Consider the following 71,672-nt stretch of genomic DNA (forward strand, 5'->3'; position numbering starts at 1 on the left):
AAAGCTATATTAAGCATCCAGATCTAGTCTTTAAAAGAATGATATTTGGAAGAGAAATGATTAAATCTGGAAGTTTTCAAACTAGATGTGCCAATGATGCTTTTGGAAGGTAGATACTTGATTTGGAAGGGAAATTAATTTGTGAAGTTATCTGTTGTTGTTGCACAGTTTTGACAGGTTTAATCAGCTGTGTGGCCTTTTTCTTTGGAATGGTAAACAAGCTAGCGTGCACCTTTAAAAACGTCTAAACCAGGGTAGACCAGGGTGGTTTAGGTTTACCGAACCGCTACTTCTGTATCCTGATGGCGAAGATGCAGACAGAACTAACAGTGAGGGGGAACCTGAGGGTGGGAGCTACGCTTCCACTACCACTCCTATTAACATTCAGAATGTCAAATACAGCTCCTTTTAAGGGAGCTTGGAAGAAGTCTGCCAAGATCCTTGACCTTGACGCCTTCCTGAAAACGGCCTCTAGTATACGCTACACTCGTTGCCTTCATTTTGGTAAATCACCCTTCTATTGGAAAGAATGAACGCAAGGCAATTGCAGCGCTTGGTGACCTTTACATAGAGCAGAATCTCACAGTCCTTCAACGACTTACAGGCTGAATTGCACAAACAACAATATTGCCAATATGCAGAATCTCATAATTTGCTGAAATCAACTTTTAAAACTGCTAAAATGCAGAGAAGCCCACTTTTGTAATCTCAAACTATACGGTAAGAACCATGAAGCATCACTTAACTATTCTACGCTGCTAGAATAGTTGAAAACTGTACGGGAAACAGATCCAGGAACCATCAGGTCCAGATTGTATACTGTAGGTTGAAGGGACTCTGGATGCATCAAAAGAACTGTAAACGGCATAAAGTAGCACAGCAACATGATCTACAGCTGCAAAGGGTTTGACGAATCCCACTGTGTGTTGCGCTGCCGGTAGCCTGAACAGTTTAAAAGCTTTATGTGAAGGGCACCGAGGCTCGATGCCTCAGATGGAGTCCAAAAAGCTTCTGTTTGATGCAGGGTTAATGTGTGACAGACGCATTAGAAGAAATAGCACTCTTATCACACTCAGTTCCAGTGAGAGGAGCATCACTGTGGGCTGACAGGCTAATGACAAGAAGCATTAGGGTGCTTTCTACAGCGCTGGTCAGCTAGAAGCCCCCTAAACGCATCAACTTAACGAGCAACACAAGAAAGAAGCAGATGGACCGTGACCCGTGTGTTCTCAGGCATTCATTCACGCTTCTAGAACTAGCAGGCTACTAGACTACTAGCTGTTAATTTTTAGATTACAAGGCAGGAAATGGCCTTGCTTCAGACTACCCCGAAGCATTGCTTTTTGTTTATGAACCAGTAAGGAACCCTCAGATTATTTGGTTCTTCTTTTTTTATTTGTTCTACAAAGCAGAACACACACATTTGGATGCTGCTTTTAGCCACTGTTGAACACATGGTTATTTTTAAACAGAAGCCAAAAACCCATCTATTCAATCTGGCTTTTCTGTAGTGTTTTTATGTTTTTTATGGGGTTTTTTTATTTATTATTGCTGCTTATCATTCAATCAGATTTTACACCGTGTCTTGTGTTTTAATTCTATCCTTTTAAAATGTATAAATAATTATATTTCACCCCCATTTTACTTTATTTCACATTTTACTGCTTGCTCCAATTTCAATGTGTTAAAGTTAATGTGTTAATCATTTGAGAAGCACTTGGAACTGCATTTGATTTGTTTAAGAGGTGTTATATGAATAATAATAATACTTGGGGCCAGCAGGTAATTAACTTATCTTAAAGAGGGGGATCAGTTATCTGGGCTGTGTTTGAAGATACAAAGAATTGAGCCCTGCAAAGATATGACAACAACTTTTACATATCTCTTTGTTGGGGTTAACAATCAAGATGTAACATGTAATCAGTACAAAACATTACAGGTGTCAAACTATTCATTATGTCACATTGGGCTTAAAGCGTTTTCGTCTGGAGCGAGGGTGTTTTTAGCCTAGCTTAGCATAAGACTGGAAGCATGGTGAAAACATATATATATATATATATATATATATATATATATATATATACCACTCTTACAATGCTTAAGATGGGTTGAATGCAGAGGTCAAATTCCATGTATGTAAATGATTATTGAATTAAAGTTTAAGAATGCCATTGTCATTCATCTTCATTACTTAATTTCAGTAACTTTACTTACAACATTGTTACAGTCTGCCACAGCAGTGAACTGAATCAACTTCAACGGGACACTTGATGCGTCATCATTTTTGTTGTAGTTTGACTCTTCAGATGTGCAAATCGCTCCACGATGGAAGACGTGTACAATCGTTTTGCATATATTACAGTGTGTAGAGAGACGATGAGCTCAACATCTGTAGGAGAATAACAAAAACATGAGTCATTAAATCTTGATCTGTTCAAGATGCAAAAGACAGAAGACGACTTTTACTGTGCCGATGTCCCACTTTGGCACAACACAATGCTGGATTGACCAGGACCTTCATGTGCTTAGACTTACAGCAGCGCTGAAGAGGCAAACCAGGACATCTCTGACAAACGGGTTTAGAATGAATGTGCTTTTCATTATTGAGGAATTGCTACTGGTTCTAATCAGAGTGTTTGAGTTGTCGTGGCTGAATCATGGATGAATTTGATGAAGGGACATCTGGTATTTTTTAAGGCTTTTATCTTTGATGAGCAGAACAGTAAACTTGTTTTGATCACACATTTACAGAGGAGAAAAAGGACACTTTTGTCCTACATTGAGAGAATTGCATTGTTGCATGTTCTTTGTTATATCTCCGCCAAGACTGCATACAACAAAGACTGACACAGATACACACAAGGCTGCATTCTCTCTAGAAAATGGGCGGATCTTCCTCTCTAGTTAAGTTAGCTTTGATGAACTGCATGCTATCCATACACCGCCATGAAACTAGACTGATTACATTTTCTGTTTCTCTTGAATAATGTAAAGTGACAAGCGTGTAGCGTTAATATTCAGACGCTGTAAGTGATTAGTCAGTCAAAATATTTAGATGAATGAAGAATGAAGTTTGCTTTTATTTACTTTAATTTTCTCTGTTCTTAAAGTATTTATGCGCTAGTCATCAGAGCATTAGTAAACAACTATTAGCTATGCACAATTATATCTGAGTAATGTCTACAGAGAAGAGCATGACGTTACTCTCCATCTGCCTGTGTTCCAAACTGAGCTTTGTGCTTAGTCTTACAGCTGTGCGCACTTTTTGGTGCATATCAGTGAGTGTGTCCGTGCCTAACTGGCCAGCTCATGGCCGTCCACAGTGCACAGTGTCACAGTGCACTGTGACACTGTGACACTGTGCACAGTGACACTGTGACACTGTGCACAGTGTCACTGCGCTCACTGACGGCTGAAGTAAGCATAGCGCCAACCCTCCAGTTCCCCCTCAGGTAAACACTGTTAGTTTTGTCAGCCCTGTTAGCGCTGTTAGCTCTGTTAGCGCTGTTAGCCCTGTTAGCCCTGTTATATTTAGCCTCGCCAAGCGCTAAGACGAAGAAGACTTCCATGTGTCTTTTATTTAAGCTAACTTTCTTTCTAAGCTACACATCCAAAAATTTAGCAGGATGCATAATATGACTCTGGGTTGGATTGCAACAATTTAAAAACACATCATCATTTTATAAACAGGTATTTTAGTGGCTGTAATTATGAAAATGAATGAAAGATGTGGCAGTTATGATCAGGACTAATGTTGATTACAGAAAAAAAACTTAGTGAAAGTGGAAAATAATGTTAATATATAGCAGTTATAGCCATTTTAGTAGGGGACAACAATGCATTTAATCAATGTTGTTTGATTAGCATTTAGCATTTATTAATTTTTAGTGTTTTAAGTTAAAAACACAAAGTGTCATCAGCTCAAAAACTGTCATTGAAAGGGTGGACATTGATTTATAGTATTTTAAAGCAGTTTATGGAAGGGGACATTTTTTGTCCTTGAAGGTAAACCAAGTGTTATAGTTCAGTTTAGCACGGTTAGCCAGTGCTGTTCATTTGCACTACTGTTCTACAAGTGATTTCTAACATCAACACCTTGACCTTTGCACCTCCTCCCAGAGGAGATGGGCATTGTTGGACACCACACATTTCCTCCCATTTTCTCATGAGTCCCATCCGTTCTCACACTCAAGCAGACCCTGGACTCTCATGTCTTCAGGGGGTTCAGCAGATATTTCTGCCCTCATCTACCTCTACAGCCCTTCGATGGATGAAGAGTAATACGCCACCTTGAGTGAGGGGGAATCTCAGATTTAGGAGGAAGAAATCAGCAGTGGTGTAAACGGCCTGCGGCCCACATCTCAAAGAATGCAGTCAGCACTAATTCCCACACTGTGCATTGTTGCTGCTCTGCTGTAAATGAGTCTTGTGGGAAATGTGAGTGTTGGCCAAACAATATAATTGGAACTAAACTCCTCAATGTTGTTGCAATCAACTGTATATGACACCGATCATCTTATTTAGTGGCCTAAAGGTGTCAACTGTCCATTGACTGTCAAGATATTTGACCTGGATAGATCAATATATGTTTAAATATTTAAATAAATATCATATATCCAGTCATCTGATATGCTGGAGGTTTCTGCTTGACCACAGCTGCAAGATCCTTTTTTGTTTTATTTATTTCTCAATGGCAATAATGTTGTGAATCTATATACTGTATATATACATATATGCAAATGAAAAATGTAAAATAAAGGGTGGAAAAACTTCAGTGTCCCATAATGTTTAAATGCTACTATGACAATTCATTTGGAGGGAAACAAAAGTGCTTTTCATTTTTGGGGAATTAAAACAGTCTGCATGTATTAAGCTGAATTTAGGAAAGTGTATTCTAAAATATGAGTTAGTATCAGTATCAAAGCCTTCAAACACCACAAACTCTCATTTTTGTCCGCTGAGTGCCGGTCTCATATGATCGTTTACTGTGACTGAAACCAGAGCAGCCACAATAATGGCATAACTGATCACTGGCCATCTTTTCTCTGTCGCTGCCTTCCAAGCTTCCACTGCCATGAGAAATATTTCCAAAGCAGAAAAGCAATCTTGGTTCTGTATTATCTTTATTTGGAGCCCAGCAGGTCATTTTTGCCCCAGGGCCCTGTAAGGTTTTATGCAACCATGATCGTAACTGTTTTTATTCATTTACTGCATATAGTTTTGCAATAATTCCCCCCCCCAAAAAACTAACAAAAGCTTACACTTCCATATGGGCTCTGATGTGCTACAGTCCATCTGCAAACATAAGCGTCTTTTAAGGAGGATTTGTGTCAAAGGAATGTTCTTTTCTTCTTAGTTATTTGAATTGACGTATGCAATGCACAGGAGTTTTGTAGGCAGGAAATAACACCTGAGGCTGACCTCAGACGCAAAGCTCAAATGGTTAAATTTCCATCACATGGCTACAGCCACCCAGTGTAGTAAGTAGGCCAAATGTTACGTGTGACAAGAGGGAGGGTCTTGGTGTCCAACATATTTCTAGTAATTGTGTGAGCCTGCACACACACTTTTATTTGTCATCACAACTGAACTCCTTACAACTGACTCACGGGACAAAATTGGACATAATGTTAATTATTTGGGAAGTTCAGGGCAATATCATGGATATAATCATGAACATTCTGTATTAACCACTCTTACATTACATATAGGCTATAGATGTGATACTGTACATACACAGGCCTATCTATATGCAACCCACCTGGATGGATCTCTGCTGTATTTTTATGATCCATTGTTTTTATTTTATATATTTTGGGTTTGCACCTCATTATTATTGATATCTTAGACATTTATATTTCACACTTTATATTTGTATACTTTGTATTTAGATCATTATCCTACTGATGTATTTAAAGATATATTAAAATCGATATTTACAGAAGGGATTGATTAAGTTGAATTGATTATTGCCTGCTTGCTGAGCATGAAATAGAAGACTTCATGGATGTACTGTGCCTTTAAATCTACGATGGCTCCGCCCTACAGCGTGTGGCCAATCAGCAGCTCTGACACACAACCCCCTCTGAATTATAGACCAATCACAGCTCGTCTTTCAACATCAATAGCGCAGTCAAGTTGTAGCAGTCTGGTCGGTATCATCTCCAGTCTACCAGCGCAACAAACCTGTCCATCGTGTGACTGACACGGTAAGCGTACCGTTGTGTACACACAAAATGCCCGGAAAGTGTCTCTAGAGGACGGCAGGACTGTCCGGACGTTGGCACTAGATTCCGCGAAGGTTTTCTGACCGAGAAGCCCGAGTCTCCTGCGCCGTATCTGCAGCATTAGGTAGGTTTTTTTTTTTTTTTTTTTTTTGGCGCTGTGGTGTTGTTGCAACGTCCTTTTTAGCCCGGGAGCTACGACAATTAAACGCACATTTATTTATTTTTTTGGCAGGGGTGTTTTGAATTACCGTATTATGTCAGCTTCTTCGCCCTCAACATGGCTCATTTTCCTCCTAAATAAGGGTGACACCATTGCTCGTGTTTGGTATGTTGGCTATTAAGAATGTACAACAGCATTATAACGGCTTATATAATCACATATACATTAACACCACGCCAAATAAATGCATTTAGTCGGGGGGATGTAACGTCATGTTGACGGATAAAACCGTTACATGTCGCGCGCAGGGTAAGGTGATAACAGACTACCGTGACATTAGTTTTGGATACACACCTTGAAGATCAGCGAAGACATTTTACAAACGTTAAGAGGAACGCCTGCTCCTCATCACAGTCAATTCAAGTCAACTGAAAAAACCCTCTCATCTGCCCTCAATTTCAAACAAATGGAGCGTTTATTACACAACGTAACGCTCACGTTTGACGCACATTTGTTGCCGTAGTGGTCTAGAGAGCATGTCGAATTCAACAGACCATAACATGAGCGGAACCTTCCATTGACTTTGTTTGAACTATGCTCCTTTGTTTTTGCTGATGAACGAGACGTCTATTAAATGCAGTATTGTAATAGTTCGGTTTGAGGTTAGGTAGGCCTCACAACATAAATATCTAATGGAATGTGATAGGCTTGTGTACGTGTTTTGGCCTGTGAGTGCAGCGTAGGAAAAAGTGACCAAGCCTCAGTTAATCAAGTCGGTCTTGCTTATGCTGAGTAGTTTGCACCATATATTAATGTGAGATCCACACGTGGTTCTTTTCTTGGTTCAGGTCCCGTCAAAAAGGCCTCACAAAACCCTATCCCGTTGTGGACCGGTCCAGGCTCCATGAGGTGTAAACCCCCCCCCCCACACAAAACAATCCCATTGAACTTTGAAGATCCTTTTCAGACAGCAGTGTTGTTGTTTTTACCAGTGACTCACTGGAATGAGTATCACGCCAGCTTCACATCCCCCTCCATAGCTTAATGGAGATGTCAGACTAGCAAGAAAATGTAGTAAATAAAGTTCAGAAATTGTTTAATGGATTTAAAAACTAAATTACAATTGACCCTTCGCTAAACCCCTCTCCCCTTTGTTTCTGTTGCAAGGCCTGTCAAGCTTATTCACCTAGCATGTCAATATAGCGTTTTCAACAATATCAGAGAGAGACAGAGAGACGGGGAGAGATACAGACACACAGAGAGAGACACAGAGAGAGAGAGAGAGAGAGAGAGAGACAGACACACACACACAGAGAGACACACACACACACACACACACACACACACACACACACACACACAGAGAGCGACAGACAGAGAGAGAGAGAATATCAGATTTCTGCAACAATAGTTCTGAAATCTCAGAGAAGTGCAGACAGAGAGTAGGACTACGATATGCTTTCAGAGTTACATTCACAGTAGAATTTGTCGGCCGTTATAATCGAAGGCAAAGCTGAAAGCTCAGCGGTCCCAATGCAAGCGTCAGACACCCACCCGCCCTGACAACTTATGAAGAACACACACATGCAGCGGCAGCAACATTTTACTTTAGTTATCGTTCGTTTATGACTACCTGTAGCTTTCATTATCTAAAATAAAACAAAATGATCCCGTTTTTTTCTATTTGTTTGAAGTGCTACAGGATTTTGCTCGCCCACCGCTTGATCCAAAAACTGGATTAATTAATAATTAACCGTCTTTGTTTGCTAATGTGTTATGCTATCAGCATTTTACCTCGGAGCAAACAAAGTAGTTTTTGTTGATCTTGGAGAGGTTTAGTCCGACATTGTTACCTCTCCTCTTCCCTCTTTTGGCTTCGGGAAGCAGAAAACACTCTCCTCTAAACGTTGAGGAGCAGGGGTCAGTGGCAGCATGCAGGCCTACAGGGGTGAAGGTTTATAAAGCCACTTTGTAGCAGCCTTTACTGTAACAGTTTCCAGTGGCCGGCTATGAGGCATAGACCTCTGGAGCACATCTGCAGCGTGCAGGTGGTCTGGAGGGAAAATCCGTCTGAATTCAGCGCGCTCCTCCTCGCAGGCCGCTCTTAGCGGGTCAGCTTCCACAGCTGCAGAGCTGGATCAGTTGGACTCAAGCTTACTTATGCTCTCATTTCCTTTTCTGAAAAGAACACCCACTGCTGCATCACAATCACTGCATTCAGCTCAGCGGCTGTCTGACCGCTGAGCCCAGCCAGGGTTTCGTCTGCAGAGCAGGGCCCATATTTCTGAAGTTTATCTAGAGGCCGCTCGCTGCTTCAGGACGTACTGATGTGTGGGGGGGGGGCCCACGTTCATTAACCCTCCCTGAATAGGAGCGCTGATGGCCGAAGACGTCGGTGGATCTCCTGCGGAGCTTCTTGTCACAGTGGAACACTTGATTGTTTCCTGATTGTGAGTGAGGACGGAGCCTTCAAATGACCCTTTGCTAAGCCCCTCCCTAGACTGGCCACTGTCCAGTCCTTCATTTCCAATCATAACAAGGCGCAGGAGGCCCGTCCAAGCTTTTAGGTTTTGTATGGAACCTGCACGTCCGACAGCAGATATCCTCCAAATTCAGATGAGTGTCGTATCTTTGGCCTCCCCGAAGCCAAACCCCGGAAGAGCAGAGATGTCTGAGATGTCTCTCAATTCAACTATTATTCCAGAAGTCTGCTGCTATTCTCATTTTTGATATCTCTCACTGATATCGTTGAAACCGCCGTACTGCCACGCCTGATTTGTAAACTTGACACTCGACGTCATTGATTGCAGAACCACTTGGATGTGCTACGTGCTTCACAAGAACGCCGGTGTCCACTGAAAGCATTCAAGCTGCAGTCCTCTGAAGCGTGGACGTATTTCAGACGGAGAACTAACAATGTGGTGCTCTGTATACTCTGTAATTTGGATATGGCTTTTCACAGCAGCGTGACTGTATTAACTTTTAACGGCCATGTCGAGTGAGAAAGTGACTCATGCTACCACACACAAATGATGGAATACCTATATCAAGCACGTTTTATGTCCCAGATTCCATTCATATAATAGTAAAATGTGAGTACAACTGCCTCCCTGGACAACAGGAAAACACAATTCAGCAGTGAAGAATGTTGCTGCAAACAACCAAGAATCAGAACAAGAACAGTCTCCAGAGCAACACTCCTACACCGAGGATCCATGGCAGCACAGATTGTGTATGATTGTCTTTTCAAACTGTATTCCTACTACTAAAGGCCGCCCACTCGCTACACAGACACCCTTCCTCCCAATAACAAACGTCCACACCGTCTAGTCATTGGCAGATTTACTCAGCCGGTCACTTTACTGATTAGTGATGTGTCGTTTGCGGTTTATAACCTTTGCATTGTGTGTATATCTATCTATCTATCTATCTGCAAAGCAGAAGTTGATTTGCCCGACTGTTGCATTACTTTATATATTGAAACGAACATATTCCAACCCATGCTGCTGTGTCATAAAGTGTGACCACTTCCTGTGTGAACTGCATGTGCACTCCTGAATAAGACACGGGCTGACATTTAGTTTTTGAGTGGGCGAGTGACAGTTTGACAAATTCATGATAGAGGAAGCAGGATGGTTCTGCAGAGGCAGTGTTGTGACACATTGCACATCTGCAGCCTTGGTCAAAGAGGAATCGAGCAGGAAGGCTTCAGTCCGCTGGACCTTCACACACCGTAAATGAACCAATAGACCAACATGTTGAACCCCTTCTAAATGTTCTCCACACCCCTAGTCGCTTCGTCTCATAACTGTAAGCGGCCGGTTGCTGTCCTTGTTCTGTTAGAAGAACGCTGGACAGTTGTCGTCCTCGTTGGATCTGAGAGAGTTGCCTATGGGATGGATGTGCATTATCACGCTGGCACGCACAACTGAGAGGCTCTTGTCGGAGGCAGAACTTGAAACTATGCAGCTAATGGTTTTTGCAAATGCTGACCTTTCAACTAAGCTAACAAACCCACTGATGTTCCTACCTCTTCAGATGGAACCGCCTGTAATGTGATATCAGAGTTCACTTTAAGACACTCCGTGAACAATGAATGAACTGGTGAATTTTTTTATTTTTTTTTTATTTGCAGCCTGCTGTATATGAAGGGGTTACTTGGTCACAAGTCAGAGCAGGGCAATTCCTTAATGTCCTTTATGGTTCTGAACAATCTCACTAAAACAAGCAATCCTTATGTTAATCAACCATTGAGTCTTTATCCCTTCCTCATATTTTGCTTGTGTTTTCATAGTACAACTCATATAAGACCATCACTACAGGCTTCAGTGATTGAACAAGTATTAAAGGACATGAATCTTGCCTAGTCTTTGTCTGGCCTTTTATTTGCACATTATCCATTGTGAACATGAAGACCAGGTCCCTGTGTAGGTCGTAAAGAGTGTGACAGGTGCGTAATCAAATAGCATCCCCCCCCGGGAACCCAAGGTTGACACAAGGGTTTTCTAATAACGGAGGACGACTAATGTGTTTGCCCTCATCCCTGATTTATTTGCTGTGTGATCCCTGCAGATAGTGCTTGGATGCAGATGAACAGTAGCCTTCTATAAGGAAGCAGACAAACGCACCTTTTGATTAGTTCGCACCTGCCGGCAGAATCACGACTTTAATCCGACGGTAATGACTCTCTCTTGCCTGGAGCATAGACTGTCTGTTATAAATGGATGTAGTCACCGTGATGTCGCTCATTGATTCGTTGACTTTGTTGTTGTTGTTGTTGTTGTTGTTGTTGTTGTTGTTGTTGTTGTTGTTTTGAAGCCTTGGGTTTGGCATTGTGACTGTCGCCATCTCGGGTTTTCTGCAACCAGAAGAAGTTTACCCTGCTTTATGGTCTGTTTGACTCTAAATGGACCATAATGTACTAAATGAACATCATGCTGTATTGAAGAAGACTGTAAACTAGAGATTGAGACCATAAACTCATGTTTACAACGTTTACTGGGAGTGCTTCTTTTTGTTTCTTGAGAAACATATCGACACTCTAACCACCACTATATGATAGACTTGCACCGCTCTTTGCCTTGCAGTATCTATTGTCTATACTATCTCATTTTTCTATCTAAAGACTCAAGCATCTCCTCCCTCTACGTCATCGGAGCTTTTCTGAGTGGTTCATAGACTTTTTACTTGAAGCGCTCGGAGCAGCCGCACAAAAAAACGCCGGTCTTTTCTCTGCATAAGCTCCCTCCTCCATTGAGAACAATTGGAAAAAGGTGCTGGCGCTCAGAAAAAGACGCTATGTGGACACAGGGCCCTGAGGCACTTCCGCTGTGGCTTCACTTTTCAGAACCAGAGGTGGCCTCCTGGCCTGGAGAGAGAGACATCTATTATCCCTGTAATACAGTCCAGCTGGAGGATGATTGGGTTTGTTCATAGCATGTGATTTATGACCGCCTAAAGGGGCAGAGGTTGTGGACAGGCTAATGGCCACGGTCCAGCTGATTGATCCCGGAGCGGTGTGGACGTTCCGGAATGTACCAGATCAAAGATCAGATTGGAGACTTGATAAAGGATGGACAGTTTGTCAGTATGAGGATGGCTGTTAGAGACCAGGGCTGCACAAGCAGGACCTCTGCAATGACTTCCTGTAATATATACAGTGTGGGGGGGTGTGTGGATACAGCATAGTATGTGGCTCAGCCCCCCCACATTTAGTATCTCCGAGCTCTCACACCAGAGCTTCATGAGGTAAAGAGTTATTAAGTGTTGATGTGGTTTGGTTTCACCGTTGCTCCACGGAGAGCAGCCTCAGCCTCCACGGCTTCCCCTAACAGATCAATGGAGGAAAAAAAAAAAAATCCTGCAAGTAGGATACAATATCAATAACAGGAGAGAAGAGCCTCAATTCATTTAACACAAACACATTTCAGCCCCAGTGTAAAAGACGTAACACGACACCGAGTCTGAGTCCAGCACACGTGCAGAAGAGAGGGATTCAGAGGTGTTGTGAACAATCTCATTAAAGATCTTTGTCATCTCGTGGTCTGTCGCCCAACGCTACTCGTTCACCGTTGATAGACATTTCTACACCGTCAGGTATCTGTGTTGGTGAAGAGTGGACTTCAGAAATGATCACCTCCTTCAGTATTTCTTTATTATTCTTTTTTTTTTGCATTGAATCAGCAGAGGGCTGTACTGTTTGATTTACCTTCATTACATTACATTACAGTCATTTAGCAGACGCTTTTATCCAAAGCGACTTACAATAAGTGCATCAACATTGGTAATCAAAAGAACTACTAGTCACCAGAAGTCATAAGTACATTTCCTTTAAACAAGCATCTAAGAGCATGAAGCAGAGCATAACTCAGAGCCAAAGTACAGAAACAAGAAAAACAGTTAGTGCTATAAGTAATACGAATACAAGTGCAACAAGGCCTTCACCGGCCTGTGGTGATACCAATGACTCATCTGAGGCAGTCCTCACATTCCACCTCTTTGTTTCTCACGAACAGTTACTCTCCTGCTCTGCTTCCTCTCGTTTAAAGGCGATTGTAGTTTATTTAGTATCTTCTGGTCATTTTCTTTGGTTACTATCATTCTGTGCAGGGACTGTTTTTGGCAAGGTCTTCCTTGAAAAAAAAAAAAAACACGTTAGATCTCAGTGAGACTCGACCTGAATTGCACTCAGCCCGACAGATTTATAGTATCTAACTGCGAAAAGTGAATCAGATGGTGGACTTCCCCTTTAGGGCAGCAGCCTTGAGGAACCGGCACGCCTCTCTTGTTCTCCCACTAATCGCCTAAACGTGTTGGCAGCACATTTATGACTTCCCCTCCCTTTAACACTGAATTACCAAAAAGTCATAGAGATGTGAGAATAGGTATGTGGGCTGAAAGAAAGCCCTACGATGATAAACGCTATCAGACGCTCCACTGTAAGAGCCTTTGTACAGTCTTTACACATTCTTAAATGTTTCCGTCACATTGCAGGGGGAGCACTTGGAGCGTTTCTCTGCAGCTTAGTCTCGCATGAGCTCCCTCTCACAGGGAGGCTAATGCAAGGAATTAGCTAGTACTGTTTTGTTGTGAAATTCTCTTCACTTGTATAACTACGAGTTAACAGTCGAACATGTTTGCTTAATGGCAACGACAGCCACTTGGCTCATTAGGTGCGAGTCACCCGCTGAGAAGAAGTTGAAGCAGGGGAAACAGATGGTGGGGCGATGCGTCGGCCTGGTCTGTCCCATCTGGCAAACAGATTCCGACATACAGTACACAATATATGCAAAAAGATGCCAAAATAACAACATGACAATGCCGATTTAAAAAAAAAAAAAAAAAAAAAAACGTCTGATTTCATGCTTTGTCAGCAAGACGACAATCAAGCTTTTCTTAGTACTTGTTTTCTCAATGGAGTTCAGATCGATCAATGCTGACGTAGCTGCTCCATCAACTCTCAAAATAACTTAATCCAGGCATAGATACTAGCGGTGCAACGGATCATGAAACTCACAGTTCGGATCACGGATCGGATCAGCACCGAAGAGAAAAGGGAGCAAATATAACCCTGATCATGTTTTTTTGCCGCTGATACTAATTGCAGATCATTGATGATTGATTGATCCAGGTTCAGATCCCTTTGTGGTTTGATCATAGCAGCTGGTCTACAAGGATCCAGGCTTTTTTGCCACCGTCCCAAAATTAATTTCAACGACTCTGAAGTCAGTGAACCATCAAACATCCTAAATGTTATCCTTCTACTTTGTTACAGTCATTTGTAGTGTTCTTCATAAAGGCACACAATTCAAATTATTAGGAAGATTTACGAGATGACGTGTGAACACATCACGTTAACGTTATAATTTTCCTTTGCCCAATACTCATTTCCACTGAACAGAGCCTGAACACATCATAATGTAACTGAACAGAACCTTTGTTTGTAGTCCATTAGCGTCACTAGTGTCCTCCGGTCATTTTAAACACAGATTGGTTGTTTACAGCGTAACATTATCAGAGATCAGCGACTAGAAAATTGTGATGTCCTGATCTCATATTTCACTGAACATCGGCAGATAACGATGTCAGTAAGACTTTATTTCACACTGTGATGGTTAACGTTAAACTGTGTAATTAATCAGCGGTGCTGAACTTGTCAGGGGTGATCCAACGATCCGTTACACCACTAACGGAGGCGGTAGAGGCGTTATTGTGTAGACCAGAGAACGTTCTATGGTTTCTACACAGGGTGTTGTCCAGTCTCTGTACAGATATGTGGTACTATTTCTTTTAGAGTTCTGGGTGTCCACAGACGTTTACAATATTGTTCCCCTCATTCTGTGATGAAGAACATCAGGTCGGCAGTGATGGCAGGAGGAGAGTGAATTATTCTAAGAACCTTTTTACGTCTTGTAGTGTAGACGCTGTTGGACCAGTACTGTAGCACATGGACCGTGAGCAGCGGGGCTCATCTGGAGATTTAAGCATGGGTCGCCTATCTCTGCAAAATTAGACGGTGAAAAGCGGTCTGTTGACGGAACAAAGTCTATAGTTAAAACGTCATGAGCGAGAGCAAAGGAGACGAAGGCGTCTTCGTCATTCTGTTGAGGTCTGTCCAGACGAATATGCATCCAAACATTTCCTCAAACGCCGTCAATGGAGAGTCTGCTGCACTGGGTTCAATGCTCTGATGTGATGAACAGCAGCCTGTCGCACAGTGATGCTGCACTGCTGCAGAACAATGCTGACGGAGCTTGTGAACCATCATACTCATGATGACTTGGAGCAAGCGTAAATAGAACAAACCGAAATCTGTTTCGGTTGGAGATATGTCACAATCGCTAAAACTGCTCTCCTGCATCTGTTTATGGCTAGCTGTAGGAGTGGAAAGTGGATGAGTGTTGAATATAAATATAAAATATAGATAATAAAATATATAATTATATATAAAATAGCTGGAGTCATTTTGATAGCAAACACGCATGAAGTACATTTCGGGGTAAGATGAAACGGGCCCCAGTCAGCCCTAATGGTGTTTTTGGAGACATTGAGGACAGGATTGACAATCCGTACCAGTGACACTTGATCATACCTTTTTTAAATCCACTTGAATCATGATCAATTAATTAAACTTCACTAGTGAAATATTCTACATCCTGAGGCTTTGTGGCTTGAGGAATGGCATTGTTGGGTCTGTCCACCACTTTGGTCCAGACTAAAACTGTTAAGTGGAAAATGTGTGTGTGTGTGTGTGTGTGTGTGTGTGTGTGTGTGTGTGTGTGTGAGTACATATTGTCTACAGAATGAGTTTGTGTGTATGCCCATGTCAGAATTAGAGGCTGAATGTTAAATGTCACAGATAACGCTCCCTGAGAATCAAAGCCAGCGTGATGTCTAGCAAGATGAAAATCGAGCTGTCCTTGGTTCTATGTCCTTGCTCTCTCGTCAGCTGAGTCTTAGTGATTTATCTTTCAGGCATTGAGTTCTGTCTACTCTTCATAGAAGTTCATTAGTCTTCCTGGTAGCGACTCCATTGTCATAATTGTGTTTTGAAACACTTCTGTGTCAAATTCAAAACTCGGCAAAGTAAAATGTAACCGTGACGTTGGCTTGAGATGAAAAGACTGTCAATAAAGAGAATGTGGCGATCACTCTCCTTGACACATTCCTCTTCTGTAGGACTGTTCTGAGATGCGTTTGATGTGAATGCAATAGTGACAGTGGATTGTCACGCTGACTGACCGATCGTTGTTTTAAAATATTGCGTATAAAATGGTACTTTTGATTAGGTTTTGTCGTTAAATTTGCTTGAGGAATGTTGCCCTGCTGTTTAATCAGAACTAACTTTCTTTTGTTTTGTGCAACGATCCAGGCCTCATGGAGCTGGGGACTCAACGGCTGCTGTACACCAGGGAGCTCGATCCATGCCCGGTTCCCAGCAAACTACCATAAAGGGTGGGAACCTTGATTGCCCTTTGGCCCCTCTTTCCCATCCCTCCCCCTAAATTGCCCCAGTGGTGATATTGTCCTCTCCCGCCTGTGGCCTGCAAAATGATTGGCAAGCTGAAACAGAACTTGCTGGTGGCGTGTCTGGTCATCAGCTCGGTCACGGTCTTCTACCTGGGCCGCCATGCCATGGAGTGCCACCATCGCATCGAAGAGCACAGCCAGTTGGGCGGTATCCTGCCTCTGTCAGCCCTGGGAGGCAGCATGCGGACCACCTTACGGACAGGCCAGAATCTTAGCACACCTTTTGTTTACAACAAAGACATGCCACTCATCTTCATCGGCGGAGTGCCCCGCAGTGGGACCACGCTAATGCGAGCCATGCTGGACGCCCACCCTGAAGTGCGCTGCGGCGAAGAAACCCGCGTCATCCCTCGTATCCTGGCCATGAAGCAGATGTGGAGCCGCTCGGGCAGGGAGAAGATGCGCCTGGACGAGGCCGGCGTGACGGATGAGGTGCTGGACGCTGCCATGCAGGCCTTCCTGCTGGAAATCATTGTCAAACACGGAGAGCCCGCCAACTTCCTCTGCAACAAGGACCCTTTTGCTTTGAAGTCGCTCTCCTACCTGGCCAAGATCTTTCCCCGTGCCAAGTTTGTACTCATGATTCGTGATGGCCGGGCTTCAGTCCACTCCATGATCTCAAGGAAGGTAACAATCGCCGGCTTTGACCTGGGCAGCTACCGGGACTGCCTGACCAAGTGGAATCGGGCCATAGAGACAATGTACACTCAGTGCCTGGAGGCAGCGGGCAAATGCCTTCCTGTGCACTACGAACAGTTGGTCCTTCATCCCGAGAAGTGGATGAAGACGCTGCTGAAATTCCTTGACGTTCCTTGGAATGATGCCGTCCTCCACCACGAGGAGCTCATTGGGAAAGCTGGAGGAGTGTCCCTCTCCAAGTAAGTAATGGTGACAGCTCCTTCAACATTTCCTTTGTCCTTTCCCTAGCCCACAAACCGAGCCCTGACGTCTGGTTTGCGGATTTTGAAAGCTAGTAGTTATAGCGAGGACACCAATGGATCTTCGCCGTGTCTTTATGTTTTGGTGATAGTTTGAGTCTCGTAGGAAAAATAGGTTGCAGCAGAAAGATAGAGAATCGTCAATGGCTCTGTTTAATGAGATGGAATCTTTAGACTGGCTCGGTCGAGTCAGGTTGAACTTAACACTTTAACTGTATTAACTGTAGCCACACACACACATACAGTAAAACATCACTCTGGCTATTGTGACTGTGTCTTTGATCCCACTTGTTTGTAGCTTGGGGAGAGACTTGCCCATGTTCTTACATCCAGACACAACTGTTGAATTTCAGAGTAATTACAACATAAGCCGTTGCAATGCCTTTCGAGAATAGATTTATTTTTATTCAAGCCGTTCCCTCAAGCTAAAGCTGAATACCTCCATTGTCTTCTTGTTGTTCCTTGTTTGTTGTATTACAGGGTTGAGTGCACTTCCTCGTAAAATTGGGGTCAACCCCCCCCCCACACACACACACACACACACACACACACACACACACACACACTCTGCTTCAGGGTCATTTAGGGACTTGGGTACCACCAGTGAGGACGCACTGAATCACCAGCCATTAGTGTGTCACGCCGTCCACGTTGGTGCCGATAGTGAGCAGCAGCTTTTTACAAGGCGCTTCCTCTACAGCTGCAGATTTATTACATTGTTCATTGCTGACGTAATGGTGGTTAGATAAATAGTTGCTGTTGTGATTTGCGCCAGCCTCACACGCCCCTCGCGGTAAGCCCGGTCTCCCTTACATCACATTCCCGGTGCAGGAGGAATGAGCTTAGACATGCCCATGTCTACTTGGCTTTTAACTGCTTGGCCTTGTGGGGGAGAAGTATGGATCTGCTTTTAACTGGAGGACAGTGACAGGCGGCAGTGTGTCAAGTTGTACATCGCTTTTTTTTTTTTGTTAAATATGACTTCCTGCGGGCCTTCAAATAAGCATGCACCTCTGGCCTTGAAATAAGTCCGTCCCATGTTTTCACAAAGCCTCCAGACTTTCCATCATTACATCTCATTTGGAAACTAAACATCCTACAGCTCAGCACAGCGAGGAAGCTAGTCATTAGTGAACATGTGAGATTATGTCTGCTCTGCAGTATTGTAAGCAGGGTTCCCTAATGGCCCTGCCCGGTGTCAGAGTTGTTTTGGTTTTAGTGACTTCAGAGGTCGGCCTCTGGAAGTCTTTGAGGAAACGCTGAAGGGTTGCAACCTCATTCCTTGCTTCTGTCTACCCCCCCTCTGTTCCACCCTCATCCTGCCACGTAGCACAGAGCACACACGTCCTCCGGGAGGGCTCCACACTCACTGTTCTACTGGTAGCACTGGAGATCCAACGTTCTCACTGGTTGCAAAAGCACATATTTATTCAACAACTTATCAGTGGTGCAATGTGACATTTACTCAAGTAATGCTGTATTTAAGTACAATTGTGATGCTACTCTCTACTCCACTACATTTCAGAGATTACTTCAACCACACACACACACACACACACACACCCAAACAAAGGCGACGAGGCAATACACAGACAGTAGATGCTAAAAAAATAAACGTAAAACAAAAACAGACCAGTAAGAATAATAAAAATAAATATATATATATATATATATATATCTTAGCACCCCTATTTTCCGCATCCATGCTATGTTCATAAATACAAATAATAAATTAATACATTGACCTATATTTTATAAAATGTCAACATTTTTCAGTACTTTGTTCCTTGAAACTGTCACTGAAAATGTCATATTAGGAAATAAAAGATTGTACTTTCATTGATTAAAACAAATCTTGTCATTAGTAGTTTTGATGATGTATTATAAGCTGCTTATAGCTAATGTTAGCGGCTCATAATTCATCTCTAATATCTAGTTATGTTTCAAACAACTGGATTCATTCAAGTTTCTCACCAACACTATATTTTACGAGATCACACGTGAACATCATGGTAACGTTATAATTTACTTTGGCTCAATACTCATTTTTACTGAGCAGAGCCTGAATGCATCATAACAGAACCTTCATTCTCCTGTCAGTTCAAACACTGACTGGTTGTTTACAGTGTGACATGATCAGAGGTCAGAGACTAGAGAAGCATACGTGATGTCCTGATCTCATATTTTACTGAACATTGGCAGATAGCGATCATCAGTAAATACACCGGATCGGCACAATAAGTGTAATAAATGACATTGATATTAAAGAAAGTGAATCATCTTGTATCTCTACTTATTTTGTAACCGAGATAAATCCTGTGATCCGGCTGAAAGACTCCAAAGCTCATCTTGATGTATTGTGGTTCAGCGATCCTCAGCCCTGCTGGAACAACACTCGACTGCTACGACTCGATGGAGACGACTCGCTCAACTTTCTCCTTGCAGAACGCTAGAATGCTACGCCACTTGAAATAGAAAAACAAACATGAGGCCAAACTGAACAAGATGTCCGCACGGGGGGGGGGGGGGGAGAGAGGGAGAGAGAGAGAGAAAGAGAGAAATTAGAGCTCTTTGGGATCCAGATGCAGATGTGTGGTCATTTAGTGCACACGTCACCCCTCCACAAATTGAATCTGATGAAATATTAATAAATGGGGACACTAACCGGAGCGCTCTGAGCTGCAGAGAGGCGTGGAGACGCTGCTTTGTCTCGCGTGTCTACATCGAGCTACAACCACAGTCGTGGGGACAGTCCAAGTGGCTCTCTGATGCAACATTGATTTTTCGGGCCAAAACAGATTCACAATGTGGTCATCAGCCACAGTGTTGGACACATGTAGCCAGGAACCTAAGTCTACTCTGCGTCAGTTCGTCTAGCTGTAAGCTGTGTCCGTCAGGGTTAAGGTTAGTGAGCGTCTGGTCGATCAAGAGAGAGAGAGAGAGAGAGAGAGAGAGAGAGAGAGAGAGAGAGAGAGAGAGAGAGAGAGAAAGAGAGAATGTATGTGACGAGTATGAAGTTAGCAGTAACGTACCACCTTTGAACATTGCAGTGGTGTGTGTGTGTGTGTGTGTGTGTGTGTGTGTGTGTGTGTGTTCAGTTTATTAGATGCGACAACTCCTCAACACCCAGGCCGTGTTCCTTGTCCCCGGCTGATTAAAGTTAGGAGGGTTAGCAGCTACTCTAGCCTGTAGCTCACATGATGAGTTACAGGACATGACCCAGTCTCCTTTTGGTCTCTGGAGTAAGTGTTTCAAAAAAATGGCAAAAGCAGAGACTACACACACACACACACACACACACACACACACACACACACACACACACACACACAAACTCTTGCTGTAAATCACGAGCCGGACTGCGCTGCTCTGCAAGGTCAGGATGAGTCGCGGCTAGCTCTGTAGCACCGGCACCCGGTGTGTGTGTGTGTGTGTGTGTGTGTGTGTGTGTGTGTGTGTGTGTGTGTGTGTGTGTGTGTGTGTGTGTGTGTTGGCCTCACAGCGAAGTCTTTAATTCCCTCTATGAGGACGACACGGCTGCTCTTCAGCAGGCGAGAGTATTGAAAACATTCTGTTCAGAGTCAGTATGTCATCTTTTATAGTGACCGATACGACAACCTAACAGTTCTAACGATGACTTTGAATACAAGTTTCATTTTGATCAGGAGTTCCTCTCTTTCTGACTAACGAATGAGATGAGATGCTTTGCTGACATTTTAACGTTCTACGTCGTGTTTTCCCCGATCAAACGGAGGGTAGTTTGCAGTAGAGGTTTTAATGATTAACCATTGAACCATGCGATAAGTTAAACAAAGAAATGCCAAAAATATAAAGCCAGAGGGTAATGACTTAAAGCAGGATAGCTGTAGTCCACTTCAAAGGTCAGCCAACCGTCGGTGTGCCTGAGCTGTTGCTGGCTTCAGAGCTAATCCCCTTCAGTCTCTCCATCAGCGGTGTGACGGTGGAGAAGCAGTAACGCAGCGTGGGTCTAATCACAGGTCTTGAGGAGTCGTAGCAAATTATTCACCGACAAATAGCCAGCGCACATTCACAGCTACAATCGTACTGCTGGTTCCACACTCGTCACAAACGGACTCTCTCTTTCCACCAGACGCTCGCTAACGTCACATCCGTCTTTTATTACACTGAGAGGTGGAGCCGAGGTGGAGCCGAGGTGGAGCCGAGGCGGGCGGCTAGCGACCTGGTGCCCACCTTCCACTCAAAGCGGCCACGCCCACCATTATGCATAACTTCAAGCCATAATAATACAATTTAAATGGATGAGTTAATTAAAGGCCCCCATTCAAATGCAAATGTTTATAATTGTATCGCTAGCCTTGCTTGACCGTCATCATCTGAAGGTTTTCTTTCCCTGCTAGAGACCAGGCTTCTTTTTTTTTCTCGGGATCTCTTGGGTTTTCTGTGGAACGGTGCACTCCACCGTGCCCCTCCGACCCGTGGTGCTGCATGAGCTCCTGAGAACTCTGGGGAAGCAGCTTTGAGCCGTCGGTGGTGGTAGAGTTAAGCAGAAACGCGTATGAGCTATCAAAGTCCAGGTTCTTTACTCTGTAGCGTCCTACAGCTTCGGGTCTCTATCGTCAAGAACATCTCAGTGGGCTGGCAGCCAGGCCCCCTTGCGGGACTTCGTCTTGCATTAACGTCAATTACCTGACCTTGATTTAGCGGAGGCCCCGCCTCGCCGAGCCACTCGCTCCATTACTTATCCCAGAGCGGGGAGCCGTCCTACCCCTCCTACCCTCCGTCCTATTTGTGATCTTGATATCTCTATCCGATTCGCTCTTATCAGCTGTTGGTGATACAGAACACCACCTTGGGTAAAGAAGGCCTAGCAATGAATAATTGACAAGCCAGAGGCCATTAAGAGCATCAGGCTGAAGGGAAGTGGTCATGTGACGGGCGGAAAGGTTTTTTGTCACATCACATTTAGAACCAAGAAGGGGGATGTGTGTGTGTGTGTGTGTGTGTGTGTGTGTGTGTGTGTGTGTGTGTGTGTGTGTGTGTGTGTGTGCGTGCATCACTTGTTCAGCAGTGTGGGTGCAAATGATTTTAGATTGATGACGGGAATCACACAGATGGGATATTTATATCTCGTTTTACTACGCTGTTGAGTAGAGGTGCAACGCATCATAACGCTGACGGTTCGGATCCTATCGGGGATTTGAGTCACGGATTGGATCGGCTCAATGAAAAAAAGAGTTATGGTGCCAATACCAATGGCAATGATTGATGATCCATATTGCCAGATAGAGATTGTTTGTGTTTGTTTTGTTAAAGCAGCTGTAATTTAAGGCTCAAGACCTTGGACGTCAGTATAAACTACCAACATATATAGTTTAGGTTTAGTTTTGTTTCAGGGTTGATAGGCTAAAAACAAAGCTTGAGTCAAAAATGGCGGCAACTCTATCTCCTTGAGTGCGAGTATTATATATATTATAGGTTGTTATATTATACATGAGTATGATATACTCAAAGATGACCCGCTCAACCTCTTAGCATCAGAAGTTGAGTGGGTAGTCTTTCAATCAGAAGACCGACGATCCCAGCTCTTCCAGTCCACTGACGTGTGCCCAAATCCTCCAGATGCATTATGGGCAGTGGGTGTGCCTGGTTAGTCCTGATGGGCAGGTGGCACCTTGATGGTGAAGCTGAGCTGCATTTGCTATCCTCCGTCTGTATCTTTCTATCTTCCCCCTCGACGCTCGGCAGCCTCGGGTCTTGATGGAGTTACCTAAAGTGATTCCTCGCCCGTCTTTTGCAGAGTGGATTTTTGGTTGTTGGCCCGTCTCTCAGAAACCATCTCCACCGTTCCCCTGAGATGACGAAACCAGCTCACTGTATTAATCATGCAGGAGAGTATACCCGTACAGTGTAAAGATTCAATTGCAAAGTAAATGGATTAGAGGAAAGTGAACTGCCATATTGATGTTCAGAGTCAGACGGGAAACACGGGGATGGTGGAGCTGGACTGCAGACACTAAATGGGTGTGTGTGTGTGTGTGTGTGTGTGTGTGTGTGTGTGTGTGTGTGTGTGTGTGTGTGTGTGTGTGTGTGTGTGTGTGTGTGTGTGTGTGTGTGTGTGTGTGTGTGTGAAGAGAGCAACCAACAAAAAGGAAATGAAGTGGCTTTAATTTCGGCAAAAATGAAATGCTCTTCAACAGAGATGGTATCGTTTGGTTCTTTATTGATACTCTTATCTGTTCTTTTCCATTGTGAAACCCATTTAAAAAAAGAAACCATTCAGAGCAGCATTTAACAGTAATGTTAACGGCAAAGTCAGTAAAATCTCATTGGAAACAAATCTAAGATGATGAATGATGAGCGCTGAAAACATTCGTCTGTTTCTTGCTAGGGTGGAGAGGTCCACAGACCAGGTCATCAAGCCCGTCAATGTGGAGGCATTGTCCAAGTGGGTGGGAAAGATCCCAGCTGATGTTGTGAGGGACATGGCTGTCATCGCCCCCATGCTGTCCAGACTGGGCTACGACCCTCATGCCAACCCCCCCAACTATGGCCGGCCTGACCCCAAGGTCCTGGACAACACCAGAAGGGTGAGTACCGACCCGAGCGATGCGTCCTTTCATTATTAACCTTATGAATCTTAATAGTTTATCCTTATTGAAGTCACGGTTTTGTAAAGGACACGTGTTTGTTTGGTCATTATGAAGCTACAGCCAGCAGTTGGTTAGCTTAGCCCAGCACAAACACAAAGGTTGTTGTTCAGGCACCGGCCAAGAAGTAGTCCAGCACATAACTCTCTATAAAACCACTCTAGTTGTTATGCTAAGCTAAGCTAACCCTCTGCTGGCTGTAGCTTCATACACGCATCACAAATGATAAAGGGAACACTTAATCATCACAGTACACCAAGTCAATTAAACTTGATGTCCTGGCGTCAGATGCACCGATGATTAACGTCCCGCAGGTTCTCAATTGGATTGAGCTCTGGGGAACATGAAGTCCATGGCGTCGATGCCTGCGTCATTCAGGAACTGCCTGCACACTTGAGGCCGGGCGGCGTCCTGCACCAGGAGGAACCCAGATCCCGCTGCACCAGCGCAAGGTCTGACAATGGGTCTTGAGGATTTCAGGGTACCGTTCGTACAACCCTCCAAGGATACGCCTCCCCAGACCAGCACTGACCCACCGCCAAACCGCTCGTGCTGGACGATGATGGTCTGACGTTTTCTGGCAAGTGCCAATCCAGCTGCACAGTGCAGCTGGATTGTGAGGTGGGTTGTGAGCACAGGTCCGACTAGAGCAGGTTGGGCCCTCATGGAGTCTGTTTCTGTTGGTTTGGAAACATGCACATGAGTATCCCGCTGGAGGTCATTCTGTAGAGTTCTGGCAGTGCTCCCACTGTTCCTCCTTGCTCAAAGGAGCAGATACCGGTCGTTGCCCTTCTCCGGCCCCGTCCAGCTCTCCTCGTGTAACGGCCTGTCTCCTGGTATCTCCTCCACGTTACTGAGACTGTGCTGGGAGACACGGCAAACCTTTTTTGCGACGGCTCGTATGGATGTGTCATCCTGGAGGATTTGGACGACCTGTGCAAAACAAATGCAAAAACCAGCCAGGGAGAGTAAGGAGAAAGAAATGGTCTGTGCTGCTGCCTCTCCTGTCCACCTGTTGGCGCCTTCATTTGCACTAAATCAGGTGCTGTTGATTCACAATTGCTTGTGCTACCTAACTGGCCAGATCGATATCTAAGACGTTTAATTGTCTTTGTGTTACACTGTGATGATTAAGTGTTCCCTTAATTCTTTTGAGCAGTGTCTGTAGTGTACAGATGTGAGAGATATTGAACTCTCAGCAAGAATGTGAACAAGCACTTTAATGAAGAATGACACACTATTCCTATAAACAGGCTGTACAAACAGAATATACTGATGTGTGTATTCTCCAAAGTAAAGTATTTTATTCATGTAGTCATTAATATGTACTGTGCTCTCCACAAAATGGTTTTCGTGTTCCACTAGAAACTGTAAACGGTTGTATATCGTCTGTGGTTAACCCCGATAGTGATGTCATCACGGTTACCTCAGCTTGGGCCCCTCCCCTAAGTTTCCCCCTCAGCACTTGTCTCATGATGTCATGATCTCTTTGGCTGCAGCTCCCACGACGGGGTCACACATTTAGCCTGCTAGGGGATGCATCAGCCAGCGCCAAGCCAACACCGATTTACCTGTGATCTAAGACTTTTGTTGGAAAGCTCCGGCTAATGGTGTCAAGTACGGGGGTCGTCTCAGAGGGCCTCTTTGACACGTGTGTGTGTGTGTGTGTGTGTGTGTGTGTGTGTGTGTGTGTGTGTGTGTGCATGAGCTTAGCCTCGCTTACGGTTATAATGGTCGAGAAAACCCAGATTTTGATCAATTCTGTCCACATTTTGGCAAATTCCATATTAGGTTGTGTTTTTACAGCTCATTCCATTTCTATCATCAAATTCCGTGATTTCCGTCTACATTTTCCGCTTTTTAAACTTTGTTCCTGTGCATGAGGACGGTTTTCTTTGCTTTGGCGATGACGTCCTTGCAGGTGACAAACCCTTTTGCTATTTTTGGAGCAGAAAATGTTTTATTGAATCTTTTTCCTCAGGCTGAGTTATCAGGTGACATGCTCTGCAGTCTGACGCACTTCTGTTTTATTTTGATCTCTCGAGGTCTGTGGAGGTCACGGTTTCAAGGTCTTCCTTGCACTTGGAGCCCCAATTTCTCTATTTGAAGAATTGGACGATTAAAAAAAGGTGCTTAACATCAGTCGGTCACGATTGTACTAATTTTGAGACGTTGGTAAATTTGTATAAATGATCAAGACAACTAGGAAGAAGATGACTTCACATTGCACAAGGTCGCTGGAGACGTGAGCTGAGCATCGAGGAAAAGAGCATCTGTCGTCTCCATTAGTTTGAAATTCCCTCCTGTTTACTTGATAGTAAATGTTTGATGGTAGCATGAAACGGCACTGTACTTTAGTCATTGTTGATGTGAAAACAGGATTGACAAATGGTGAAATGTGTCTCTAAGTGTTGTTTGCGGTTTGGTGGTGATACAGGCTGAAGAATGTCTGTTCATCTACTGTTGGCATGTGTTCTTCTACCCTGTTTCACTGCTCAAAACGTCCAAACATTTCTGGATGATTTGTCGCTTCCAAGCACACAGGCTGGAACTCTTCCCAGGTGTCTGGATAGTTTCCTTAAACATGATTCATACTTCCACACTTATATTTCCATGAAAACCTGAATAATAAAATGCAAACGTACCACAGATAACCGGGGGAAATGCTATGAAGCCAGAGCAGCAAATGTAGAGTTCTTTGATGCTGAGTTGTTGCTTGTGAAAGTGGAAATGGTTTGGGCTGGAGCCTTTAGTTCCAACTAAGGAAAATCTCAATGTTACAAAAATATCTTGGAGAATCTAAAGCTTCCAACTTTGGGGAAAAAAAATGTCTTCCTGTTTAAAAAGTACCATGTGCACAAAGCAAGGTCGGTAGTATAGCTGAACTGCTGCTGTGTTCTTGAGGCTGATAAACAAGACTTCAGTAGATAGCATGCTAGTGGCTCTGTGAGGCTGTACTTAGGCACTGCAGCGCTTTCAGCTAAAGGTCAGCTGGCACAGTGACAATGCCAACATGCTGATGATTATCAGATTTCATGTCAGCTGTGTTCACCATCACAGTTTGGCATATTGCAATTTGCTAATAGGCTCCATACACAGCTGAGGCAGATGGGAATGTAATGCATGTTGCAGGTCATAAATCAAAGTACTGGATGAATTATAATTTTGATCCATCCAATAGTTGTCTAGACATTCAGACTGGTCACATCCAACATTCGTAGCGATACCTACAGAAAATAATGCCCCATAGTTTGTAGATATCCCTTAAAATTATTGTTTATGTTATGCACATAATCGTAAACGAGGAAGTATAAAGACGGCAAAAGTCTTCAGTAGTCAGTTTAACCAAAACAACGATCTTTTCCCTAAACCTAACTAAGTATGTTTGTTGCCTGAAGGTGGAAGTTCATTTTGCCCGTATGCATTTTAATGAGCGGAAATTGACACTTATTGTTGGCTTTTGTAGGAAAACGCACAAAAATGTCTCTTTGTAAGATTTGTTGAGACATTTCACCCAAACCCACCGATGTGAATAGTGTGGTGGCACAAGAGGAACAGATCAGAGGATCACCAGAGGAGCGGAGGCTGTAATAATACCCACATTTGTGAAACAACTTGGGTTTAATGTTTTAGATGTCCACGTAGCATGAAATGCTTAATTATCTCATCTTTGTACGGGAAATGTGACTATTGAAACAATGGTAGTGTCAAGCTATGAGATGCGAGATGCAATAGGCAGTTGTTATCCTTGATTTCCATTTCCACGGCCCTCTATTAACCCGTGCAGTGTTGTACTGTATACGTATGCACAGTGTGTGAGAGAGAACAAGGTACGGATGCATTAAAGAGTACATCTATGTTCTTGTAGCTAGTATTACTCTGTCTCGTCAGTGTCATGGCGTAGCTCACAGTGAAGCCAGTTATCTCCTTGTGCCATATTAGTGCTGTGTGTTTGTGTGTCCGTTATCATGCAGTAGCAACACCATGTCCTGCTGTTTGCCATTTCAGCAGGAAGTACCTCACTGGCCAGATAACGCAGTGACTTGTACTGTTCATCAGCACAATTATGCAACCGTGAAGGGCGAGAATCTGCACTCTCGGTGAAACCTAAATATCCGAGGTGGAATGTTAACTGTTGGGGGAGGGGATGCAGCAGAGAACAGGCATTTGATATCGCTGTAGTTCTTTTCTATAGTAAGCTGTTCAGACTGACTTTGTAAATAACACCAGGCAGAGCGAGGACGCAGAGATGGAATGAATGTGGTGCAATTCTTCATGTCGTCGAGCCATTTGGAGTGTAAGATGATTATTATTATTATTTAGAATGTTATTTTTTATTGTTTCATGTGTCTGACCACAAACAGATGGAAACTACGGACCAGGTGGCAGAGATGGATTAAAGCTACGGTTGGTAATCTTGAGAAACTAGCAAGAGTAAGCTAGACTTTGAAAGTTATCCAACCGAAAACACCCAGCCCAGTGTTGCCGACTCTTTTTCAATAACGCATTCCAGGAGTTGCAATATTACTTATTCAAAGTTCAAATGTTGGCTTGTTTTGTTCGATGAATGTGAGAAATGTCTATTTAGTTGAACGTAGAGACACATGTATGGATATGGCTGTTTGGTTCCGTCATTGTCGCTGGATGAATCACCAGGAAACTGAAACTCTTGGAAAAAGAGATGCCGCTGTTTCCAGAACGACCTCCAGACTCAACCACTCTCTAGTTCATCCTACTCCATCAGGGTAACCCTCTCCCTCACTAAAAAACTATGTCATTCATGGTATTTTCATGCACTAGGTATTATTTAGAAAGAGTGGTCCTTTCTAAATACTGTGGATCTTACTAAATTCAAGACCACGATCCATTAGTTTGGTAGTACCCCCCCCCCCCCCCCCCCAAGAAAAATAGAAAATGTTTGCGCTGCATTGCATCTGGCAACCAGCCCTGAGCTAAACCACTATATGAAGAAGCCACATGTGGAAATGCTCTCTCTGCTGTCTTGAATTTTCACCCAGCACCGTCCAAATATTTACCATCCGTCTCATCTCTTCTTTGGCCCCGATTTCACCGCAGAATATGCAGCTTCTCAGAGGAGAAATATTTTGGAAGCAGTCACCAGAACAACATGTTTGTATTGTGGGGAGATCTGGAAAATGAAGGAACCTTGGCCTTATCTCGAAGATACTCAGTTTTTTGTGACTGTGAGTGAGGACCAGTGTTGAAGGTAATCACTCTAAGCTGTGTCGGCCCTGCGGTCCAAGAAGTGAAGGTATATATCTCCCTAAAACCTCTGAGTCGACATTGGTTTGACCCAGACATCTTCCAGGGATTCATTTAAAGACAACGACTTGACTTTGTTAAAGTGACGACGCCTGGGCTCTTTGTCAAGGCTCCATCTCTGACTGCTGGTCAGTAGAGGTTGTTCCGTCGTGATGTAAAGGAGGCTCATCTGGCCTGGTCTTAAAGCCACAATCAATAGCTTTTAAGTGGCGGTGCAGTTGTTCTGATTCCTGGTGAGAAAGGGATATTGGAATCAATAAGTTCTCAGTTTCTCCACAATAACAGTAATGAGTCAGTGGAGAGATGAGAAACGAATGCCTGTAGAGTTGTGCTTTGGGTCCGCTGCTGGATATTTTCTTCATATTGATGCAAGGTCAGTTAATGATGCGCAGGCTTATCCTAGCGCATTGATCCAGGGCCATCATCATTTCCCAGCCATCGAGGAGCCTTCGGCTCTTATGCTGCGATTAACGCGTTGATCGCCGGGGACCTTTTGTGGTCATTTGCGTGAACCGCGCCGGAGAGGGGGCGTGGCTTATCGCCCTGGACGGCTGTGATGTGAAGGAGAGTATGGAGCGCGCAGACGGGGGAAGCTGTCAGCATTTAGTGGGCTCAAAGAGTAGGATTTCCAGGCGACTGTACAGCAAAGGAGCAGAATCAAACTTTGTGGATGATAAATCGGGAAACTTCACTGGACCACTGCAAGAAAGAGCCACCATCTAAACGGACTGTGGTGAGAGAGCGTGGCTTCTACAGATTACGTAACAGCGCCGCCACACTTCCACCTGTGGATATTATTATTTTTGGTCTTGGGGATTTCTTTATCATCGGACTTTTTCAGTTGAATAATTGTATAATTTGTGAATGTTAAGCTTGTTTATTGTGTTGGAGTATAAGTAGTAGCCTCACAGCTTTCTTTTCTCACTGTATGCCTACCAGGTCAGAATTCATTTTATTTATGTATATATATATAACACGCAATTAACACTTATCGCCTCAGGACACCGAGATCTTCCAGATTTCACCTTTAAATCAAGAACTACATAATCAAAGATTAAGTTAACAGGATAATCAATCTGAACCAAAACTGATACTAATTTCTATTTTTTTTTTAATACTAATTACACTCTTGAAGAGTTTCAGTGTGCAGTTCAGATAGAAGCTTGTTTGAGGTAACAATATCGCTGGAATCATTCCACCCAGATAGTGTGGAAGTAGACTGCTGTGCAGCTGAAACATTCTCCCCTCACGATTGTGGCTCGACACTGGCAGCTTCTCAAAGATACTGGGCTGTTGCCACATTGAACCTCCTGGGATTGGGGCTTAGTCACAGGGAGCTCCAGCCATAATACTGAGAACGAACCACCGCCGGGTTTAGTTTGGCACACTGGACTGACCTGCTGCTTGTACTAGCAGGCACCTTGGCTGACCCAATGGTGCTGGTTTCTCCCTGAGTGGGCTCTGCTGAGGCATGCAGTGATAGCTTTCAGGGTTTCTGCTCAGTAATGCAGTGGTAGTTTTCAGGGTTTCTGCTCAGTAATGCAGTGGTAGTTTACAGGATTTCTGCTCAGTAATGCAGTGGTAGTTTTCAGGGTTTCTGCTCAGTAATGCAGTGGTAGTTTTCAGGGTTTCTGCTCAGTAATGCAGTGGTAGTTTTCAGGGTTTCTGCTCATAATGCAGTGGTAGTTTACAGGATTTCTGCTCAGTAATGCCGTGGTAGTTTTCAGGGTTTCTGCTCAGTAATGCAGTGGTAGTTTACAGGATTTCTGCTCAGTAATGCAGTGGTAGTTTTCAGGGTTTCTGCTCAGTAATGCAGTGGTAGTTTTCAGGGTTTCTGCTCAGTAATGCAGTGGTAGTTTTCAGGCTTTCTGCTCAGTAATGCAGTGGTAGTTTTCAGGCTTTCTGCTCAGTAATGCAGTGGTAGTTTTCAGGGTTTCTGCTCAGTAATGCAGTGGTAGTTTTCAGGGTTTCTGCTCAGTAATGCAGTGGTAGTTTTCAGGGTTTCTGCTCATAATGCAGTGGTAGTTTACAGGATTTCTGCTCAGTAATGCCGTGGTAGTTTTCAGGGTTTCTGCTCAGTAATGCAGTGGTAGTTTACAGGATTTCTGCTCAGTAATGCAGTGGTAGTTTTCAGGGTTTCTGCTCAGTAATGCAGTGGTAGTTTTCGGGGTTTCTGCTCAGTAATGCCGTGGTAGTTTTCAGGGTTTCTGCTCAGTAATGCCGTGGTAGTTTTCAGGGTTTCTGCTCAGTAATGCAGTGGTAGTTTTCAGGATTTCTGCTCAGTAATGCTGTGATTTGATTCTTGTTGAGTTAAGTCAACTTCATTGCCATTTAGTTTTTAGGAACATGTCTTGGTGAGCTCATAATGCAGGACAGACAGGACAACATATGCAGCATTTTGAAATTGTATAAGTAAAACATTAAAATAAAGCAAACATTTAGTGTGGATCCTTATTATTAATTAATGTTTTCATGTTAACTGAGGTTGTTCATTACTTACCTTTATTTGTACTTGAGAGAGTAATTCTACAGCTTAACCCTTTTTTACCTGTAATCCTTTTAAAAGAAGGAATTGAATGGAGACCTTGTCTTGGATAACCAGGAGGGAAAACCTGTAAAAAGAGAATCATATGAGAATAGACTGTATTCTTCAGTTAAGGTCTTTTCTACGAGTTGTCAGTGGCATTCAAATGTACATTATTACTAAATCAAGTGAGTTAATGAGCAAGTAGAAAAGGACTTTATTTTTGTTAATGCATGTTTAATGCATTTTCATAAAAAATTATTTTATATACATTTTAATATACATGTTGAAGAAGTTATTGGTGATATTTCATTCATATTGTTTAAGGTGGAACATATTCAAATAATGTGTAAAAAGGTCATTTTAAATGCTGAAATACCTATCACTTGTTGTGATATATAGTAATTTGTCTCACTGGAAATGAAGTATGTTATTGGTTATACATTAAAAGATATTCTAAATAAACAAAAGAAGTTAATGAGGTCTCATGTTAGAAATACAGAGAACAGAATAACTTTCACTATTGGTGTAGGTTGGATTTTTTTAACTACTAAAGCCCAGTGAGAGTGTGGGCGTTCATGGAAGCGGTGGGCCCACTGACTAGCTCCATTCCAATGAGAAGTAGTAGTAGTAGTCGTCGTAGTAGTAGTCGTAGTAGTAGTAGTAGTAGTAGTAGTACGCCCCATCCTCACACGAGGAAAGCAGCAGAGCTGAAGGTCAACAGTGACGAAGCAGTTATGTCTGACTGTGTCTGAGGCGGCGTTCCCCTCAGTTTCATAAAGAACCCAACATATTTTTACGCTTCTCAAAAGCGGTCTGCCCGCAGGATTTAACTTGACTGGTCAGGGACTTGGTGTGGGAGGATCTCCTCGTGAGACCTCTCCCAACCATCATTATCATCAAAACCATTGTTATTTTTTAATTTCCTGCAAAGTAAGGGACTAGGTCTCCACCCGACAGCGACAATGTACAAAGTGCAGCGCGTTACGTTTCCTCAATGCTGAAAGGCAATAATACTGCTGGCTGTTCAACTCAATATATGTCATTCAACCCAGGGATAATGACAGGAAGGCAGCACAGTAGCATTTCTGTCAGACAGCTGATTGGGGACTAAGCCCTGTATTAGCAGGCAGAGGTCCCTTTGATTATGCTAAGCAGTGTTTCACCTGGCTTTATCCGACCCAATAGAAGAGGCTGTAAATCCTCCACCAAATTAATATTTCTCCTCTCAGGAGCATTTCAGCCGATGCCTCAGAGGTAGTACACCTTGAGGTCAGAGTCTGCTGCAGAAGAGCAGGATTGGCTTCATGTTACTGTAGTGATCCCAACATGCAGACATAAAGTCTGGCTTTTCCTAGAGTCAGCTCTTCCCTTCCGTCTGTCCTCTCTCTGAAGATTGATCTGGAGCATGCAGAGCAGACGGCTGTGCTGCTCTGTTTCTTAATGACACCACACATTCTTCTGCCCTGAGCGTCTGACCTAGTGCACAACCAGAGGTCATTCTGCTCTGCCTCTCTCTCTCTCTCTCTCTCTCTTTCTCTCTCTCTCTCTCTCTCTCTCTCTCTCTCTCTGTCTCTCTGTCTCTCTGTCTGGCCTTCGTACACTTGGAAACTTGCAAAATGGCAGCCATGAGGAAATCATAAACATGCGCTTGCCTCTCTGGCTCTACTGTTTGGAAATATTGTCAGGTAAAGTTGAGTTTCTGGCCCTGTGTCACCTTTAAGCAGACGCAGGTTAACTCCATGAAGGCACGGGGGGGCATTCATCAATGGCTGTTGTGTTTTAGGGAAGTTTAAAAGGAGCGTAGGACTTTCTACCCACTCCTCCCACACTGTGGAGGTCCAGCACAGATTTAAATGATATATTTTCATTGATTATCTGATTGAATTGAACTCAGTACTTCATGTATTTTGTCTTGTGGCTCTATTGTTTATCAAAAGGAGGAAAATTAAACATTAAAGGCATGATTGAGATTAATATATGTACATAAAAGTTTTCCATTGGTTTAATTGATCTTTGCCCTTGTGTTCTGCTTAAATCCTCCGTTTGGCTGTGGTTGTCGTTGATGTTGTCATTGAGGTGCATTTGAGGTTAGTGATGATGCTGCCGCGTCCATCATTTACTACACTTGCATGTTATGTTCCACTGTTACTCCAAATATGACCATATTCCAAATTTAATATGGCTCATGTAAACATCGTATTCTGTTTGGATATTATAATTAGGCCTTATTCTGAATGGAGCATTTTCCGACTAAGACATGTGGGATATGTAGATGTTATTCTAGTTTTAGGACCAGTCCTTTAACATGTTTACAGCTCTTTTGGAATAAGCGTCTCAGCGGGTTTTAATGGCACTTTGCTGCACACTTATTTTACGACCAGCTCTGTGTCTTTTTACCTTTTACTAGCCAACAGGTTGCAAAGCTGCAGTAGAGATGCCCAAAAGAAAAGCCCACGTTTCTGGTCGGAAAGAAACACAAGACTTGAATACAATGTCAACAGGTTTTTGGATAAAACCTGTTGATATCTAAATATCGCAACCTTTGCTGCAAAGCTTCTTCAAGTTCTAATGAATCCTATTTTGGATGTCAACATTATGAATGAAGCGTCAAACTGTTTAGTGCAGCCCTAGTAATTACCCATGTAGCTCTAACCCACCAGGAAAAGTAGTCCGCTCTTGTTTGCAAAAAAGAATGCAACGCACCTATTTGGCGATTCTTTGGTTTTAAACCAAACTAAAAAGGAGAACCAGAGAATGTGAATGAAGGGATTTGTAAGCTGTTTGATTTGAAAAAAGTCAGGACTAAAGATGGACACACCATGAATCTCTTATCTTATGGGTATTGCAACATATCCGTCTCCGGGCCATAGATCTATTGGCTTCTCTCTCTTTAACTTTGTTTCGTCAATGGTCCCCTATATTGTTGTTTCCTTAAAGCAATATCGACGGTAGGGCGATTTCAGTGTTGCCCAATCCTATTGAGAAACCAAACAACTTAACGCAACATTCAGCATGCACAACTAAGTGTTTCTATAGACGGAGAAATCCACAGCTTGACAGGCCTGCCTGGCCCTATTAGAGTCACTAAGGGATGATTGCACAGCCTCTGTTGGGGAAGTGGTTTAGCAAATGGTCAAATAAGTACATTATTACCAAAGATGTTGTATAATGAAAGTATAGCGTCACCGTGGAAGTAAAGATAAAGACAACAGATGATTTACACATTACATCACTGTGTACAGCACTTTGTAACCACATTGTACTTCATTATTACACTACATATTGTACTGGAGTGAAAGGTTCATAAAATAATATATGATGAGATTTACAGTAGTTTCCAATATGGAACTACAGAAGAAAAGCTCAATGGAGTTAGCAGCCTCTCTATTGTGTAACACAACACAAACATGCTGCTGTCTTCTCTTGTTTCATGTCTTTATCTGTTCAATTTGGCCTCTATCCATCAGCACAATGTTGTTACTCATAGCCTACTTTTCCTCCACATTTTTCCTTATCCCAGGCTGACGGAACGACCTTGTGCCACTACAGTGTTTTCATTCAACATGAAAGACGGGACTTCCTGTGTAGATAGTTTTGGCAATAAGACGTACCTTAGTAGCTGAAGGCTCTGGCTCCCGTTTGACTTTCGAAGACTGTAGAAACCACCACTGCATGCTGGGAGGACAGTGCTCTAGTGAGGCGATAGGGTAATATGAGCAACTAGGGCTTTGTAGGCGAGTAGAAGGATTCTCTAGTGTAGATTTTTACAGGGAGCCAATGCAGAGACTCAAACACCGGAGTAATACGATGTCTTTTCTTAGTTTGTGTTCAGTACACGTGCTGCAGCGTTCTGGATCAACTGGAGAGTCTGAAGCAACTTCTTAGAGCAGACTGAATAACTGGAATTGCAGATATCTAGTCTAGAAGTAACAAAATGCACTGACTAATTGTTCTGCATCGTATTGGATGTGCCTGATTTTTGCAATGTTAGGTAGGTGAAGAAAGACGGTCCTTGAAGTTTGTTTTATGTGAGAGTTAACAGTGTCGAATGTACAGAGACGAGTCCTTTGTCTGACGCAATCAGAAGGTCATTTCCACCAGAGCCGTCTCTGTGCTATGACGCTCTCTAAATCCTCAAATAAACTATTGTGTAGAAAGTCACACAACTGATGTGCGATCTTAGAGAGGAAGGGAAGGTCAGAGAGGTCTATAGTTAGCCAACACCTCTGGATCAAGAGTGGGCTTCTTAAGAAGAGGTTTGACTACAGCTACTTTGAAGGACGGTGGTACTTGGCCTGTACCGTGTACCACCAGGTTGATCAGTAAAGAGGTGCTAGCTAAGGTAAGACTTCTATGAGCAGCATGGTGGGGATGGGGTTTAAGAGACCGGTGGATGGCTTAGATGTAAAAACTGTTGAAGCCAATTGTGAACGTTGATGGGAGAAAGGACATCTAGATATCAGGTTTTACAGCGGGTTCTACGGTTCCTGTATTTTAGAATGAATCGCTACCAGTTGAGGGCAGGAGGTGATTAATGTTGTCTCTAATCGTTAGAATTTTAGCATTAAAGAAGTTCATGAAGTTGCTACAAGTAATTTCTGCTAAAGTAAAGGATCGATCCAGTAAATCTTCTCCATGGTGATCCAGATGATCCAGATGATGAATTCATGCAGATTCAATGAGTTTGTGGAGCTCTAAACCTGGTCCTTTGTTTTTCCAGGTCTTTAAGGGTGAATTTCAGCTACCAGATTTCCTAAAAGAACAATCACAGGTACAGTAACATTTCTGCCTGTTGTTGAGCTTTTTCTTCTTCTTTTTTTAAATGCAGTCATTTTTTTATTGTCTAATTTGAGTTGAACCATCTGCCACTCAGTTGAAGATCTCCATACAGATTTCCATCTGCTCACATTTACACATCTCCTCTTGTTTTTGACTTTAGTTTCTTGCCATGTAATGCAGCTTGTTGTTGTTTTCTGGTCTCTGTTTCATGGTTGTCATCAAGTGGTTCATTGTTTGTTAGTCTCTTTGTGTTGCCTTGTTGTTTCTTGGTTTAAATGGCTGATGTTGGCTGAAGAACCCTCATGCCCTCCGCTGGTAGTCGGATGAACCTGCATCTACTGTCTATTTGCTGATCATGTCTTTGTATCAGCGCAATCGGCCTCTTTGTTCATTGAATGAGGTTGGAAATGCAATAAATGAGTGACAAGTAGCATATTCTGGTATTTCCTTTCTTTGTCACAATGCTGCCTGTCATCCCGAGAGCACACACTGTAACTTGTGTCTGTATGTTGTCTGCCCTTGGTTCCCCCACACAGATTCAGAAGTCTGCAGAGAGACCCAACCCCAGTTAGAAGCAGCGAGAATGCCGTCGCCTCAACGCACAGGTACAGCTCCGACACTGCTTTTTTTTATCGGCGTTTGTTACTTTATAGATTAAGAACCAACGGCGACACCACACTGCTGGAGACCCTGGCCGTAGTGCTGGGCCCACTGGAGGGAAGGGAGGCACAGGAGCACTAGAACCAGGACGTGTGCGTAGCTGACTGTTTCAGTAAAATGAGAGGTTCCATAAAGGGAATCGGGGGCTGATCCTCATTCACAGTGCATCTCCTAGCGTAATCCTAGCACTTGAGTAGTGAACAGGGTGGGTGCGCCGCCGCAGGGACAACGAAAGCAAAATGCTATCCTAGCTATGATGCTAACCAGGGCTTGGAACTTATCTAGCCCACTAGTTTAACTAGATACTAGTGTAAGTGACTCAGCCATGGTAGCTCACGTTTTTGTCCCCGTAGTGGGAAGAAAGACTACCTCATCTGAAGTTTTTATTTTTACAATTTTTGCCAACATTTTGGGATATGTTTCGTGTGTCCTGCACTGATGGAAGAAGATACAAGATATTACCTGGTACTTATTCAGCGTTGGAGTTGCTGTAGGATGATTTTGTTACTTTTGAACAGAACAGAGTTTCCAGTTTTAATGCTGAACTCGTATAGATCTTCTCATCCAACTCTAAGCAGGAAAGTGAAAACAGTTATTTCCCTAAATGTGTGAACTTTTCCTTTACGATCGGAGTAGGTAGTGGACAACAGACTCCAAGCATTAACAACAACAAAGGTTCTCAGCTTTTGACTAATAACCCTGACTGACCAAACATGTCATGACCTCAGAGGTCCTGACTTTACACTAAAACCAGCTCTGCTTTGATTTGAACTAAGATGATTCTCTTGTCTGGAACAGGAACCCAGGTGCAGCGGAACATCGTCTCGCCCTGAGGAAGACCTCGGCACGTTTCAAAGGTCACAGCAGGACCGTCTCCTCACCAGAGAACTCTTGGCCTTCGATGTTGTGCAGCATATGATACTAATACTTCTCACAACCACAGAATGTCTGCCGATTGTTTTTGTTTTTTTCGTGTCACATCACGCTCATCGAGTTAAAAAATAAATAAATGATTTCTGGCTTTTTAGAAAAATATCTCTGTGATTCTGTTGTAAGAAACTGCAGTGAACCGATATCGCAAGAAGCATTTATGAATGGAAAATTAGCTTTTGGAAGATGCCATACCTATTTTAATGTTACTTTTTTTCATGCCTTTGTATTGTGAAATGTCATGGGTACTGACATAAACTTTTTTTTTTTTTTTAAACCTGTTGTCAGTCTGGTTTCATGAGCTCATTTGTAAAAAGAAAATGAAACAAAGATGGAGAGGAACAAAACCTGGACACTGAAATCATTCAAGAAACAACTCGGGTGAAAATCTTTCAGTGAGTCCTCGAATAGTCCACAATCGACTGTCTTTACATTAGTCATTCTCCCCGCTGCACCACAACACCCTTCTGGGAATCAAAAGCAAGACCCATGTGAGACGTGACGAACAACAGGGAGCCTTGATAAACCACTTGGTTGGATTTGGTGCCCTGGTCTAAGCGAGACACGCATCTCGTGGAGTCTGTGGATTGATTCATTTAATGAAATGAAAGCATGTCGGAAGTCAAAGCCTCTGAAACCGCTTTCAATTAACAAGCTGCTTAATCCAAATTTTAACCCCTGACCGCCATAGGCCGAACTTCACAAATCGCCTCTACAGTTTCACCACTGGCCAAATCAACATCTTCTCCTATAGCTGTTGTGATCATATTGAATATTTGTCTGCTCGTTGTAGTTTCTGTATTGTCAGGCTTCAGGAACAGTCAGGCCCGAGTACTCAGATACTGTGATTTGCTTCTCAGTGTCACTGAATTAACTATTCACCGTTTATAAAGTAATGACTTCTTTAGTATAATCCTTGACCACCAAAACATTGTGTCATCCTGTTTGGTTCAGGATATGATGCAAAATACATTTGGTTAAGACAGAATGTAAAATGGCCACCATTCTATAACCCATCCCTAAATCAGTCTATTTTTCAAATATCAAACTCATCAGAAACAATACTCTTGCTTTTGTCACAAATGTTATTCCTGAACTCGTTTGGCCACAATTGTGATTATTCGGTCACAAGATGATTGCTTTTTGGCACGACAGGTAGAGCTACAGACACTAGTTATTTCCCAAAAATCCACAATGGTGGAATAAATCAATCAGCCGTTGATCTATAAATAATCAGTCACAATGTTGTCCCACTACTGGTACATCTGCATGTGATGTTCTTTGTTCTATTTAAGACATTTCAACATAAAGCTGGAATCCTGCATCAATACAGTAGAAGTGGATACTCTCAAAACAAATCAGGTCAATACACATACAGACCAATGCTGCTGGATATTTTGACCTGAATTGATATTTTTTAAGTTGGCCTTCTAAAATACAATCTGAAAGTTTCCCTTGGATCTTTAGGGTCAGGATCAATGGTGCACTTAGTCAGACCGCACTCTCTCCCCTCCCCAGAGAAATAAGGAAACTAAAATATCATTAAAATGTTTTATTCAAAGTAGATATAACAGTACGTACAAACAGAAAGAACTTAAGATGCTAAATCAACTCTTCTGCACCCTAAACCCTACGGTTTGAATGGACGCGGCTGAGGGTGTCAAGCCAGGGAGAGGTTGCCCTTGGCGCCGTCTGCCAGGGAGAGGTTGCCCTTGACGCCCAGGATGTCAGCCAGGGAGAGGTTGCCCTTGACGCCGTCGGCCAGGGAGAGGTTGCCCTTGGCGCCGTCGGCCAGGGAGAGGTTGCCCTTGGCGCCGTCGGCCAGGGAAAGGTTGCCCTTGGCGCCCAGGCCGTCGGCCAGGGAAAGGTTGCCCTTGGCGCCCAGGCCGTCGGCCAGGGAAAGGTTGCCCTTGGCGCCCAGGCCGTCGGCCAGGGAAAGGTTGCCCTTGGCGCCCAGGCCGTCGGCCAGGGAAAGGTTGCCCTTGGCGCCCAGGCCGTCGGCCAGGGAAAGGTTGCCCTTGGCGCCCAGGCCGTCGGCCAGGGAAAGGTTGCCCTTGGCGCCGTCGGCCAGGGAGAGGTTGCCCTTGGCGCCGTCGGCCAGGGAGAGGTTGCCCTTGGCGCCGTCGGCCAGCGAGAGGTTGCCCTTGGCGCCGTCGGCCAGCGAGAGGTTGCCCTTGGCGCCGTCGGCCAGCGAGAGGTTGCCCTTGGCGCCGTCGGCCAGCGAGAGGTTGCCCTTGGCGCCGTCGGCCAGCGAGAGGTTGCCCTTGGCGCCGTCGGCCAGCGAGAGGTTGCCCTTGGCGCCGTCGGCCAGCGAGAGGTTGCCCTTGGCGCCGTCGGCCAGCGAGAGGTTGCCCTTGGCGCCGTCGGCCAGCGAGAGGTTGCCCTTGGCGCCGTCGGCCAGCGAGAGGTTGCCCTTGGCGCCGTCGGCCAGCGAGAGGTTGCCCTTGGCGCCGTCGGCCAGCGAGAGGTTGCCCTTGGCGCCGTCGGCCAGCGAGAGGTTGCCCTTGGCGCCGTCGGCCAGGGAGAGGTTGCCCTTGGCGCCGTCGGCCAGGGAGAGGTTGCCCTTGGCGCCCAGGCCGTCGGCCAGGGAGAGGTTGCCCTTGGCGCCCAGGCCGTCGGCCAGGGAGAGGTTGCCCTTGGCGCCCAGGCCGTCGGCCAGGGAGAGGTTGCCCTTGGCGCCCAGGCCGTCGGCCAGGGAGAGGTTGCCCTTGGCGCCCAGGCCGTCGGCCAGGGAGAGGTTGCCCTTGGCGCCCAGGCCGTCGGCCAGGGAGAGGTTGCCCTTGGCGCCCAGGCCGTCGGCCAGCGAGAGGTTGCCCTTGGCGCCCAGGCCGTCGGCCAGCGAGAGGTTGCCCTTGGCGCCCAGGCCGTCGGCCAGCGAGAGGTTGCCCTTGGCGCCCAGGCCGTCGGCCAGGGAGAGGTTGCCCTTGGCGCCCAGGCCGTCGGCCAGGGAGAGGTTGCCCTTGGCGCCCAGGCTGTCGGCCAGGGAGAGGTTGCCTGAGCTCTTGCTTTCAACAACAACTTTCAGTACGACAGCTGACACATTAACATCCACTTCCTTGGTTTCCAGTTCCACTGAAATGAAGTCATTCGATTAACAAACAATTAAATTCTGTGTTCATAGACTTAAAGCAAACACTTGCTCTCAATATTTGCCTTAAATATATACATGTTTTACTACAACAAAAGTACATATATTGAACTCTTACAGTGTCCGATGATAAATATGCAGCCACTGTATACCTGAAATCTTATGGTCAATGTAGCTTAGACATTTCATTGGAATCCAAAGACAAAGCATTAATGAAAACTTAATTAGCCACATTATGACACCGGGAACCTGAGCCGTACACAAGCGTGTATTTTTCCAATAGGGTTAAGCAGAACCTGCTCACCTTTTTTATACTCTCGCAGAGACATGGACTTATGTGAATGGTGGAGTGTAAGGGCCTTCTTTATGGAGAAGTCATTGGGAGGCAGATCTATAGTAGGAAGGAAATGTAATGTCAGGAAAAAGCTCAGGAAATCTCAAATAGTCACCAATATTCTTACCTCTCATTATCCTCTGCAGCCCATTATCGCTGCTTTCAGTTGAGCCACCAACAGGCAAACAGGAGCCTATGGACACAGTAGTTGCTGTTCATCAAATCTTTTTTGCTGTTTTATGCCACATAAGACAAACTTGTCACTGTTAAATGGCATTTCAGAAATTAGCATGCCTATATTTTGCTATACTCAACTACCAATGTCTTGAACACAAGCTTCAAGCAGAACAACTATAAATACCTTTGGTCAGCCAGACAGTCAGCACGCAAATGAACAAGGTCCAAAAAGCTCCCATCGCTTCAGTCACCAACAGAACATGTTGCCTGTACCACATGGCAGGTTAAATAACCCCATTGTGCAGGTGTCACAGCTGTTGCTGATCAGCTCTAATTGGCTCTCTCTTCAGAGAGTCAGTGCTAGTTGAGATTCAGACTTTTCCCGTGAAAAATGTTATACAATCTATCGGATCATAAAACTCTGAGAATGTTGTATTCATGAATTTTATGATGTAACGCTCCAGAAATGGGGAAAATAAAAGAATATTTCAAAGATAGCCCTCCTCTTCAGACAGCAAGTAGCAATAAAGGTTGTATTTGGGAGGATAACTACAAAAGATAGATAGCTTCCAACCCAACGCACGCGCAACGTTTTTTACAAAAGGATAAGTCTGGACAAAACAATTTATTCTAATTTACAGTACTTCAAATCTTGCACTTACTCTACTGCATGTATTCAACTGTAATAGTTACTAGTTACTTTGATGTCACATTAAAAAAGACTCTCTACCGCCATCAGCCACTGTTATTAGAATGTATCCTCTGTGGACATTGGATATGTGCAGCTAATTCCATAGCAATCATCTTATAAAACATGATATATTGTTATAGATATTATAACCCTGCATGCCCATGGAGGTGTTTGCAGTTATTGTGGCTGATTAGATCCACTTATGTTGAAGGAGAACAAAGCTGTTCTGGGACTTATGTGAGGTCACCGACCTCCATGTACAAGCTTTAGGGCTTTCTTTCTGTTTGTGCTGAAAAGAAGACTTGAAATGCAGGCCTTTAAGGTCAGTAAGCACAGTGACACCTGGTGATTTGAAAACATATAACATCCATTCAAGACTGGAGTACTATATTATGACTTTTTTCGACATACTATACTATGACTGTTTTCGACATAATATACTATGACTGTTTTTTTTTACTTTTTTCGACATGCTATACTATGACCGTTTTTCACGTTTTTTGACAGGCCATACTATGACTGTTTTCGACATGCTATACTATGACTTTTTATAGACATACTATGCCATTGGTGTCCAACTGGTGTCCGTGGCTAAGTGGAGAGCAGGGCTGCCTTTCAATCAGAGAGTCATAGGTTCAATCCCAAGCTCCTGTTTTTCCTGTCTAATGTCAATGTGTCTTCAGCAAGACAATTATCCCCAAAATACTATTACTATGATTTATTATAGAACAAACTACCCTAGAACTGTTTTTTGACTTTTTCCGACATGCTATACTTTGACCGTTTTTCACTTTTTTCGACGTGCTATACTATGACCGTTTTTCACTTTTTTCGACATGCTATACTATGACCGTTTTTCACTTTTTTCGACATGCTATACTATGACCGTTTTTCACTTTTTTCGACATGCTATACTATGACCGTTTTTCACTTTTTTCGACAGGCTATACTATGACTGTTTTTGACATAATATACTATGACCGTTTTTCACTTTTTTCGACGGGCTATACTATGACTGTTTTCGACATAATATACTATGATTTTTTTTTGACTTTTTTCGACGGGCTGTACTATGACTGTTTTCAACAGGCTATACTATGACTGTTTTCGACATAATATACTATGACTGTTTTTTGACTTTTTTCGACATGCTATACTATGACCGTTTTTCACTTTTTTCGACAGTCTATACTATGACTGTTTTCGACAGGCTATACTATGACTGTTTTCGACATGCTATACTATGACTGTTTTCGACATAATATACTATGACTGTTTTTTGCCTTTTTTCGACATGCTATACTATGACTGTTTTCGACGTGCTATACTGTGACTGTTTTTGACATAATATACTATGACCGTTTTTCACTTTTTTCAATGGGCTATACTATGACTGTTTTTGACATAATATACTATGACTGTTTTTTGATTTTTTTCGACATGCTATACTATGACCGTTTTTCCCTTTTTTCGACGGGCTATACTATGACTGTTTTCGACATAATATACTATGACTGTTTTTTGACTTTTTTCGACATGTTATACTATGACCGTTTTTCACTTTTTTCGACAGGCTATACTACGACTGTTTTCGACGTGCTATACTATGACTGTTTTCGACATAATATACTATGACTGTTTTTTGACTTTTTCGACATGCTATACTATGACCGTTTTTTTGACTTTTTTCGACATGCTATACTATGACCGTTTTTCACTTTTTTTGACAGGCTATACTATGACTGTTTTCGACATGCTATACTGTGACTCTTTTTGATATAATATACTATGAACGTTTTTCACTTTTTTCAACAGGCTATACTATGACTGTTTTCGACATTATATACTGTGACTGTTTTTTTACTTTTTTCGACATGCTATACTATGACCGTTTTTCACTGTTTTCGACGTGCTAAACTATGACTGTTTTCGACATAATGTACTATGACTATTTTTTGACTTTTTTCGACATGCTATACTATGACCGTTTTTCACTTTTTTCGACAGGCTATACTACGACTGTTTTTGACGTGCTATACTATGACTGTTTTCGACATAATATACTATGACTATTTTTTGACTTTTTTTGACATGCTATACTATGACCGTTTTTCACTTTTTTCGACAGTCTATACTATGACTGTTTTCGACATATACTATGAACGTTTTTCACTTTTTTCGACAGGCTATACTACGACTGTTTTCGACGTGCTATACTATGACTGTTTTCGACATAATATACTATGACTGCTTTTTTACTTTTTTCGACATGCTAAACTATGACTGTTTTCGACATAATATACTATGACTGCTTTTTTACTTTTTTCGACAGGCTATACTATGACTGTTTTTGACATATACTATGACCGTTTTTCACTTTTTTCGACGGGCTATACTATGACTGTTTTCAACAGGCTATACTATGACTGTTTTCGACATAATATACTATGACTGTTTTTTTTAATTTTTCGACATGCTATACTATGACCGTTTTTTTTACTTTTTTCGACATGCTATACTATGACCGTTTTTCACTTTTTTTGACAGGCTATACTATGACTGTTTTCGACATGCTATACTGTGACTGTTTTTGACATAAAATACTATGAACGTTTTTCACTTTTTTCGACATGCTATACTATGACCGTTTTTCACTTTTTTCGACGGGCTATACTACAACTGTTTTCGACATAATATACTATGACTTTTTTTTGACTTTTTTCGACATGCTATACTATGACTGTTTTCGACAGGCTATACTATGAGTTTTTATAGACATACTATGCCAGTTGTTTTCAACTGGTGTCCGTAGCTAAGTGGAGAGCAGGGCTGCCTTTCAATCACAATGTCGTAGGTTCAATCCCCAGCTCGTGCTCTTCCTGTCTAATGTCAATGTGTCCTTCAGCAAGACAATTAACCCCAAAAAACTGTTACTATGATGCCATATGACATGCTATACTATGACCTTTTTTCGACAGGCTGTACTATGACTGTTTTCGACAGGCTATACTATGACTTTTTGTAGACATATTATGCCAGTGGTTCTCAACTGGTGTCCGTGACTAAGTGGAGAGCAGGGCTGCCTTTCAATCAGAGGGTCGTAGATTCAATCCCAAGCTCGTGCTCTTCCTGTCTAATGTCAATGTGTCCTTCAGCAAGACAATTAACCCCAAAATACTATTACTGTGATTTATTTTAGACATACTATCCTAGGACTGTTTTTTGACTTTTTTCGACAGGCTATACTATGAATGTTTTCAACAGGCTATACTATGACTGTTTTCGACATGCTATACTGTGACTGTTTTTGACATAAAATACTATGAACGTTTTTCACTTTTTTCGACATGCTATACTATGACCGTTTTTCACTTTTTTCGACGGGCTATACTACAACTGTTTTCGACATAATATACTATGACTTTTTTTTGACTTTTTTCGACATGCTATACTATGACTGTTTTCGACAGGCTATACTATGACTTTTTATAGACATACTATGCCAGTTGTTTTCAACTGGTGTCCGTAGCTAAGTGGAGAGCAGGGCTGCCTTTCAATCACAATGTCGTAGGTTCAATCCCCAGCTCGTGCTCTTCCTGTCTAATGTCAATGTGTCCTTCAGCAAGACAATTAACCCCAAAAAACTGTTACTATGATGCCATATGACATGCTATACTATGACCTTTTTTCGACAGGCTGTACTATGACTGTTTTCGACAGGCTATACTATGACTTTTTGTAGACATATTATGCCAGTGGTTCTCAACTGGTGTCCGTGACTAAGTGGAGAGCAGGGCTGCCTTTCAATCAGAGGGTCGTAGATTCAATCCCAAGCTCGTGCTCTTCCTGTCTAATGTCAATGTGTCCTTCAGCAAGACAATTAACCCCAAAATACTATTACTGTGATTTATTTTAGACATACTATCCTAGGACTGTTTTTTGACTTTTTTCGACAGGCTATACTATGAATGTTTTCAACAGGCTATACTATGACTGTTTTCGACATAATATACTATGAACGTTTTTCACTTTTTATGACATGCTGTACTATGACTGTTTTTTTGACTTTTTTCAACATGCTATGCCAGTGGTTCTCAACTGGTGTCCGTAGCTAAGTGGAGAGCAGGGCTGCCTTTCAATCAGAGGGTTGTAGGTTCAATCCCCACCTCGTTTTCTTCCTGTCTAATGTCAATGTGTCCTTCAGCAAGACAATTAACCCCAAAAAAATACTATGACTGTTTTCGACTTGCCATACTGTGAGTGTTTTTGACATAATATACTATGAACGTTTTTCACTTTTTATGACATGCTGTACTATGACTGTTTTTTTGACTTTTTTCAACATGCTATGCCAGTGGTTCTCAACTGGTGTCCGTAGCTAAGTGGAGAGCAGGGCTGCCTTTCAATCAGAGGGTTGTAGGTTCAATCCCCACCTCGTTTTCTTCCTGTCTAATGTCAATGTGTCCTTCAGCAAGACAATTAACCCCAAAAAAATACTATGACTGTTTTCGACTTGCCATACTGTGAGTGTTTTTGACATAATATACTATGAACGTTTTTCACTTTTTATGACATGCTATACTATGACTGTTTTTTTTACTTTTTTTGACATGCTATGCCAGTGGCAAGACAATTAACCCCAAAGAAATACTATGACTGTTTTCGACATGCTATGCCAGTGACAAGACAATTAACCCCAAAAAAATACTATGACTGTTTTCGACATGCTATACTGTGAGTGTTTTTGACATAATTTACTATGAACGTTTTTCACTTTTTATGACATGCTATACTATGACTGTTTTTTTGACTTTTTTCAACATGCTATGCCAGTGGTTCCCAATCGTGTCCGTAGCTAAGTGGAGAGCAAGGCTACCTTTCAATCAGAGGGTCCCAGGTTCAATCCCCAGCTCGTGCTCTTCCTGTCTAATGTCAATGTGTCCTTCAGCAAGACAATTAACCCCAAAAAAATACTATGACTGTTTTCGACATGCTATACTGTGAGTGTTTTTGACATAATATACTATGAACGTTTTTCACTTTTTATGACATGCTATACTATGACTGTTTTTTTGACTTTTTTCGACATGCTATGCCAGTGGTTCTCAACTGGTGTCCGTGGCTAAGTGGAGAGCAGGGCTGCCTTTCAATCAGAGGGTCGTAGGTTCAATCCCCAGCTCTCGCTCTTCCTGTCTAATGTCAATGTGTCCTTCAGCAAGACAATTAACCCCAAAATACTATTACTATGATTTATTTTAGACATACTATCCTAGAACTGTTTTTTGACTTTTTTTGACATACTATCCTAGGACTGTTTTTTGACTTTTTTCGACAGGCTATACTATGAATGTTTTCAACAGGCTATACTATGACTGTTTTCGACATAATATACTATGACCGTTTTTCACTTTTTGCGACGGGCTATACTATGACTATTTTCAACATGCTATACTATGACCGTTTTTCACTTTTTTCGACAGGCTATACTACGACTGTTTTTGACGTGCTATACTATGACTGTTTTCGACATAATATACTATGACTATTTTTTGACTTTTTTCGACATGCTATACTATGACCGTTTTTCACTTTTTTCGACAGGCTATACTACGACTGTTTTCGACGTGCTATACTATGACTGTTTTCGACATAATATACTATGACTGCTTTTCACTTTTTTCGACAGTGACTGTTTTCGACAGGCTATACTATGACTTTTTATAGAAATACTATGCCAGTGGTTCTCAACTGGTGTCTGTGGGTAAGTGGAGAGCAGGGCTGCCTTACAATCAGAAGGTCGTAGGTTCAATCCCCAGCTCGTGCTCTTCCTGTGTAATGTCAATGTGTCCTTCAGCAAGACAATTAACCCCAAAAAACTATTACTATGATGCTATATGACATGCTATACTATGACCGTTTTTTTTACTTTTTTCGACATGCTATACTATGACCGTTTTTCACTTTTTTTGACAGGCTATATTATGACTGTTTTCGACATGCTATACTATGACTGTTTTCGACATAATATACTATGACTGTTTTTTTACTTTTTTCGACATGCTATACTATGACCGTTTTTCACTTTTTTCGATAGGCTATACTATGACTGTTTTTGACATAATATACTATCACCGTTTTTCACTTTTTTCGACATGCTATACTATGACCGTTTTTCACTTTTTTCGATGGGCTATACTATGACTGTTTTTGACATAATATACTATGACTGTTTTTTGACTTTTTTCGACATGCTATACTATGACCGTTTTTCACTTTTTTTAACGGGCTATACTATGACTGTTTTCAACAGGCTATACTATGACTGTTTTCGACACAATATACTATCACCGTTTTTCGCTTTTTTCGACAGTGACTGTTTTCGACATGCTTTACTATGATCATTTTTCACTTTTTTTGACAGGCCATACTATGACTGTTTTTGACATAATATACTATGACTGGTTTTTGACTTTTTTAGACATACTATACTATGACTGTTTTCAACAGGCTATACTATGACTGTTTTCGACATAATATACTATGACTGTTTTTTGACTTTTTCGACATGCTATACTATGACTGTTTTTTGGACTTTTTTCGACATGCTATACTATGACCGTTTTTCACTTTTTTCGACAGTCTATACTATGACTGTTTTCGACATGCTATACTATGACTGTTTTTGACATAATATACTATGAACGTTTTTCACTTTTTATGACATGCTATACTATGACTGTTTTTTTGACTTTTTTCGACATGCTATACTATGACCGTTTTTCACTTTTTTCGACAGGCTATACTACGACTGTTTTCAACAGGCTATACTATGACTGTTTTCGACATAATATACTATGACTATTTTTTGACTTTTTTCGACATGCTATACTATGACCGTTTTTCACTTTTTTCGACGGGCTATACTATAACTGTTTTCAACAGGCTATACTATGACTGTTTTCGACATAATATACTATGAACTTTTTTCACTTTTTTCGACATGCTATACTATGACCGTTTTTCACTTTTTTCTACAGTCTATACTATGACTGTTTTCGACAGGCTATACTATGACTGTTTTTGACATAATATACTATGAACGTTTTTAACTTTTTTCGACATGCTATACTATGATCGTTTTTCACTTTTTTTGACAGGCTATACTATGACTGTTTTCGACATGCTATACTGTGACTGTTTTCGACACAATATACTATGACCGTTTTTCACTTTTTTCGACAGTCTATACTATGACTGTTTTCGACAGGCTATACTATGACTGTTTTCGACAGGCTATACTATGACTGTTTTCGACATAATATACTATGACTGTTTTTTGACTTTTTTCGACATGCTATACTATGACTGTTTTCGACACAATATACTATGACCGTTTTTCGCTTTTTTCGACAGTGACTATTTTCGACATGCTTTACTATGATCATTTTTCACTTTTTTTGACAGGCCATACTATGACTGTTTTTGACGTGCTATACTATGACTGTTTTCGACAGGCTATACTATGACTGTTTTTGACATGCTATACTATGACCATTTTTCACTTTTTTCGACAGGCTATACTACGACTGTTTTCGACGTGCTATACTATGACTGTTTTCGACATAATATACTATGACTGTTTTTTGACTTTTTTCGACATGCTATACTATGATCGTTTTTCACTTTTTTTGACAGGCTATACTATGACTGTTTTCGACATGCTATACTATGACTGTTTTCGACACAATATACTATGACCGTTTTTCACTTTTTTCGACAGTCTATACTATGACTGTTTTCGACAGGCTATACTATGACTGTTTTCAACAGGCTATACTATGACGGTTTTTGACATAATATACTATGAACGTTTTTCACTGTTTTCGACATGCTATACTATGACTGTTTTCGGCATAATATACTATGACTGTTTTTTTACTTTTTTCGACATGCTATACTATGACCGTTTTTCACTTTTTTCGACGGGCTATACTATGACTGTTTTCAACAGGCTATACTATGACTGTTTTCGACATAATATACTATGACCGTTTTTTTCACTTTTTTCGATGGGCTATACTATGACTGTTTTTGACATAATATACTATGACTGTTTTTCACTTTTTTCGACATGCTATACTATGACCGTTTTTCACTTTTTTCGATGGGCTATACTATGACTGTTTTTGACATAATATACTATGACTGTTTTTTGACTTTTTTCGACATGCTATACTATGACCGTTTTTCACTTTTTTTAACGGGCTATACTATGACTGTTTTCAACAGGCTATACTATGACTGTTTTCGCTTTTTTCGACAGTGACTGTTTTCGACATGCTTTACTATGATCATTTTTCACTTTTTTTGACAGGCCATACTATGACTGTTTTTGACGTGCTATACTATGACTGTTTTCGACATAATATACTATGACTGGTTTTTGACTTTTTTAGACATACTATACTATGACTGTTTTCAACAGGCTATACTATGACTGTTTTCGACATAATATACTATGACTGTTTTTTGACTTTTTCGACATGCTATACTATGACTGTTTTTTTGACTTTTTTCGACATGCTATACTATGACCGTTTTTCACTTTTTTCGACAGTCTATACTATGACTGTTTTCGACATGCTATACTATGACTGTTTTTGACATAATATACTATGAACGTTTTTCACTTTTTATGACATGCTATACTATGACTGTTTTTTTTACTTTTTTCGACATGCTATACTATGACCGTTTTTCACTTTTTTCGACAGGCTATACTACGACTGTTTTCAACAGGCTATACTATGACTGTTTTCGACATAATATACTATGACTATTTTTTGACTTTTTTCGACATGCTATACTATGACCGTTTTTCACTTTTTTCGACGGGCTATACTATAACTGTTTTCAACAGGCTATACTATGACTGTTTTCGACATAATATACTATGAACGTTTTTCACTTTTTTCGACATGCTATACTATGACCGTTTTTCACTTTTTTCGATGTGCTATACTATGACTGTTTTCGACATAATATGCTATGACTGTTTTTTGACTTTTTTCGACATGCTATACTATGACCGTTTTTCACTTTTATCGACAGGCTATACTACGACTGTTTTCGACTTGCTATACTATGACTGTTTTCGACATAATATACTATGACTATTTTTTGACTTTTTTCGACATACTATACTATGACCGTTTTTCACTTTTTTTCTACAGTCTATACTATGATTGTTTTCGACAGGCTATACTATGACTGTTTTTGACATAATATACTATGAACGTTTTTAACTTTTTATGACATGCTATACTATGACTGTTTTTTTGACTTTTTTCGACATGCTATTCTATGACCATTTTTCACTTTTTTCGACAGGCTATACTACGACTGTTTTCGACGTGCTATACTATGACTGTTTTCGACATAATATACTATGACTGTTTTTTGACTTTTTTCGACATGCTATACTGTGACCGTTTTTCACTTTTTTCGACAGTCTATACTATGACTGTTTTCGACAGGCTATACTATGACTGTTTTCGACAGGCTATACTATGACGGTTTTTGACATAATATACTATGAACGTTTTTCACTTTTTATGACATGCTATACTATGACCGTTTTTTTGACTTTTTTTGACAGGCTATACTATGACTGTTTTCGACATGCTATACTATGACTGTTTTCGACACCATATACTATTACCGTTTTTCACTTTTTTCGACAGGCTATACTATGACTGTTTTCGACAGGCTATACTATGACGGTTTTTGACATAATATACTATGAACGTTTTTCACTGTTTTCGACATGCTATACTATGACTGTTTTCGACATAATATACTATGACTGTTTTTTTACTTTTTTCGACATGCTATACTATGACCGTTTTTCACTTTTTTTGACGGGCTATACTATGACTGTTTTCAACAGGCTATACTATGACTGTTTTCGACATAATATACTGTGAACGTTTTTCACTTTTTTCGACATGCTATACTATGACCGTTTTTTTCACTTTTTTCGATGGGCTATACTATGACTGTTTTTAACATAATATACTATGACTGTTTTTCACTTTTTTCGACATGCTATACTATGACCGTTTTTCACTTTTTTCGATGGGCTATACTATGACTGTTTTTGACATAATATACTATGACTGTTTTTTGACTTTTTTCGACATGCTATACTATGACCGTTTTTCACTTTTTTTAACGGGCTATACTATGACTGTTTTCAACAGGCTATACTATGACTGTTTTCGACACAATATACTATGACCGTTTTTCACTTTTTTTAACAGGCTATACTATGACTGTTTTCAACAGGCTATACTATGACTGTTTTCGACATAATATACTATGACTGTTTTTTGACTTTTTCGACAAGCTATACTATGACTGTTTTTTTGACTTTTTTCGACATGCTATACTATGACCGTTTTTCACTTTTTTCGACAGGCTATACTACGACTGTTTTCAACAGGCTATACTATGACTGTTTTCGACATAATATACTATGACTATTTTTTGACTTTTTTCGACATGCTATACTATGACCGTTTTTCACTTTTTTCGACGGGCTATACTATAACTGTTTTCAACAGGCTATACTATGACTGTTTTCGACATAATATACTATGAACGTTTTTCACTTTTTTCGACATGCTATTCTATGACCGTTTTTCACTTTTTTCGATGGGCTATACTATGACTGTTTTCGACATAATATGCTATGACTGTTTTTTGACTTTTTTCGACATACTATACTATGACTGTTTTTCACTTTTTTCTACAGTCTATACTATGACTGTTTTCGACAGGCTATACTATGACTGTTTTTGACATAATATACTATGAACGTTTTTCACTTTTTATGACATGCTATACTATGACTGTTTTTTTTACTTTTTTCGACATGCTATACTATGACCATTTTTCACTTTTTTCGACAGGCTATACTACGACTGTTTTCGACATGCTATACTATGACTGTTTTCGACATAATATACTATGACTGTTTTTTTACTTTTTCGACATGCTATACTATGACCGTTTTTTGGACTTTTTTCGACATGCTATACTATGACCGTTTTTCACTTTTTTTGATGGGCTATACTATGACTGTTTTTGACATAATATACTATGACTGTTTTTTGATTTTTTTCGACATGCTATACTATGACCGTTTTTCCCTTTTTTCGACGGGCTATACTATGACTGTTTTCGACATAATATACTATGACTTTTTTTTGACTTTTTTCGACATGCTATACTATGACCGTTTTTCACCTTTTTCGACAGGCTATACTACGACTGTTTTCGACGTGCTATACTATGACTGTTTTCTACATAATATACTATGATTATTTTTTGACTTCTTTCGACATGCTATACTATGACCGTTTTTCACTTTTTTCGACATGCTATACTATGACCGTTTTTGACATAATATACTATGAACTTTTTTCATTTTTTATGACATGCTATACTATGACTTTTTTTGACTTTTTTCGACATGCTATACTATGACCGTTTTTCACTTTTTTTGACAGGCTATACCATGACTGTTTTCGACATGCTATACTGTGACTGTTTTTGACATGATATACTATGAATGTTTTTCACTTTTTTCGACATGCTATACTATGACCGTTTTTCACTTTTTTCGACAGGCTATACTACGACTGTTTTCGACATGCTATACTATGACTGTTTTCGACATAATATACTATGACTGTTTTTTGACTTTTTTCGACAAGCTATACTATGACCGTTTTTCACTTTTTTCGACAGGCTATACTACGACTGTTTTCGACGTGCTATACTATGACTGTTTTCGACATAATATACTATGACTATTTTTGTAGTTTTTTCGACAGGCTATACTATGAATGTTTTCAACAGGCTATACTATGACTGTTTTCGACATGCTATACTATGACTGTTTTCGACACAATATACTATGACCGTTTTTCACTTTTTTCGACAGTCTATACTATGACTGTTTTCGACATGCTATACTATGACTGTTTTCGACACAATATACTATGACCGTTTTTCACTTTTTTCGACAGTCTATACTATGACTGTTTTCGACAGGCTATACTATGACTGTTTTCGACAGGCTATACTATGACGGTTTTTGACATAATATACTATTAACGTTTTTCACTTTTTATGACATGCTATACTATGACCGTTTTTTTTACTTTTTTTGACATGCTATACTATGACCGTTTTTCACTTTTTTTGACAGGCTATACTATGACTGTTTTCGACATGCTATACTGTGACTGTTTTTGACATGATATACTATGAACGTTTTTCACTTTTTTCGACATGCTATACTATGACCGTTTTTCATTTTTTTCGACAGGCTATACTACAACTGTTTTCGACATGCTATACTATGACTGTTTTCGACATAATATACTATCACTGTTTTTTGACTTTTTTCGACAAGCTATACTATGACCGTTTTTCACTTTTTTCGACAGGCTATACTATTAACGTTTTTCACTTTTTATGACATGCTATACTATGACCTTTTTTTGACTTTTTTTGACATGCTATACTATGACCGTTTTTCACTTTTTTTGACAGGCTATACTATGACTGTTTTCGACATGCTATACTGTGACTGTTTTTGACATGATATACTATGAACGTTTTTCACTTTTTTCGACATGCTATACTATGACCGTTTTTCACTTTTTTCGACAGGCTATACTACGACTGTTTTCGACGTGCTATACTATGACTGTTTTCGACATAATATACTATGACTATTTTTGTAGTTTTTTCGACAGGCTATACTATGAATGTTTTCAACAGGCTATACTATGACTGTTTTCGACATGCTATACTATGACTGTTTTCGACACAATATACTATGACCGTTTTTCACTTTTTTCGACAGTCTATACTATGACTGTTTTCGACATGCTATACTATGACTGTTTTCGACACAATATACTATGACCGTTTTTCACTTTTTTCGACAGTCTATACTATGACTGTTTTCGACAGGCTATACTATGACTGTTTTCGACAGGCTATACTATGACGGTTTTTGACATAATATACTATTAACGTTTTTCACTTTTTATGACATGCTATACTATGACCGTTTTTTTGACTTTTTTTGACATGCTATACTATGACCGTTTTTCACTTTTTTTGACAGGCTATACTATGACTGTTTTCGACATGCTATACTGTGACTGTTTTTGACATGATATACTATGAACGTTTTTCACTTTTTTCGACATGCTATACTATGACCGTTTTTCATTTTTTTCGACAGGCTATACTACAACTGTTTTCGACATGCTATACTATGACTGTTTTCGACATAATATACTATCACTGTTTTTTGACTTTTTTCGACAAGCTATACTATGACCGTTTTTCACTTTTTTCGACAGGCTATACTATTAACGTTTTTCACTTTTTATGACATGCTATACTATGACCGTTTTTTTGACTTTTTTTGACATGCTATACTATGACCGTTTTTCACTTTTTTTGACAGGCTATACTATGACTGTTTTCGACATGCTATACTGTGACTGTTTTTGACATGATATACTATGAACGTTTTTCACTTTTTTCGACATGCTATACTATGACCGTTTTTCATTTTTTTCGACAGGCTATACTACGACTGTTTTCGACATGCTATACTATGACTGTTTTCGACATAATACACTATGACTATTTTTTTACTTTTTTCGACAGGCTATACTATGAATGTTTTCAACAGGCTATACTATGACTGTTTTCGACATAATATACTATGACTGTTTTTTGACTTTTTTCGACATGCTATACTATGATCGTTTTTCACTTTTTTTGACAGGCTATACTATGGCTGTTTTCGACATGCTATAATATGACTGTTTTCGACACAATATACTATGACCGTTTTTCACTTTTTTCGACAGTGACTGTTTTCGACATGCTTTACTATGATCATTTTTCACTTTTATCGACAGGCTATACTACGACTGTTTTCGACTTGCTATACTATGACTGTTTTCGACATAATATACTATGACTATTTTTTGACTTTTTTCGACATACTATACTATGACCTTTTTTCACTTTTTTCGACAGTCTATACTATGACTGTTTTCGACAGGCTATACTATGACTGTTTTTGACATAATATACTATGAACGTTTTTCACTTTTTATGACATGCTATACTATGACTGTTTTTTTGACTTTTTTCGACATGCTATACTATGACCATTTTTCACTTTTTTCGACAGGCTATACTACGACTGTTTTCGACGTGCTATACTATGACTGTTTTCGACATAATATACTATGACTGTTTTTTGACTTTTTTCGACATGCTATACTATGATCGTTTTTCACTTTTTTCGACATGCTATACTATGACTGTTTTCGACACAATATACTATGACCATTTTTCACTTTTTTCGACGGGCTATACTATGACTGTTTTCAACAGGCTATACTATGACTGTTTTCGACATAATATACTATGACTGTTTTTTGACTTTTTTCGACATGCTATACTATCACCGTTTTTCACTTTTTTCCACAGTCTATACTATGTTCGACAGGCTATACTATGACTGTTTTCGACAGGCTATACTATGACTGTTTTTGACATAATATACTATGAACGTTTTTCACTTTTTATGACATGCTATACTATGACCGTTTTTTTTACTTTTTTCGACATGCTATACTATGACCGTTTTTCACTTTTTTTGACAGGCTATACTATGACTGTTTTCGACATGCTATACTGTGACTGTTTTTGACATGATATACTATGAATGTTTTTCACTTTTTTCGACATGCTATACTATGACCGTTTTTCACTTTTTTCGACAGGCTATACTACGACTGTTTTCGACATGCTATACTATGACTGTTTTCGACATAATATACTATGACTGTTTTTTGACTTTTATCGACAAGCTATACTATGACCGTTTTTCACTTTTTTCGACAGGCTATACTACGACTGTTTTCGACGTGCTATACTATGACTGTTTTCGACATAATATACTATGACTATTTTTGTAGTTTTTTCGACAGGCTATACTATGAATGTTTTCAACAGGCTATACTATGACTGTTTTCGACATAATATACTATGACTGTTTTTTGACTTTTTTCGACATGCTATACTATGATCGTTTTTCACTTTTTTTGACAGGCTATACTATGACTGTTTTCGACATGCTATACTATGACTGTTTTCGACAGGCTATACTATGACGGTTTTTGACATAATATACTATTAACGTTTTTCACTTTTTATGACATGCTATACTATGACCGTTTTTTTGACTTTTTTTGACATGCTATACTATGACCGTTTTTCACTTTTTTTGACAGGCTATACTATGACTGTTTTCGACATGCTATACTGTGACTGTTTTTGACATGATATACTATGAACGTTTTTCACTTTTTTCGACATGCTATACTATGACCGTTTTTCACTTTTTTCGACAGGCTATACTACGACTGTTTTCGACATGCTATACTATGACTGTTTTCGACATAATATACTATCACTGTTTTTTGACTTTTTTCGACAAGCTATACTATGACCGTTTTTCACTTTTTTCGACAGGCTATACTACGACTGTTTTCGACATGCTATACTACGACTGTTTTCGACGTGCTATACTATGACTGTTTTCGACATAATATACTATGACTATTTTTGTACTTTTTTCGACAGTCTTTACTATGAATGTTTTCAACAGGCTATACTATGACTGTTTTCTACATAATATACTATGACTGTTTTTTGACTTTTTTCGACATGCTATACTATGATCGTTTTTCACTTTTTTTGACAGGCTATACTATGACTGTTTTCGACATGCTATACTATGACTGTTTTCGACATGCTATACTATGACCGTTTTTCACTTTTTTTGACAGGCTATACTATGACTGTTTTCGACATAATATACTATGACTGTTTTTTGACTTTTTCGACATGCTATACTATGACTGTTTTTTTGACTTTTTTCGACAAGCTATACTATGACCGTTTTTCACTTTTTTCGACAGTCTATACTATGACTGTTTTCGACAGGCTATTCTATGACTGTTTTTGACATAATATACTTTGAACGTTTTTCACTTTTTATGACATGCTATACTATGACTGTTTTTTTGACTTTTTTCGACATGCTATTCTATGACCGTTTTTCACTTTTTTCGACAGGCTATACTACGACTGTTTTCGACATAATATACTATGACTATTTTTTTACTTTTTTCGACAGGCTATACTATGAATGTTTTCAACAGGCTATACTATGGCTGTTTTCGACATGCTATAATATGACTGTTTTCGACACAATATACTATGACCGTTTTTCACTTTTTTCGACAGTGACTGTTTTTGACATACTTTACTATGATCATTTTTCACTTTTTTCGACAGGCTATACTATAACTGTTTTCAACAGGCTATACTATGACTGTTTTCGACATAATATACTATGAACGTTTTTCACTTTTTTCGACATGCTATACTATGACCGTTTTTCACTTTTTTCGATGGGCTATACTATGACTGTTTTCGACATAATATGCTATGACTGTTTTTTGACTTTTTTCGACATGCTATACTAAGACCGTTTTTCACTTTTATCGACAGGCTATACTACGACTGTTTTCGACTTGCTATACTATGACTGTTTTCGACATAATATACTATGACTATTTTTTGACTTTTTTCGACATAATATACTATGACTATTTTTTGACTTTTTTCAACATACTATACTGTGACCGTTTTTCACTTTTTTCGACAGTCTATACTATGACTGTTTTCGACAGGCTATACTATGACTGTTTTCGACATAATATACTATGACTGTTTTTTGACTTTTTTCGACATGCTATACTATGATCGTTTTTCACTTTTTTCGACATGCTATACTATGATTGTTTTCGACACAATATACTATGACCATTTTTCACTTTTTTCGACGGGCTATACTATGACTGTTTTCAACAGGCTATACTATGACTGTTTTCGACATAATATACTATGACTGTTTTTTGACTTTTTTCGACATGCTATACTATCACCGTTTTTCACTTTTTTCCACAGTCTATACTATGACTGTTTTCGACAGGCTATACTATGACTGTTTTCGACAGGCTATACTATGACTGTTTTTGACATAATATACTATGAACGTTTTTCACTTTTTATGACATGCTATACTATGACCGTTTTTTTGACTTTTTTCGACATGCTATACTATGACCATTTTTCACTTTTTTCGACGGGCTATACTATGACTGTTTTCAACAGGCTATACTATGACTGTTTTCGACATAATATACTATGACTGTTTTTTGACTTTTTTCGACATGCTATACTATCACCGTTTTTCACTTTTTTCCACAGTCTATACTATGACTGTTTTCGACAGGCTATACTATGACTGTTTTCGACAGGCTATACTATGACTGTTTTTGACATAATATACTATGAACGTTTTTCACTTTTTATGACATGCTATACTATGACCGTTTTTCACTTTTTTTGACAGGCTATACTATGACTGTTTTCGACATGCTATACTGTGACTGTTTTTGACATGATATACTATGAATGTTTTTCACTTTTTTCGACATGCTGTACTATGACCGTTTTTCACTTTTTTCGACAGGCTATACTACGACTGTTTTCGACATGCTATACTATGACTGTTTTCGACAAAATATACTATGACTGTTTTTTGACTTTTTTCGACAAGCTATACTATGACCGTTTTTCACTTTTTTCGACAGGCTATACTACGACTGTTTTCGACGTGCTATACTATGACTGTTTTCGACATAATATACTATGACTATTTTTGTAGTTTTTTCGACAGGCTATACTATGAATGTTTTCAACAGGCTATACTATGACTGTTTTCGACATGCTATACTATGACTGTTTTCGACACAATATACTATGACCGTTTTTCACTTTTTTCGACAGTCTATACTATGACTGTTTTCGACATGCTATACTATGACTGTTTTCGACACAATATACTATGACCGTTTTTCACTTTTTTCGACAGTCTATACTATGACTGTTTTCGACAGGCTATACTATGACTGTTTTCGACAGGCTATACTATGACGGTTTTTGACATAATATACTATTAACGTTTTTCACTTTTTATGACATGCTATACTATGACCGTTTTTTTTACTTTTTTTGACATGCTATACTATGACCGTTTTTCACTTTTTTTGACAGGCTATACTATGACTGTTTTCGACATGCTATACTATGACTGTTTTCGACATAATATACTATCACTGTTTTTTGACTTTTTTCGACAAGCTATACTATGACCGTTTTTCACTTTTTTCGACAGGCTATACTATTAACGTTTTTCACTTTTTATGACATGCTATACTATGACCGTTTTTTTGACTTTTTTTGACATGCTATACTATGACCGTTTTTCACTTTTTTTGACAGGCTATACTATGACTGTTTTCGACATGCTATACTGTGACTGTTTTTGACATGATATACTATGAACGTTTTTCACTTTTTTCGACATGCTATACTATGACCGTTTTTCACTTTTTTCGACAGGCTATACTACGACTGTTTTCGACGTGCTATACTATGACTGTTTTCGACATAATATACTATGACTATTTTTGTAGTTTTTTCGACAGGCTATACTATGAATGTTTTCAACAGGCTATACTATGACTGTTTTCGACATGCTATACTATGACTGTTTTCGACACAATATACTATGACCGTTTTTCACTTTTTTCGACAGTCTATACTATGACTGTTTTCGACATGCTATACTATGACTGTTTTCGACACAATATACTATGACCGTTTTTCACTTTTTTCGACAGTCTATACTATGACTGTTTTCGACAGGCTATACTATGACTGTTTTCGACAGGCTATACTATGACGGTTTTTGACATAATATACTATTAACGTTTTTCACTTTTTATGACATGCTATACTATGACCTTTTTTTGACTTTTTTTGACATGCTATACTATGACCGTTTTTCACTTTTTTTGACAGGCTATACTATGACTGTTTTCGACATGCTATACTGTGACTGTTTTTGACATGATATACTATGAACGTTTTTCACTTTTTTCGACATGCTATACTATGACCGTTTTTCATTTTTTTCGACAGGCTATACTACAACTGTTTTCGACATGCTATACTATGACTGTTTTCGACATAATATACTATCACTGTTTTTTGACTTTTTTCGACAAGCTATACTATGACCGTTTTTCACTTTTTTCGACAGGCTATACTATTAACGTTTTTCACTTTTTATGACATGCTATACTATGACCGTTTTTTTGACTTTTTTTGACATGCTATACTATGACCGTTTTTCACTTTTTTTGACAGGCTATACTATGACTGTTTTCGACATGCTATACTGTGACTGTTTTTGACATGATATACTATGAACGTTTTTCACTTTTTTCGACATGCTATACTATGACCGTTTTTCATTTTTTTCGACAGGCTATACTACGACTGTTTTCGACATGCTATACTATGACTGTTTTCGACATAATACACTATGACTATTTTTTTACTTTTTTCGACAGGCTATACTATGAATGTTTTCAACAGGCTATACTATGACTGTTTTCGACATAATATACTATGACTGTTTTTTGACTTTTTTCGACATGCTATACTATGATCGTTTTTCACTTTTTTTGACAGGCTATACTATGGCTGTTTTCGACATGCTATAATATGACTGTTTTCGACACAATATACTATGACCGTTTTTCACTTTTTTCGACAGTGACTGTTTTCGACATGCTTTACTATGATCATTTTTCACTTTTATCGACATGCTATACTACGACTGTTTTCGACTTGCTATACTATGACTGTTTTCGACATAATATACTATGACTATTTTTTGACTTTTTTCGACATACTATACTATGACCTTTTTTCACTTTTTTCGACAGTCTATACTATGACTGTTTTCGACAGGCTATACTATGACTGTTTTTGACATAATATACTATGAACGTTTTTCACTTTTTATGACATGCTATACTATGACTGTTTTTTTGACTTTTTTCGACATGCTATACTATGACCATTTTTCACTTTTTTCGACAGGCTATACTACGACTGTTTTCGACGTGCTATACTATGACTGTTTTCGACATAATATACTATGACTGTTTTTTGACTTTTTTCGACATGCTATACTATGATCGTTTTTCACTTTTTTCGACATGCTATACTATGACTGTTTTCGACACAATATACTATGACCATTTTTCACTTTTTTCGACGGGCTATACTATGACTGTTTTCAACAGGCTATACTATGACTGTTTTCGACATAATATACTATGACTGTTTTTTGACTTTTTTCGACATGCTATACTATCACCGTTTTTCACTTTTTTCCACAGTCTATACTATGACTGTTTTCGACAGGCTATACTATGACTGTTTTCGACAGGCTATACTATGACTGTTTTTGACATAATATACTATGAACGTTTTTCACTTTTTATGACATGCTATACTATGACCGTTTTTTTGACTTTTTTCGACATGCTATACTATGACCGTTTTTCACTTTTTTTGACAGGCTATACTATGACTGTTTTCGACATGCTATACTGTGACTGTTTTTGACATGATATACTATGAATGTTTTTCACTTTTTTCGACATGCTATACTATGACCGTTTTTCACTTTTTTCGACAGGCTATACTACGACTGTTTTCGACATGCTATACTATGACTGTTTTCGACATAATATACTATCACTGTTTTTTGACTTCTTTCGACAAGCTATACTATGACCGTTTTTCACTTTTTTCGACAGGCTATACTACGACTGTTTTCGACATGCTATACTACGACTGTTTTCGACGTGCTATACTATGACTGTTTTCGACATAATATACTATGACTATTTTTGTACTTTTTTCGACAGTCTATACTATGAATGTTTTCAACAGGCTATACTATGACTGTTTTCTACATAATATACTATGACTGTTTTTTGACTTTTTTCGACATGCTATACTATGATCGTTTTTCACTTTTTTTGACAGGCTATACTATGACTGTTTTCGACATGCTATACTATGACTGTTTTCGACATGCTATACTATGACCGTTTTTCACTTTTTTTGACAGGCTATACTATGACTGTTTTTGACGTGCTATACTATGACTGTTTTCGACATAATATACTATGACTGTTTTTTGACTTTTTTCAACATGCTATACTATGACCCTTTTTCACTTTTTTTAACGGGCTATACTATGACTGTTTTCAACAGGCTATACTATGACTGTTTTCGACATAATATACTATGACTGTTTTTTGACTTTTTCGACATGCTATACTATGACTGTTTTTTTGACTTTTTTCGACAAGCTATACTATGACCGTTTTTCACTTTTTTCGACAGTCTATACTATGACTGTTTTCGACAGGCTATTCTATGACTGTTTTTGACATAATATACTTTGAACGTTTTTCACTTTTTATGACATGCTATACTATGACTGTTTTTTTGACTTTTTTCGACATGCTATTCTATGACCGTTTTTCACTTTTTTCGACAGGCTATACTACGACTGTTTTCGACGTGCTATACTATGACTGTTTTCGACATAATATACTATGACTATTTTTTTACTTTTTTCGACAGGCTATACTATGAATGTTTTCAACAGGCTATACTATGGCTGTTTTCGACATGCTATAATATGACTGTTTTCGACACAATATACTTTGACCGTTTTTCACTTTTTTCGACAGTGACTGTTTTCGACATACTTTACTATGATCATTTTTCACTTTTTTCGACAGGCTATACTATAACTGTTTTCAACAGGCTATACTATGACTGTTTTCGACATAATATACTATGAACGTTTTTCACTTTTTTCGACATGCTATACTATGACCGTTTTTCACTTTTTTCGATGGGCTATACTATGACTGTTTTCGACATAATATGCTATGACTGTTTTTTGACTTTTTTCGACATGCTATACTAAGACCGTTTTTCACTTTTATCGACAGGCTATACTACGACTGTTTTCGACTTGCTATACTATGACTGTTTTCGACATAATATACTATGACTATTTTTTGACTTTTTTCGACATAATATACTATGACTATTTTTTGACTTTTTTCGACATACTATACTGTGACCGTTTTTCACTTTTTTCGACAGTCTATACTATGACTGTTTTCGACAGGCTATACTATGACTGTTTTTGACATAATATACTATGAACGTTTTTCACTTTTTTCGACATGCTATACTATGACCATTTTTCACTTTTTTCGACAGGCTATACTACGACTGTTTTCGACATGCTATACTATGACTGTTTTCGACACAATATACTATGACCGTTTTTCACTTTTTTCGACGGGCTATACTATGACTGTTTTCAACAGGCTATACTACGACTGTTTTCGACATGCTATACTATGACTGTTTTCGACACAATATACTATGACCGTTTTTCACTTTTTTCGACAGTGACTGTTTTCGACATGCTTTACTATGATCATTTTTCACTTTTTTTGACAGGCCATACTATGACTGTTTTTGACGTGCTATACTATGACTGTTTTCGACATAATATACTATGACCGTTTTTTGACTTTTTTCGACATGCTATACTATGACCGTTTTTCACTTTTTTTAACGGGCTATACTATGACTGTTTTCAACAGGCTATACTATGACTGTTTTTGACATAATATACTATAAACGTTTTTCACTTTTTATGACATGCTATACTATGACTGTTTTTTTGACTTTTTTCGACATGCTATACTATGACCGTTTTTCACTTTTTTCGACAGGCTATACTACGACTGTTTTCGACGTGCTATACTATGACTGTTTTCGACATAATATACTATGAACGTTTTTCACTTTTTTCGACATGCTATACTATGACCGTTTTTCACTTTTTTCGATGGGCTATACTATGACTGTTTTCGACATAATATGCTATGACTGTTTTTTGACTTTTTTCGACATGCTATACTATGACCGTTTTTCACTTTTATCGACAGGCTATACTACGACTGTTTTCGACTTGCTATACTATGACTGTTTTCGACATAATATACTATGACTATTTTTTGACTTTTTTCGACATAATATACTATGACTATTTTTTGACTTTTTTCGACATACTATACTATGACCGTTTTTCACTTTCTTCGACAGTCTATACTATGACTGTTTTCGACAGGCTATACTATGACTGTTTTTGACATAATATACTATGAACGTTTTTCACTTTTTATGACATGCTATACTATGACTGTTTTTTTGACTTTTTTCGACATGCTATACTATGACCATTTTTCACTTTTTTCGACAGGCTATACTACGACTGTTTTCGACGTGCTATACTATGACTGTTTTCGACATAATATACTATGACTGTTTTTTGACTTTTTTCGACATGCTATACTATGATCGTTTTTCACTTTTTTTGACAGGCTATACTATGACTGTTTTCGACACAATATACTATGACCGTTTTTCACTTTTTTCGACAGGCTATACTATGACTGTTTTCAACAGGCTATACTATGACTGTTTTCGACATAATATACTATGACTGTTTTTTGACTTTTTTCGACATGCTATACTATCACCGTTTTTCACTTTTTTCCACAGTCTATACTATGACTGTTTTCGACAGGCTATACTATGACTGTTTTCGACAGGCTATACTATGACTGTTTTTGACATAATATACTATGAACGTTTTTCACTTTTTATGACATGCTATACTATGACCGTTTTTTTGACTTTTTTCGACATGCTATACTATGACCGTTTTTCACTTTTTTTGACAGGCTATACTATGACTGTTTTCGACATGCTATACTGTGACTGTTTTTGACATGATATACTATGAACGTTTTTCACTTTTTTCGACATGCTATACTATGACCGTTTTTCACTTTTTTCGACAGGCTATACTACGACTGTTTTCGACGTGCTATACTATGACTGTTTTCGACATAATATACTATGACTATTTTTGTAGTTTTTTCGACAGGTTATACTATGAATGTATTCAACAGGCTATACTATGACTGTTTTCGACATAATATACTATGACTGTTTTTTGACTTTTTTCGACATGCTATACTATGATCATTTTTCACTTTTTTTGACAGGCTATACTATGACTGTTTTCGACATGCTATACTATGACTGTTTTCGACACAATATACTATGACCGTTTTTCACTTTTTTCGACAGTGACTGTTTTCGACAGGCTATACTATGACTTTTTATAGACATACTATGCCAGCTGTTCTCATCTGGTGTCCGTAGCTAAGTGGAGAGCAGGGCTGCCTTTCAATTTAGAAGGTCGTAGGTTCAATCCCCAGCTCGTGCTCTTCCTGTCTAATGTCAATGTGTCCTTCAGCAAGACAATTAACCCCCAAAAACTATTACTATGATGCCATATGACATGCTATACTATGACCGTTTTTCACTTTTTTCGACAGGCTATACTACGACTGTTTTCGACGTGCTATACTATGACTGTTTTTGACATAATATACTATGAACTTTTTTCACTTTTTATGACATGCTATACTATGACTTTTTTTTGACTTTTTTCGACATGCTATACTATGACCGTTTTTCACTTTTTTCGACAGGCTATGCTTCGACTGTTTTCGACGTGCTATACTATGACTGTTTTTTACATAATATACTATGACCGTTTTTTTTACTTTTTCGACATGCTATACTATGACCTTTTTTTACTTTTTTTAACGGGCTATACTATGACTGTTTTCAACAGGCTATACTATGACTGTTTTCGACATAATATACTATGACTGTTTTTTTACTTTTTCGACATGCTATACTATGACCGTTTTTTGGACTTTTTTCGACATGCTATACTATGACCGTTTTTCACTTTTTTTGATGGGCTACTATGACTGTTTTTGACATAATATACTATGACTGTTTTTTGATTTTTTTCGACATGCTATACTATGACCGTTTTTCCCTTTTTTCGACGGGCTATACTATGACTGTTTTCGACATAATATACTATGACTTTTTTTTGACTTTTTTCGACATGCTATACTATGACCGTTTTTCACTTTTTTCGACAGGCTATACTACGACTGTTTTTGACGTGCTATACTATGACTGTTTTCGACATAATATACTATGAACATTTTTCACTTTTTATGACATGCTATACTATGACCGTTTTTTTGACTTTTTTCGACATGCTATACTATGACCGTTTTTCACTTTTTTTGACAGGCTATACTATGACTGTTTTCTACATAATATACTATGATTATTTTTTGACTTCTTTCGACATGCTATACTATGACCGTTTTTCACTTTTTTCGACATGCTATACTATGACCGTTTTTGACATAATATACTATAAACTTTTTTCACTTTTTATGACATGCTATACTATGACTTTTTTTGACTTTTTTCGACATGCTGTACTATGACCGTTTTTCACTTTTTTCGACAGGCTATACTGCGACTGTTTTTGACGTGCTATACTATGATTGTTTTCGACATAATATACTATGACTGTTTTTTTACTTTTTTCGACATGCTATACAATGACCTTTTTTTTTACTTTTTTCGACAGGCTATACTATGACTGTTTTCGACATGCTATACTATGACTGTTTTCGACATAATATACTATGACTGTTTTTTGACTTTTTTCGACATGCTATACTATGACCGTTTTTCACTTTTTTTGATGTGCTATACTATGACTTTTTTGACATAATATACTATGACTGTTTTTTGATTTTTTTCGACATGCTATACTATGACCGTTTTTCCCTTTTTTCGACGGGCTATACTACGACTGTTTTCAACGTGCTATACTATGACCGTTTTTTTTACTTTTTTCGACATGCTATACTATGACCGTTTTTCACTTTTTTCGACATGCTATACTATGACCGTTTTTCACTTTTTATGACAGGCTATACTATGACTGTTTTCGACATGCTATACTATGACTGTTTTTGACATAATATACTATGACCTTTTTTTTTACTTTTTTCGACATCCTATACTATGACCGTTTTTCACTTTTTTCGACAGGTTATACTATGACTGTTTTCGACATGCTATACTGTGACTGTTTTTGACATGATATACTATGACCGTTTTTCACTTTTTTCGACATGCTATACTATGACTGTTTTCGACATAATATACTATGACTGTTTTTTGACTTTTTTCGACATGCTATACTATGACCGTTTTGACTTTTTTCGACTTGCTATACTATGACCGTTTTTCACTTTTTATGACAGGCTATAGTATGACTGTTTTCGACATGCTATACTATGACTGTTTTTGACATAATATACTATGACCGTTTTTTTTACTTTTTTCGACATCCTTTACTATGACTGTTTTCGACATGCTATACTATGACTGTTTTCGACATGATATACTATGACTGTTTTTTGACTTTTTTCGACATGCTCTACTATGACCGTTTTTCACTTTTTATGACAGGCTATACTATGACTGTTTTCAACAGGCTATACTATGACTGTTTTCGAAATAATATATGACTGTTTTTTGACTTTTTTTGACATGCTATACTATGACAGTCTTTCACTTTTTTTCTAAAGGCTATACTATGACTAACATACTGGGGTGACCGTTGCCAAGTGGAGAGCAACAACTGTACACGTGTAAGACTTTACTCAAAACGTATGCTTGACAATGGCTACACATCTTCCTTTCCTTTAGAACCAAAATGTTACACATGCACACTTCTTAACTCGGTACTTAAACTCCCCTTTCTCTTTAAAGAAAGGGGAGGCAAGAGCTTGCTTCCTCCTGTAAGACTCCTTGCACTCCCTGAGCTTCTCCTTCAGGTCACAATGTACTCTGAGCTTGTCCCTGTCCACAGACCTTAAGGCTGCTTTCAAGTCACTGGTGATTTACAATTTTGCATTTAAATGCCTTTAGTTATATAAGAAATTCATATTGCGTTGAGGCAGATAAAAGGCACCATTGGTCAAATTTAAATAATGCCAAGAAATGAGATTAGCTGCAGATTTTCACCCAGGAGGAGAGTCAACATATATCACTTTGAGAATTTTCTTTAGTATAAAGTTTGGTTTCACAATAATCAAAATGTATATTGTATTTAACCTTGGGCTGGGGAAACTGAAGAACAAGTCATTTTGTGCCTGTACCGATAGCGACGCTTTACTCCCCATGTCATTTTTGCTGCATTCAAGTGAATATTTAAGACATGTCAACATAAAGCTGGAATCCTGCATCAATACAGTAGAAGTGGATACTCTCAAAACAAATCAATACAGACAGCACCAATGCTGCTGGATATTTTGACCTGAAGTGACATTTTTTAAGTTAGCCTTCTAAAATACAATCTGAAAGTTGCTTTCGGGTCAGGATTAATGATGCACTTAGTCAGACCCCACTATTTCCCCTACCCAGAGAAATAAGGAAACTAAATTATCATTAAAAAGTTTTATTCAAAGCAGACATAAAAGTACATACAAGTAGAAAGAACTAAAGATGCAAAATCAACTCTTCTGCACCCTAAACCCTACTGTTTAAATGGACGAGGCGCAGGCCGTCGGCCAGCGAGAGGTTGCCCGTGGCGCCGTCCGCCAGCGAGAGGTTGCCCGTGGCGCCGTCCGCCAGCGAGAGGTTGCCCGTGGCGCCGTCCGCCAGCGAGAGGTTGCCCGTGGCGCCGTCCGCCAGCGAGAGGTTGCCCGTGGCGCCGTCCGCCAGCGAGAGGTTGCCCGTGGCGCCGTCCGCAAGCGAGAGGTTGCCCGTGGCGCCGTCCGCCAGCGAGAGGTTGCCCGTGGCGCCGTCCGCCAGCGAGAGGTTGCCCGTGGCGCCGTCCGCAAGCGAGAGGTTGCCCGTGGCGCCGTCCGCCAGCGAGAGGTTGCCCGTGGCGCCGTCCGCCAGCGAGAGGTTGCCCGTGGCGCCGTCCGCCAGCGAGAGGTTGCCCTTGGCGCCGTCCGCCAGCGAGAGGTTGCCCTTGGCGCCGTCCGCCAGCGAGAGGTTGCCCTTGGCGCCGTCCGCAAGCGAGAGGTTGCCCTTGGCGCCGTCCGCAAGCGAGAGGTTGCCCTTGGCGCCGTCCGCAAGCGAGAGGTTGCCCTTGGCGCCGTCCGCAAGCGAGAGGTTGCCCTTGGCGCCGTCCGCAAGCGAGAGGTTGCCCTTGGCGCCGTCCGCAAGCGAGAGGTTGCCCTTGGCGCCGTCCGCAAGCGAGAGGTTGCCTGAGCTCTTGCTTTCAACAACAACTTTCAGGAGGACAGCTGACACATTAACATCCACTTCCTTGGTTTCCAGTTCCACTGAAATAAAGGCATTCGATTAACAAACAATTAAATTCTGTGTTCATAGACTTAAAGCAAACACTTGCCCTCAATATTTGCCTTAAATATATACATGTTTTACTACAACAAAAGTACATATATTGAACTCTTACAGTGTCTGATGATAAATACACATCAACTGTATACCTGAAATCTTATGGTCAATGTAGCTTAGACATTTCATTGGAATCCAAAGACAAAGCATTAATGAAAACTTAATTAGCCACATTATGACACCGGGAACCTGAGCCGTACACAAGCGTGTATTTTTCCAAGAGGGTTAAGCAGAACCTGCTCACCTTTTTTATACTCTCGCAGAGACATGGACTTATGTGAATGGTGGAGTGTAAGGGCCTTCTTTACGGAGAAGTCATTGGGAGGCAGATCTATAGTAGGAAGGAAATGTAATGTCAGGAAAAAGCTCAGGAAATCTCAAATAGTCACCAATATTCTTACCTCTCATTATCCTCTGTAGCCCATTATCGCTGCTTTCAGTTGAGCCACCAACAGGCAAACAGGAGCCTATGGACACAGTAGTTGCTGTTCATCAAATCTTTGCCGTTTTATGGCACATAAGACAAACTTGTCACTGTTAAATGGCATTTCAGAAATTAGCATGCCTATATTTTGCTATACTCAACTACCAATGTCTTGAATACAAGCTTCAAACAGAACAACTATAAATACCTTTGGTCAGCCAGACAGTCAGCACGCAAATGAACAAGTTCCAAAA

General features: G+C 40.1%; 1 protein-coding gene across 3 annotated transcripts; it reads left to right on the plus strand.

Annotated features, from left to right (window-relative positions):
- The first annotated feature begins 6,128 nt into the window (after positions 1-6,128).
- On the plus strand, positions 6,129-38,439 carry tpst1 (tyrosylprotein sulfotransferase 1). 3 transcript variants are annotated; one of them, XM_068716474.1, is made up of 6 exons: positions 6,129-6,209; positions 16,259-17,294; positions 23,725-23,923; positions 36,514-36,564; positions 37,109-37,177; positions 38,031-38,439. In XM_068716474.1, exons 2-5 carry the CDS (start codon positions 16,438-16,440, stop codon positions 37,142-37,144), a joined length of 1,143 nt encoding a protein of 380 aa, XP_068572575.1. In that variant the 5' UTR covers positions 6,129-6,209; positions 16,259-16,437; the 3' UTR covers positions 37,145-37,177; positions 38,031-38,439. The 3 variants fall into 3 exon arrangements, with proteins under 3 accessions (XP_068572575.1, XP_068572568.1, XP_068572583.1); XM_068716467.1 differs by having other exon boundaries at positions 6,139-6,351; XM_068716482.1 differs by lacking the exon at positions 36,514-36,564 and having other exon boundaries at positions 6,139-6,351.
- The last annotated feature ends 33,233 nt before the right edge of the window (positions 38,440-71,672 follow it).

The sequence above is a fragment of the Cebidichthys violaceus genome, unplaced genomic scaffold, assembly GCF_023349555.1.
Source record: "Cebidichthys violaceus isolate CVI_PGR_0920_01 unplaced genomic scaffold, fCebVio1.0.p SCAF_1, whole genome shotgun sequence".
Lineage (NCBI taxonomy): Eukaryota > Metazoa > Chordata > Actinopteri > Perciformes > Stichaeidae > Cebidichthys > Cebidichthys violaceus.

Excerpts from the sequence above, each read along its gene's own strand:
- tpst1 (XM_068716474.1), top strand. The coding sequence starts at position 16,438 with ATGATTGGCAAGCTGAAACAGAACTTGCTGGTGGCGTGTCTGGTCATC. Across the intron at positions 23,924-36,513 it reads TCCTGGACAACACCAGAAGG|GTCTTTAAGGGTGAATTTCA; the intron begins GTGAGTACCGAC and ends TTGTTTTTCCAG. Across the intron at positions 36,565-37,108 it reads TCCTAAAAGAACAATCACAG|ATTCAGAAGTCTGCAGAGAG; the intron begins GTACAGTAACAT and ends TCCCCCACACAG.